At 36.4% G+C, this 72,089-nt stretch overlaps 5 protein-coding genes across 5 annotated transcripts; 3 read left to right on the forward strand and 2 right to left on the reverse strand.

The window, feature by feature from the left end:
* The first annotated feature begins 4,748 nt into the window (after window positions 1-4,748).
* On the forward strand, window positions 4,749-6,776 carry CUTA (Nitrogen regulatory PII-like, alpha/beta). The gene is made up of 6 exons (XM_079021111.1): window positions 4,749-4,920; window positions 5,038-5,156; window positions 5,464-5,526; window positions 6,138-6,169; window positions 6,330-6,424; window positions 6,563-6,776. The coding sequence occupies exons 1-6, from the start codon at window positions 4,778-4,780 to the stop codon at window positions 6,642-6,644; spliced, it is 534 nt and encodes a 177-aa protein (XP_078877237.1). The 5' UTR covers window positions 4,749-4,777; the 3' UTR covers window positions 6,645-6,776.
* A 2,797-nt stretch (window positions 6,777-9,573) lies between these two features.
* LOC145072232 (14-3-3-like protein G-BOX factor 14 kappa) lies at window positions 9,574-11,278 on the reverse strand. The gene is made up of 4 exons (XM_079018628.1): window positions 10,741-11,278; window positions 10,442-10,564; window positions 9,892-10,008; window positions 9,574-9,764 (listed from the first exon to the last, which is right to left on the reverse strand). The coding sequence occupies exons 1-4, from the start codon at window positions 11,224-11,226 to the stop codon at window positions 9,747-9,749; spliced, it is 744 nt and encodes a 247-aa protein (XP_078874754.1). The 5' UTR covers window positions 11,227-11,278; the 3' UTR covers window positions 9,574-9,746.
* Window positions 11,279-11,416: 138 nt separating this feature from the next.
* On the forward strand, window positions 11,417-15,477 carry LOC145072231 (proline-rich family protein). The gene is made up of 3 exons (XM_079018627.1): window positions 11,417-11,712; window positions 14,081-14,215; window positions 14,872-15,477. Exons 1-3 carry the CDS (start codon window positions 11,530-11,532, stop codon window positions 15,352-15,354), a joined length of 801 nt encoding a protein of 266 aa, XP_078874753.1. The 5' UTR covers window positions 11,417-11,529; the 3' UTR covers window positions 15,355-15,477.
* A 4,588-nt stretch (window positions 15,478-20,065) lies between these two features.
* LOC145074539 (Pentatricopeptide repeat (PPR) superfamily protein) lies at window positions 20,066-22,401 on the forward strand. Its single transcript, XM_079020893.1, has 2 exons — window positions 20,066-20,234; window positions 20,639-22,401. Exon 2 carries the CDS (start codon window positions 20,714-20,716, stop codon window positions 22,238-22,240), a length of 1,527 nt encoding a protein of 508 aa, XP_078877019.1. The 5' UTR covers window positions 20,066-20,234; window positions 20,639-20,713; the 3' UTR covers window positions 22,241-22,401.
* A 1,428-nt stretch (window positions 22,402-23,829) lies between these two features.
* Window positions 23,830-25,400, reverse strand: LOC145076705 (dnaJ-related protein SCJ1-like). The gene is made up of 5 exons (XM_079022513.1): window positions 25,129-25,400; window positions 24,933-25,010; window positions 24,545-24,620; window positions 24,213-24,286; window positions 23,830-24,107 (listed from the first exon to the last, which is right to left on the reverse strand). The coding sequence occupies exons 1-5, from the start codon at window positions 25,252-25,254 to the stop codon at window positions 24,036-24,038; spliced, it is 426 nt and encodes a 141-aa protein (XP_078878639.1). The 5' UTR covers window positions 25,255-25,400; the 3' UTR covers window positions 23,830-24,035.
* Window positions 25,401-72,089: the final 46,689 nt, after the last annotated feature.

The raw sequence follows: 72,089 nt of genomic DNA on the forward strand, positions 1-72,089 counted from the left end.
GGATGATCAAACAAATCGAAAGAAATCTATGTCTTTAGAGAATGCATCTCAAGGTTCTTGTATGGGAGTTTCGCAAATAGATATGATGTCACAATTATCTTTTCGTGATCCTCTTGGTCCAACTACCACAAAAGGGCGTCCTAAAATTGCTAGTAGAATTAGATCTTCTTTAGAAGCCCCCAAAAAACGTACATGCTCTTATTGTCAAGGATTGGGTCATTACACTACTAGTTGTTCCAAAAGAAAGGTACTTTTAATATTAATATTAATTTAATTTTAATGATTTAGAACTCTAATAATTATATTAACATTTAACAATATTTTTTTACATGTGTCAGGCAGATGAATCGTTGGAAGAGACATAATGATGAGTTGTGTTGTTTTTGTGAGCAACGGAAATTCGATATGCTTCTTGGCATTTTTGACATATTTTGGGGTTAACAATATATGAATAGTCTGGAAATGTTTTATGTTTCTTAACATTTTTTTATAGCTTTTAAATGAAAATTTGTTGATTATTTATGATTTTTGTGATTAAAATTGCATGTTGGTTGTTCTTATGTGTTTCAAAATGAAAATATGATACTATTATGGGTTAAAAACGAAAATATGATACTATTGTGGGTTAAAAATGAAAATATGATGCTATTGTGGGTTAAAAACATAATCATGATGCTATTGTGGGTTAAAAACAAAATTATGATACAAGTATTGGTGAAAAACAAAATTATGATGCTATTGTGGGTGAAAACGAAAATATGATGCTAGTATGGGTTAAAAACGAAAATATGATATTATTGTGGGTTAAAAACGAAAGTATTTATAAGTACATTGCTATTTCGAATAAATAAGAAAAGTGGGTTGCAATTTCAGCTCAATCCAACAAAAACAATACTTTTCAATACAATTTCTGTCAACATATACAATTCGTCAAAAAACCTTTACAAATTATGTCCTAACTAATACATGATTACATCATCTAATACAATCTTCAGCTTCTTTGGTGTCTCCGTGCAACCCAAGATCTTTGCAATGCTAATAACTTGCACATGAGAATAACTTTGCATTTATAATTTGTCAAACGGAAATGGAAATATATACATTTTTTGTCCCCTTGATTATTGCTGGAAAAAAACTGAACTAAATTAACCTAAACATTATCCCTATTTATACTAATCTTAACCGAATCCTAAACAATCACATAAACTACATATAAAGGCAAGTTTCCTATTTTACCCCTGGAACTCAAATCTGTCCCATATTTTAGCCTTGTAGAAAAGATTTGTCTTCTATTTTCATGAGCCTTGATATTCTGTTGTAAGAGCAAGAATGAGATTAATTCTAATTTATAACCATTAAAGGGGAAGGAGAATAAAGAATATAAACAAGAAACAACCTCAGTCCTTGTTAATAAATCTTGAAACTTTTTTGTAGCTCCCATTAGCTTGTTCTTCAAATCATAACAAACAGTATTAGAATGGAAAATTGTATCTTTTCCATGTTTTGAAGAGTTTGCAAATCAGATACAGCTGCATTTAGAGCTGTTATATCGTTCTTTATCAAGGCTATTAGTTTTTGTATCTCCTTCAACGGATCATCAAAACCCAAGTAGAATAACATTGCTTCTATGTGGACATACTTATCTTTCATACCCTTCCAAACCATTATCGTGTAACAAATTGCTAAATTGACTTTCCTAATTGGTCATACAAGTAAAATAAACAATTAATCAGTGAAGAAACCTGTGGCTAGAATTATAAACTTAACTTTCCTAACAAAAACAATTAAAACCATAGTAATAGAACTTGTCTTCATTGCTTTAACAATATTTATGCTAAAATTGAAACCATATTTAGAACTGGGCAAGCCAAAACTAACTAGTGATCCACAAGCAATCTAGGAAGAGAAAAACAACCAGGAGCATCCACAAAATAAGGGGAAATGGAGGAAAACAAACCAGCAGCTGCAGAAGACCCAATCAAACTACTTTCTTTCAAATTTTGTAGTAACACAGTCACTTAATTCAATCAACACCCGAAATTGCATTTTTTTCCTAGCAAAAGAATCAGTCTTTTTACATATTGGGACAAGATTTCACTAAGACATTTAATCAAACTACTTTCTTTCAAATTTTGTAGTAACACAGTCACTTAATTCAATCAACACCCGAAATTGCATTTTTTTTCCTAGCAAAAGAATCAGTCTTTTTACATATTGGGACAAGATTTCACTAAGACATTTAATCAAACACCCGGTGTACATTACTATACATTACTAGAGACATTATATTTGAAAAGAAAATACATAGAAACTAATCACCATAGATGAACCTGCTATTGTTCAAACACCCCAATCTATAAAAATTACCTAATGCACACCAAGAAAAAAATTGAAGAAGATGAAATCAAAAAATGTCTCAACTTATCACCTGGTATCGTTCAAACACCCCATTCGATTCTAAATAAGATAGGTTTGCTTTATCAATCTTCGTGATTAATATTATTGGGAAGAATTGATGCATATACGCAATAAGAAAACTCCAACACTAAACTTTTTCGTGATTAATATTACCTTAAATCACAATCTTTTTCAAATCAAGAAGCATCAATAAGCCAAGGACCCTAGGACCCAGTTCCAATTTTGTGATGGTGATTTCTGGTGAAGAGTGACAAGTGAGGAGGAAAGAATGAGTCGGCAACAGAGAAAGAATGAGATTACGATAAAGAAAGAACGAATCAACGAAAGAGAAAGAATGAGATTTCTGTGAACTATATGATTTGAATTCTAATTTCTATGAAATCGATTTGGTGAAGATGCGGATTTCTGGTGAAGAGTGAGAAGGGAAGAGGAAAAGGGGTGGGTGGTGGTGGCGGATGGGAACGTCGGTCGGACAAGGGGTGAGAAATGTTACAGAAAAATAAGAAGAAATCGATGTAATTAGAGAAAAGGAAAGGGGTACACAAAACTACGTAGTTTTGAGGATCGGGTATACAAGGTTAGCTACCTTAAGGGTATATTCACTTTACCATATATATATATATATATATATATATATATATATATATATATATATATATATATATATATATATATATATATATATATATATATATATATATATATCTTTACTATCTTATAAAACAAATCCCACTATTTCTAAAAATAGATTGAATAAAATAATAATATTTTTTTAAGACGTCCAAATCATTAAGCTAATTGTACAATCCAAATAAATACTCAACACCCTATAATTTGGTCATTTCATGAATTTTCTTTATTTTTAATATGACATGTTTTCTAAAACAAATTAGTGATTGAATTGAAAATAATCATTCTCCATCGAAAAGAAATTAATTGTCGAAACAAACTATTTGTTGCCCGCCGCTTTGCGCGGGTAAACGGCTAGTATATATATATATATATTAGTGACTCACACGAACATTTATTTTACCATGAATAAATTTATTTAAGCACAAACTATTAATAGTGTTATTTTGTTTTAGAAGACGATTCACGAGGTAGATGATCATTTTGTTAAGAAAAATGGTAAAATGAACGATATAGACATATCTTTGTGGTTAAATAAATTTATTCACGGTAAATGTTTGTGTGAGTCATTGATTGTTCACGAAGGAGCCTCTTAAATCTCAAATTTATATTTGTTTTCTACTTTTAAGGTATCTTCAACCCCACACTAAACTTTATATTAAATTTATTTTTGCATTAAAATGCTCTAATGTGACACTAAACATAACATTATATATAATTAGTAAACAGTATAACATTAAATATATTATTAAATATACTGTTGAATTGTTGATAAATATAATGTTATATTACGTTAAGAAAATTGGATAATATATATATATATATATATATATATATATATATATATATATATATATATATATATATATATATATATATAATATTTTTTTTAGCATTAAGTATAGTATAAAGGGTTGGAAAGAATTTATTTGTTGCATTATCTTTTACATTATATTTATCACTTTAGTATAAATATATAATGTTAAGGTTGGAGATAGTCTTATATGACATCTTAACAACTAGATATCATTTTAATGCTAAAAAGTATTATTTTGATTTTCTTTCTAATATTACGATTGGAAATATGAAATGGATTATGTCAATTTAAATCCAACAAATAAGACAACTATTTTTGGATGGTTTCTCTAAAAGATTAGAACTCATAGAACTGTACAAAAAGACCGAACAAAAAAAAAACAATCATTTTGAGACCAACACAATACTAATTCGGTTTCAAAAAAGACAGGTAACTAAAGTTTATAAAAATATCATTTTCGTGTTAATTTATATAATTATTAATCACATATCATCTAACTTTTTTTTCTTTTATTAAACTTAAGTTTATCGTTTTTAATAAATCTTAATCTATCATTTTAGTGTTAATCACATAGTATTAGTTAACAGAAAATTTTGAAATAAAAAATACTAAGTTGAACCGAAAAAACTCAGAAACAGAAACAGAACCAAAAAATGTGCAAGGAAAGACCGTAAGACTGGATCGAAAGAGTCCGGCCCGAAACCGTTTGAGACTGGTCCAATAAAAGACCGAATCGTTACAAGAAAAACTGATCCGACAAAAGATTTTACCGTTTCGGACCGCCCATATGCAGCTAACGTGTATTAGGCCCATATCAAAGCCCATTGGGCTTTAAGAAGCCCAATAAAACCGAATTTTTTTGAGATGATCACAAATGCAAAATGGAATCAAAAATCAAAATAAAGCTTTAAAATGTCCATTTCTGCGCTTATTCCGATCGTCTCTTCGTCGGCGGTTCGTCGGCGATTGCCATTAGTGGGTGCCTTTTGTTTGCTCAGCTTAGGTCTCCACAATCTTCACCCATCACTTTCTCTCTCTTCCAATCCCCTATCACGGTACCCTTCTCTCTGCTCCTCCAATTCCTAGGGTTCTTCTTTGCCCTAATTCGCTTTTGTATCTATATGCGTGTTATAGTGACTTGAAAAAATTGCTAACATCTTCAATCGGTTTAGGTTGAGTTTCGGTAGCAAAACGCAGGGATTTCGTAGTAGCAGTATAAGAATGGAAGCATCAAATCAAACGACTGTGCCAAGTATCGTTGTGTACGTGACTGTACCAAACAAAGAGGCAGGTTCGTTGCAGATAATTCGATTCTCTTGTTATTGTTCACTGCGAATTTTGCATTTCGATGAAACTGATTGATTTATGCATTATAAATTTATAAAGGTACTTTCTTAACATACAAACTCTATACAAGGGGTTATTTATGCTGATTTATGAAGATAGTAACAATTTTTCTAGGGTTGTTTGTTTTGATTTGTGGAAAGGAATCAAGTCGCTTTAAAACGGATAAAAACTCTTTTACAGTCTCATTGTTTCTTAGGAATACTTGTTCCAAACTTCTGAATGCTGATTTTCTAATGCTTCGTTTTGTTTAGGTAAGAAATTAGCAGCAAGCATTGTCAAAGAAAAACTTGCAGCTTGTGTCAACAGAGTACCAGGTATATCTCACTCACTCTTTCTAAGTTTTCGTAAAAGATGTTTGTCCTTCTCATTGCATGATTGTATAACTAAAGTTGATGTGCGTTCTTTTGTAGTTACATGGTTTATGCTAAAAGATTTTTCTTTGCTTCATACACATGCTTATTGTTAAAATAAAAGGAACTCCATACTTTGCAAAAATGGACACAATGGTTCCCTTTGGATGATTTTTTGTATCATATATTAAGCTTTTTTAGGTCTTTCCAGTTTTCATTGTGCTTCGATCAGTTATTTTGTTGGATATAAATATTTAGGATCTTTTTTGATATCATATATTGTGAATTTCCATGCTTTTCTCAATTTCAACTTCAACAAGTTTAGATATTTGATTCATATGTTTATTGTTTTATGCAACTAAAAACCTAAATCGACCTAACAAGGGATTGAGGGAAATGACTTAAAGACCCTTAACCCAAGCATTGACCCTACTTATTAACCTTGACCAGTTGACTTTCCCTTTCTTTGCATATCTAATCCTTGTAATGAGGTACACCGCATTAAATATATATCTGGACTTAAATATCATATATCATAAAAGTTTGACCTTTTGACTTTTTTTTTTCAATCACAGGCATCGAGTCAGTATACCTGTGGGAAGGAGAGGTAAGATTTCTATTTTGGCTTATGCCCTATTTTTTTTTAATAATATATAAAATATTTGAGAAAATCAGTATATATGATAAAATGGAAGGAAAACATAAATGAGCCCAATTTTGTAAAAAGTTAGGACTTGATGATACTTAAAAGTGAGTTGAATTTTCAGATACAAACAGATTCAGAGGAACTGCTGATAATTAAAACTAGAGAATCCCTTTTGAGTGCTCTAACTGAGCATGTGAAGGCAAATCATGAATACGAGTAAGTGATTTTTTATTTTATTTTATTTTTCATTTGGTGTTGTATGTATGAATGATGTTTAAAGATTATTTGAGAAAAAATAAATAAGGTTAAATATATAAAAAGTTATTTGATGTTGAAAGTTGAAACTTGAAACAGAGTGCCTGAAGTGATTGCAATGCCTATAACTGGTGGCAGTGTCCCCTACTTGGAATGGCTCAAAAACAGCACAAGGGAGTGAGTTGTAAATTGTAATTGTGATTTTCTTTATTTTATATATTATTTATCATATGGTGTGAGAATTATGTCTGTAAAAATGGTCTTACTATGAATATGATTTTAAACCCTAATCAATCTAGTAGTTAAGAAATAAGATCATTGGGCTTGTTATTTAATAGGGTTTAGGTCATTTTTGGTCACTTAACTTTTGGTTTTTTTCTCATTTGGTCACTTAACTATTTTTAAGTTTTAAAAGGTCATCAAACTTTTGATTTTGTACTCATTTAGTCATTTAACTTTTGATTTGGTCACATTTAGTCACCCAACTTTTAGAATTGTGCTCATTTAGTAATCATAACTTTTAAAATATTGCTCATTTAGTCATTAAACTTTTAAAAAAATTTAAAAGTTTAGTGACTAAATGAACACAATTTTAAAAGTTTGGTGACTAATTGTGACCAAAACAAAAGTTAAGTGACTTAATGAGCACAAAGCCAAAAGTTTGATGACATTTTAAAACTTAAAAAGAGTTTGACCAAATGAGCACAAAATCAAAAGTTAAGTGACCAAAAATGACCTAAACCCTATTTAATATTTACATCGTCTTCCTTGCTATATATATGGACATTGTGATAACATGTTACCATATTTTATGTGGGTTGTTGGTCTGGGTGGGTCAACGGTCCGGATTTTGTGACCCGCATACAAAAAAAAGGGAAGGGAGAGTGTGATTAATGGCAAGCAAAGCACCTTGTGAATATGGTTTACTTTAAAAACGCCAGAGTTTATGAACATTGCTTGAAATTATTAAACAAAATAATAAAATCAATATTTGTAGTAAATTAAACGAATGGTCTTTGTGGTGTGAGGTAAGTTGCCTATTTAGTCTTCAAACCTTTTTTTTTTCAACTTTTTAATAAGTTATGTTTTTTTTTGCATGAAAAAGACTATTTTGCCTTTGATTTAATCTATTATATTATTAATCTGTTTAATAAAATACCTAAGTTATTGCATATTGGCAACACTAGTACCCCAATCTTACTACTGCACACCCAAAAGCTATGGCACATTGACACCGCCCAGTCAATGGCCTCATCTCTTCCAGAAATCAATATAGAACTTGATGAAATCTGAAAGTTGACCATGTTTGCTCAAATCCATTTTTAAAGCAAATCTACCCATCTTTTTCTTCAGCGAGACTATAAAAACATGTAGAAAAAATCTGTGCAATTCCAAAAATACCTATAAAACAAATAAAGTAAAACTTAGATGTCATACACCAAATGCATGATCCTTTCACAAACCAAAAAACATCTAAACCAGTTACAAAATAATAGTAATAATAATAATTAAATAAAAATAGGTGAAGCAAATAATCTACTAGAAATTAGATGGAAAAGAAAAACGTCTTTGATGTAGTACACCAACAAACCTAAGATGCAAGATCTATTCAATGAACCCTAAACCTTGAATAATTGGTGAATTAAACTAAAATTCCTAATATATATTTGACTTATATAATACCAATTAATTGTTTGATTTTTTGACGAGGAATTTTAGTTTAATTCGCCTATTGTAGAATAAATTGCACCAATTGTCTTGTCTTTTGTTGATTCGCTTTCCAATTTCATCTCTCTCTCTCTCTCTCTCTCTCTCTCTCTCTCTCTCTCTCTCTCTCTCTCTCTCTCTCTCTCTCTCTCTCTCTCTCTCTCTCTCTCTCTCTCTCTCTCTCTCTCTCTCTCTCTCTCTCTCTCTCTCTCTCTCTCTCTCTCTCTCTCTCTCTCTCTCTCTCTCTCTCTCTCTCTCTCTCTCTCTCTCTCTCAGCCCCTAAATCGCAAAGCAATAACAATTGTTTGTTAAATTCTACTCTTTTGAGAAAAAATTTGCGATTTGGGGCAATGGATCGATGAAGCTTCTGGTCTAGGGGATTTTTGTTATTTGGTGGGTTTTTCATATGTTCATAGAAAATCCAAATTTATAGGACCCAACGATCAATCCTTAAGCTTTAATTTTTTACTTTTTTCAAATGAGGCTTCAAGGTGCCTACTTTTGGGTTAGAGCATTAGTATATTGTTTAAAGATTAGTATTTTTTTAGGTTTTTTTTTTTTTTTTTTTTTTTTTTTGAATTTTGGATTCCCCACCAAAGATAGTTCATGGTTTCACTTGTATGTCTAATTCAAAAGAGATGGAGGTGAAAAGCTGCATTTTTGCAATTTGGATTCAAGATTTCCGAATGTGAAATAGTTGGTGATTTCACACCCAGATTCTTGAGACAAAACCTTTAATCCTAAACTTCGGGTCTGTTCATCTTCATCTAGTATTATGGGTTTTTTGAACTAGATTTGGTTTCGGGTTTGGCTATGTGTTGAGAAGTTGAATATGTTGGAAGGTGGTGTATTGTTGGAAAGTTGAGAATGAAAGGTTGCTAAGTGAAGCTTACTTAGTTACCACGTAGCAGTGGCTAGGTATCCACCTCACAACTTTTTATCTGAATTAGCATCGAAACCTCTTATAAGGGGTTGATTCACGATTTCAACTGATCACATTCTACTTCATTCCTTTAGAAAATAATAATAATAATAATAAATAAACTTGAGAGGTCTTTTAAAACAAACGTGACAAATTCGTTGACATTTCTCCAAATTAAAAATTTAGTATTTTTTCAAAAAGAAAAATATCATTAACCCTAACTGACCCAATCCCTGGTTAGTGATTGTGATTTGTGAAAGATGTCTATCTTTCCATCATCCATTCTTTCTAATTTGAACTCAGCTTAGAGCATGGCTAGAAAGAACTCCATTGTTAGATAAATTTTCTCTAATTTTACCTTCTAATTATTTATTATTCCTTTCATAATTTTTAACACCATCTAAATGTTAAAAAAAAGTGTTATATTTTGCGGGTTGGGTTGAATTTACACAAGAAAGAGATTGAAAGTACAATGCAATAATAAGAAGAAATGAAAGTATGATGCTATAGTACACAAATAAATACAAGTATGTTGTTATTTCTTGCATTTAGCAAACAATTTCAGCATATAAAACAGATAATGTTGACAGAATTAGTTAGCATCATAGAAAGAGTCAATGACATACATGTTCCAGTCTTCAACAGCATAAGTATTTAGGGCTCATCCAAGTCCTGTAGTACACCCAACATAAAAGTGTCTCAAGTCATTCCACTATAGTACTACATTATTTAATTATAATTAATCTATTTTTTTATTTATAAAAATAATATATTAAACATATCAAAATTTTATTGAAACCTGTGCATCTGAAGTCCAAAGAGTGAGATTGTCCCTCAATAGTTGCATAATCAGAGTGCTATCCTTGTACGAGTCTTCACCCAGAGTGTCCAGCTCAGCAATGGCTTCCTCAAATGCCTATAAAAAAAAAAAGGGAAATATAAGTAAATGTAAACTCGTTTAAACAATTGGATGTTGGTTATTGGATGATTTCAGTTTACAACCAATTTAATTTAATTACTATAAGAGTATTAAGAGGTTGGAGTGCCCCTCAAAAAAAGCTACTTAAAAAGCTTATTCAAACAGTAAAAAGCTTTTACAAAAAGCTAACATTGAAGATGCTATTAGGGTGCTATAACAAACAAATAAATACAATTATGTTGCTATATGTTCCATTTAGCCCATTAATTTATGAATCCTCTGTAATTAGTTTTGAATTACCCCTGCAGAATCATCATCTGCAGGAATCATTGAATGTGAAATTGATGCAACAGGCAATAACAGACATTAAATCCTCACAATAGAATAGAAGAAAATCAAGAAAAGCAATTCAAATTGGTATCCAGATTACCTGTTTTGCCATGCTACATGCCTTGTCAGATGAATTCAGAATCTCATAGTAGAACACCGAGTAATTAAGTGCCAGACCCAATCTTATTGGATGTGTTGGAGCCAAATCCACCAGTGCAATATCCTTCACCACACAACAATATGTTTACAAGATTATATAATCTACTGTTCTTCAAGTTCAATTAGAAGATTCGAACATATGTAAAGCAGAAAAGTGAATCTATATACAAAATTGAACAAAGTAGAAGATTGGTAAATCAAATTATAGAACAGATCTTGAGGATTGAAGAGAAAACCTACCTGAGCAGCTTTATAGGAGTTCATAGTAGCCTCTGCTGATGCCTTTCGCTCATCTCCAGCTTTAAATTCAGCCAAATAACGATGATAATCTCCTTTCATCTTCAAATAAAACACCTTCGATTCACCGGTGGATGCCGATGGCACCAGATGCGAATCCATGAGCTTCAATATTCCCGAGCACACATCCGATAGCTCATCCTCGACCTTAGATCTGTAGTCCTTGACAAGCATGACGTGGTCATCGTTTTTTCGGGACTCCTCCTTTTGTTCGATCGATGAGACGATTCGCCAAGCCGCTCGAAGAGAGCCGATAACGTTCTTGTAGGCAACTGATAAAAGGTTACGCTCCTCGACAGTCAGCTCAGCCGCCGGCGTCGTCGCAACGACGAGCTTTTCCATGGATTTCACCATCTCTTCGTACCTCTCGGCTTGCTCCGCAAGCTTCGCCATGTACACATACTGCTCTCTCGTTAAATTTTCCGGCATGGTGATGGTGGTTGTGAAAGAGAAAGAGAGGCGACTGAGAAAATACTGTGGGATTAGGTGTTTGGCGGTATGTATTGGATCGGGTCCCAGCAGTCGCTGTCAGACCGATTAAAAACAATCGACGCTGGAGAAGAAGACAGCGCGACTGCTAAATATTAGCCACACGCACACTCTCAAAAGAAATCCCAAACCACCATGGCTACACAAACACAAACACAAACACAAACATTTGATAAAAACTGTTCCTCTAATTCATACTTTATCATTGATTCCTAAGACAAGCGAAGCTTTGAATTTCATCAAATGGCTTCATCTGCTGCTGCGTTATCAGCAAACAGCTGTAGCACAAACATGAGGTTACGATTCTTTAACAACGATCCTTATAGGAAGCAACAGAAGCAGAATCTCAATTTTTTTAAAATTCGAGCTTCCTCCTCCGATGAGCAAGACGACTGCAATGTTGAAGAATGCGCCCCGGACAAAGAGGTATTGAATCTGTTTTGAGGTGGATTTTGTTTTAGAATTGTTTCATTTCATAGTGATTTTTGATACTAGTGATTTTAAATTTAAATTTAAATTTTAATATGTATTTTATCATGAATTTAACATCTACCCTAATATATCTCTGGCAAAATACCGATTTTATCATGAATTTTACATCAACGCTGATACCTCTATATTACAAAAATAATTAATTTTTCTATAGTAAAAACTTATAATTATTAGTCACTTTTTCAACAAATTATTAATTAAACATGATTACGTAGCATTTTCAATATAGAAATACAATAATTATCGACAATCATAAACAAAACTTATTCAAGACAAATTTAAATTTCTCTTAAAAATCAATGATCAAATAAATAATTGTCTAATTTATTATCAACATCAATGTTTTTTAAAACATAAAAAATAATGAGAAATGACAAGTGTTATTTTTTATAGAACATTTGAAAAGAAAACATAAATTATGAGAAAATGACAAATGATATTAATAACTATTCTTTTATTAGTAAAGGAATATATTATTCGGTATGAGCCATTATCAAAATTTACTTGCATAATTTTAAATTCCTATCAACTTTGAAAGTATAAAAACGGTTAAACAAAAGAAATAACAATCTACTTTCATTAGAAAGGTGTATTATAGTATCTACTTTCATCTTATAGCATTCTATTTTGAAAAAAACTACCAATCAATACTTCTATATCATTGTCAACCTAATACCAAGCACTTTTCATTAGGGAAAAGCAAAAATTGCAAAAACCGCAAAAACAAAATAAAAATAAAAAATAAAAATTGAAACCCAACATAAAACTGATGGTTTGGGTTCCAATTTTTCAAAAACCAAAATATTCGGTTCGGTTTCGGTTTTAGGAATTAGAAAGCTGTAAAAAACCGAACCGTACAGTATAAATTGCTTATAAATATATTTAATTTATAGATATTATATATACAAATATGTATAGTTCTATAACAATTAGTAGCATGGCGAGTTGGTTTAGATGGTGAACATATGAATTTGAGGTCTATATACAAGTACAGTATTGGCCTCCATTGTAAATAAGAGACATCATATGATATCTTCCTAGAAGGTATTTGTTTCCATCGGTTGACATGAAAAAATAAGCTTGGAACATTTGAAGTGATGGATTCTTGCTGTATTAAATGGCTTCTTGTTTTAGCTAAATTTCTACTCTAAACAGTTATAAAACTAATAATGTCATGGGCTTTGTGTTTTCGTTCATCCAATAAATTTCTTTTTCCTCGTACTTGGTGAGTCTCGCATCGCAGTTACCCATTTGATTATCCTCAAGCTTCCTACCACTACATTCATATTATAATTCAGACGAGTTTCAAATAATACCCAATGTCGTTCTATATATCTAAGAATTAATGTATTCATTTTGTTTCATTTGGGTTGTGTTTGTTACATTGGAATGGAGTAAACAAGTTTTCTAGTGTTAGTTTCTATAAGAAGGGCATTCACGTCTTTTTCACATATGGGAGATCGAGACTGTGTCTCTATCCCAACTTGTTTCACTACAAAAAATGCAATAGGTGTCCTATTCAGTCCCCAGTCCATTGTTTACCAAACCCAAAACACACATTTTTCATATCTACTCTAATAAATGAAGGTTTTTTTGCCACATGTCATCTTCTCCTTCATTTGGACACATGACATTTTCTAAAAATTTTAAATTTTCTATTTTCCACTTGTCATTTTATTGTATTTTTCATTTTATTAAATTAAAATTTCACATTTAATATATAAGGTAATATATATGTAAAGTATTTATTAGAAATGGTTTATATATATAATGTATCCACTCATTAATTTTAATAATTCAAAATATTTCTCATTTTTCTTATAAATTCAAACTTTTCAAATTGTTAAAATTTTATATTTAATTTTTTTAAATAACCCCATGTAATACATGGGTCTCATACCTAGTTTTTCAGTATATACGTAACATAATAGACGAGTATTGATGTTAATCTTTATTTGTGAAGTAAAGGTTTAACATGATAATAAACATAATAATAATAATAATAATAACAACATCTTGGAGTCTTAGGCCCCAAAACATGACAGATGGTCTTGTACTGTGTTTTACATGCATTGGACTGAATATGTCAATGGGACAACTATTGTCAAATGCCATCTGTGTAAGAAACAAGGTCTAACAAATTCATACATGTTTCGGTTTTTTTGTAAAAGAAATATATTGAAATCGGTTTTTTTGTAAAAGAAATATATTGAAATCGGTTGAAGTTTCATCGATTGCATGATAATTTATAGTATTTTTTTCTAGTAGTAAATTGTGATAAATATCGGTTGTGGAAAAATAGGTGGGGAAAGTGAGCATGGAGTGGTTAGCCGGGGAGAAAACCAAAGTGGCGGGAACATTCCCACCTCGTAGACGTGAATGGAGTGGTTATGTTGAGAAGGACACAGCTGGCCAAACAAATATATATTCAGTTGAGGTTAGTTATTCCAAGGTTTTTTTTTCACATGTTTAAAGTTACAAAAACAATTCATGTAATGAAATGAAAATTCACAATTTGATTTAATTTTATTTGTAAGTAATTTTTATTAACATAAATTTTAAAATTATAATTAAATTTCATGTACTGTACTTCATTTTTTTTCAATTCTAAAAAAATACTTCGTAAAACTTCGAATTCTATAAAAACCACTAAAGTTTGTAATTTGTTCGGATTAACTACTCAGAAGAAAAAAAAATATCGTATTTAACCATTAAGAATATTTTTGTTCTACAAAACCATCTTCAACCAGAAAAATCATCTTCCAATTGCTTTTTACAGTTAATTACCGGAGAAAATTTTGTGGTTTTTTTAAAAAAACAATGGGTGAATATTCTTTCAGTGGTTAAACTGAAAATAAAGTAGAGTGTGGTTTTTAATTTTTATGGAGTTTGACCAAATTATAATTCCAATTTCTACATGTTAGTTGAGTTTAATGGGGTTTTTATTATGCTTAATTTTTATTTTTGTCACGAAAAACTATCCATTGTAACTACATATAATATTAAAAAAAAAAATGGTTCGTATCCTACAATCTAAACCAAACATGAAAGCATGTAATAAAAATGAATAATAATTTGATAGTGATGGTGCAGCCTGCAGTTTACGTGGCAGAGAGTGCAATCAGCTCAGGGAGTTCGGGTACATCTGCAGATGGAGCCGAAAACACAGCAGCCCTAGTTGGCTTCTCAGGCATTATTGCTGTTGCTGCAGCATCTGTGATACTCCTTCAAGTTGGGAAGAACTCACCTCCTCCAATAAAAACATTCGATTATGCGGGCCCCTCCCTTAGTTACTACATTACCAAATTTAAACCTTCAGAAATTGTCCCAACACAAGCTTCGGATGAAATACCAGAGAGCTCAATCCCAACACAAGCTTCAGATGCTGTCATGTCATCAACTTCAGCTGAAACACCAGAGAGCTCAGTCTCAGTCCCAGTCCCAGTCCCACAAATTGATTCAGAAGCTTCTATTGATTCTACCACGGATGCAGTCACATCAACTTCAACTGAAAAATCGGAAGAGACTGCTATTGCGACTCCACAAGCATTAGAGGTTGAGGTAGGATCAGGATAAATTATAACAACCTATTATGGTTGTTCAATTTTTTTTTCTTATATGTAAGTTAAATGAAGTTTCCATGTATGTATTGTATACTTTCTGCTTTCTTCATCTTACCCATCCTAGCATTTTCTAGTATGATTTAGATTTACCTCACATTTCAGTAAGTAAGACTGAAACCGTTGCACTAAAATTGATATACATAACCAACAATAATGCCTCTACAAGATTTGGATTTTTTTTGGTTTTGGATTCGTACTTTTGTCTTTATTTTCATAGATATAGATTTCTAATATGCACAATTTGGTAATGATATCATTTTATGTGAGGTCCTAGTGTTATCACGGGTAGTGTTAATTATATCCTCTATTATTATTAAAGATTATTTATATAGATTTGACAAAATTACATAAATATTATTCTATTTTAATTTCTTTTATATATATTTTCTTAACTAAATAGAAATTGATGATCCATGAAATTTATGGAGGTTCACATGAAAAGATGACATTTGAGCATAAACATTTGAGTTTCTCGATTAACTTCTTAGTCAATCTCTCTTATTCTGAGGGTTAATCTTCTAACATCAACAATGTGGAAATGTTGGGCTTGAACCATTAAAGACAATCTAATTTGGTTGTTATCTTCCTTGGCTTGGTGATTTTGGCTTCTACATCAAAGGTTTTTCAAGCAAATTAGTTTTGCTAAAGGTTAGTAATTCTTGATCCCTTTTGTTGTTGTTCATATTATTTAGACTAAAGGTCATTGTAAGTTTTAGTTGTTTGTTTGCTTTAGATTAAATATATATGTTTCCGCTGCCAATTGATAATCTATGGAAATATATAGGAAACCTATCAAATAGAAGTGCAAATAATGATTAAAGTTTGAGTTGGAAACTAAATCTAGTAGGACTCACAAGTTGTCAATTAACATGTTTAATTGATTTATTAGTGCATGTGAATTTCTCTTGTAGTCTAAATCGTTGGATTTAAGATTTGACTCTGGACGGTGATTATTCGGTGGTGAAGGAGACTAAACTTGTTATTGAAGCAGTTTATTTACATATTGTTGCTATGTCGAATTATTAGAGTAATAAACTACATATTAAAGTTAACATTTTTTGTTGGAGGTTTATTCTGAATCATTTACCAACAAGAGAAAATCTTACGTTGAGAGGGTTAGAAATTCATTCGATTTTATGTCCGATTTGTTCTTCGTCTACGGAGTCCGTAAACTATGTTCTTCTTGGTTGACAACCGGCAGAAGATATTTTTGTTGGGGTATGTTGTGAAGTGGATTTTCCAAGCCTTGTGTTGGGTGCAGATTTCCATTTTGTTAAAGAGTCTTTGGTACTGTCTTCGGTTTATTAAAGTGACTATCAAAGCAATGTGGTGGTGCATTTGGAGATTTTGAAATAAGTACATGTTTAATCTTTCTAAACCAAGAAATGATAAATTGTTTGGCGATATAATGACATTTTCTTTTTTCCTTGGGTTTCTTATAGGAAACATAAATTTCGTGTCAAGTGGAATTTATGGATCCCAAACCCAATTTTGAACCTAAAATTGTAATCTTGTTTATGCTCTAGCTTCTTGTTAGAACTTTCTTTTAATTTATATACTAGTTGTAAGACTCATGTATTATATGAGTTAATTTTAAAAAAATGTTAAATATAAAGGTTATAATATTTGAAAACTTTGAATTTATAAGAAAATAAGAAAATAATGATTTATTATAATGAAAATATTTTTTATCTTTTAAATTAAGAAAAAAGAATTTAAATAAAGAGGAAAAATTAATGACCTTTAATTTTGAGAATTTTAAAATTAAAATGTAAGTTTATTAGTGAAATTAATATTCATTTATTACTACATTTATTGTAATTATTATATTAAAATATTCTGTGAAATTAATAAAATAGAAAAACTCATAAAATGACATCTGGAAAAAAAATTAATTCAAAATAACCACAAAATGACATTTGACAAATTGAATGAGAATCTACCCTAATAAATAAGAATGATTTTGTCACATGTCCTTCTCTCATTCGATTTGCCACATGTCATTTTGTCATAATTTAGAGATATGTTTATTTTCCACTTGTCATTTATTTCATTTTCCATTTCTAATATATTATTAATTAGTTTCCATAAATTAAACCTACCATAATAATATTAATTTCAAATTTTAAATTTTAAATTTCAATTTCAATTTCAAATAAATTTACAGTTTAAACCTTTGTGTTTAACATTTTGTTATAATTAACCTGTTTAGTATACGGGTCTGATAACTAAACAACAATTTTAATTTATTTATTTTTTGCATGTTTTTTTTCTCATAATTTTTATTTATTTCAAATTTCAAATTCAAATAAACTTCTCATTTAATCGTTTTTATTTAACATTTTGTTTTAATCAACCCGTATAGTATATGGGTTTCACAAATAGTCTTCTCTGATAAATGAAGGTTTTTTTTGCCACTTGTCACACTCTCATGCATTATGCCGCATGTCATTTTGTCATAATTTGAGATATTTATACCATTAATTTAGTTTCTATAAATTAAACATACAATAATAACTATAGTAATTTCAAATTTCAAACTTCAATTTTAATTTTAAATAAATTTAGAATTGAAATCTGCGTATTTAAAATTTTGTTATAATTAACACATTCAATACACAAGTCTCACAACTAAATACATAATTTTAATTTAATTTTTTCATTTTTTTTAATTTATACTTATTTCAAATTTCAAATTCAAATAAACTTGATGTTTAATCATTTGTATTTAACATTTTGTTTTAATCAACCCGTATATTATACGGGTATCACAACTAGTATGATAAGTAACAAAAAAACTTTTATTTATTAGAGAGGATTCGACCTTTAAAAACATAGGTTTCACTCACGTTGGTTATTGTTTATTTGGTTTTTCTTTTTCCATATTAAAAATCACTAAAACCAAATAACATTACAATTTTTTCAATATATAATATAAGATGTAAAATAAAAATCTATTTGAAATAGAGATTTGTCTATTGATCATAGCAAAATTTCACATTTATATTTTCCCATAACAATTTTCATCATTTATTAATTTAAAGATTAATCAAAAAATCTTATATTTTGTGTTTTTTCCGGATTAAACCTCAAATTTATTTTTTACTTGTTAACAACCTTAAGTTTTTTCATTTTTTCCAAATTGACCGTTTTAGTATTTTTTGCAAAAAAAAAAGTAAAATGTGAGTTTTTTTCTTTTGAGAAAAACTAAAAAAATCGAGTGTTTATCTAGAATAGTTTAGAATGTTGAAAGTTTTTTCCAGAAAAAAAAAAATACAAAGTTGAAGGTTTTTTCGAAAAAAAAAAGGTACAAGGTCTTTCTTAGGCAATAAAAATGAACTTTAAGCTAGAAAAACACAAAATTCACAAAATATAAGTTTTTTTTTTCTTTTTTATAGATGAGCCTTAATTTAAAGTAAAATTATTGGTATTTATCGGTTGCAATTTTGGTATGTTACTATATTTTAAAGATATGTTTTTTGTCCTTTACATAATTTGTTTTTTATAGTTTTCGTTTTTATGAATATTACTTTTTATTATTATAATTTCTCAATTAATTGTGATTTATTTATCGTATACAGTATTTTCTGATTTATTTAAACGTTATACACTTTTATACTATTTATTTCGTATCAACTCACAAAGTTTATACGATCTTACTATCAACATCATTTAATATATTTGGACAATTAATCATGATTGATTTATATTATCTTGTAGTCTTCGTTTATATAAAATTTATAAACTTTTTATTGTATCTATGGTCGCTTTAACTTACAAAATTTATACTTTGCATCAAGCAATATACATTTATAAATCTTATTTTCGTCTACTCAAAACTTTATTTTATATATGACTTGTCATCAACATTCTATATAAACATTTAAAAATTACCTTATATATCATAATATATTTATCAATGTTTTAAAAACCGGTTTTTTAGTTGAACCGGTATGGTGACCGGTTCCCGGTTTAACCGGTTCGACCGCCGGGTGAACCGGTTTCTATATTTTTTCTATTTTTTAACTTTTTTTTTTCTATTTTCCTACACATACATACACATATAAATCATAAATTTGATGTTTACAAGTGCAAACATTAAAAATACACAAAAATAAATAAATTGTAGATTAATTCAAATACACTAAAATAACACATAAACATAAGTTTTAGTGTTTTACATTAATCTATATACGTTAAAAAGAAAAAATAAAGTATAATACCGAAACAAAATATAGTTTTAGATGAATATGAACACATAAAAAAAACTTTATAATATTTGTCATATGTTTTTATTTAGAGAAAACTAAATATATTTGAAAAAAAAAATTATCAAAATTTATTATGTAAATCGTTCTTTTTCATTGTTTTTATTCGGTTCAACCGGTTTAACCGGCTTTTTCTAAAAACCGGCCGGTTCAATCCGGTTCAGAAATCAATATAAAACCGGTGATAATTAAACCGTTTCCTCCTCCGGTTCCCGGTCCAACCGGTTCGACCGGCCGGTTTAAACCGGTTTTTAAAACACTGATATTTATCAACTTAATAATTTAATAGAAATGAATTACAAAAAGTCTTTGTTTTGGAAGTGATTAAATGTTTTTTTTCCTTTTTTTTTAATTTGCGGTAGAAGACGTCGACTTACAAAACGGGGAATTTTGTAGAAAAACGAGGCCTAAGAGGCCTTAATGCAGTCCGCTGGTGGAATCAGGTCTCGTTTCATCATCTTGGTCTTCCCCTGCTCGAATTCTCTTGTCTATAACCCTTCTTTTCTCAAGTTTTGTCATCTGATAATACAAGCTACTGTTGCAATCCTCTCATCCGATAATCAAGGTAACATCACATCTGCTTCTACTAACTCTGTATATACGCAATAGAAACGAAATTATCCACACTATATTCGGTTATGATTCCTTATTCTTCTTATGTGCTTCTTCAGTTTGTAGTTTATGCTTTCTTTCATTTTGTTCATAAAATAAAAACCCTAGCCATAGTATTGTATTCGCCACTGTTGATAACAGACAATGTAATCGAGCAATCTAGAACGGCAATCGAGCGATCTCTGTTGATACTTGATGCCATTTTAGCCTCTCAACTTTCAATTTTACACTTTCAACTTTCAATTTCGTCTATTGTTGTAAAATAAACTTTTGCTCCATTGCTATGAATTTTGTGTTCTTTTTTAAGTATCCAAGTTTCAATTGCAATTTTACCTTGTATCTTGTGTAACCTTGCAGGACTCTAGATTATTAGGACTTCAAGTTGGTGTGTCTAAGAACTGTCATCAAAACCCTAAACCCTAAACCCTTAACATGGGTAAGATACGTTGGTTCTCTACTTCTTTTTCTAAAGAACCTTCAATGGTTCCATGGATTTCCCCCCTTGTTTATGCAAAATCTAGATCCCAAAAACCAGACCCTTCAACCACCATCACACAAACCCCAAAAAACCCTAAATACATTTCTCATGAATCAGCCATTAGATTAATAAAACGTGAGAAAGATCCACATCGAATCCTTACAATCTTTAAAACCGTTGCTAATCAAAGAGGTTTCAATCATAACCACTCCACTTACGCCATTACCCTTCACAAACTCGCACGCTCAAAACACTTCAAAGAAGTCGATTCCATTCTTCATCAAATGAGCTATGAAACCTGCAAATTCCATGAAAGTATATTCCTTGATCTCATGACACATTTCTCAAAATCTTCACTTCATAAAAGGGTTATTGAAATGTTTGATAAAATTCAACCAATTGTTCGCGAAAAGCCCTCTTTAAAAGCCGTGAGCACATGTCTAAATCTTTTGGTTGATTCAAATCAAGTCGATTTAGCAAGAAATTTCCTCTTAGATTCCAAAAAGACCCTCGATTTACATCCTAACACATGCATCTTCAACATTTTGGTCAAACATCATTGCAAGAATGGAAATCTTGAATCTGCTATTGAGGTCATAAAAGAGATGAAACTTTCAGAAGTTTCTTACCCTAATTTGATCACATATTCAACTCTAATGGAGGGTTTTTGCCAAAGTGGAAAACTCGAAGAAGCAATCGATCTTTTCGAACAAATGGTTTCAAAAGAGCGAATCACACCCGATCCTTTGACTTACAACATTTTAATTAACGGGTTTTGTAAGTCTGGAAAGGTTGACCGAGCCATGAAGATAGTTGACTTCATGACAAAAAACGGGTGCAATCCAAATGTATTCAACTACTCAACTTTAATGAACGGATTTTGCAAAATAGGCGATTTAAAAGAAGCGAAAAATGTTTTTAACGAAATGAAACGGGTCGGGTTACGACCCGATAAAATTTTGTACACCACTTTGATTAATTGTATGTGTAGAGCGGGTGAAATTGATGAAGGGATTAGGGTTTTGAAAGAAATGGAGGAAAATGATTGTAAAGGGGACACGATTACTTTTAATGTGATTCTTGTGGGGTTATGTAGATTTGATAGAACTTATGAAGCTTTTGAGATGCTTGAGAGGTTGAGTTATGAAGGAGGTGTTTATTTGGATAAATCGAGTTATAGGATTGTGTTGAATTCATTGATTAAATTAAGGGATTTGGAGAAGGCAACAGGGTTGGTTGGTGTGATGTTGAGTAGAGGATTTGTGCCTCATTTTGCCACGTCAAATGAGTTGGTGGTTGGGCTTTGTGAAGGTGGAAGGGGGGAGGAGGCGGCGGCGGTGGTGGCGGCATTGGCGGTGATGGGGTTTAACCCTGAGTTGAGAGTGTGGGGTCGGGTTGTTGAGGTGGTGTGTAGGGGGAGAAGATTGTTGGGTACATTTGAAGTTCTTGATGGGTTGATTAATAGAGGGAATCAAGAATAATGGTGAAAATTCAGATGAATGTACAAGTTTTGATGCATGATGTATAAGTAAAAGCAGCATTTGAACTTGTTGATGTATTGACAGGTTTTGATGCGTGATGTACAAGAGGAGTAGTAGTAACATTTGAAGTTTTGAACACAATAAATATGGCATATTTTTGACATGTTTAGTTAGTGTTGGAATAGTTTATTGAATTTTATTTTTGTAATTCAAATAGTTTACTTATTCTAGATATTACAAATGTGACTTCATTTCTTTTCAACCAAAATAAATACCAACAACCTTTTTAACTTTTTTCCATTCAAACGTTCATCTCATTCAAACATTCAACACTTATAAACCTCTGAATGGCTCATTCTTGAACCAGCTTTGAAGTTTGACCTGTATATGGGTCGATGTACAAGAGGACCTGATGGTCAACGACTATGTAAATGGGTCATCTTTTTGGTTCCACAACTCAATGAGTTAAGGTTGCTAGTGAAGCAAAGAACAAATCTACACCAAGTTGAAGCACACTAACAAAGTTGTAGAGTTTGATGTTTTATTTAATAGAGCAAATTGTGAAAATGTTGGAATATGATTTAACAATGTTCTTGAAATTTTCCGCCATGAGAATAACAAATCTTTCCAGGAGTGCTTACAAGTTGTCAAAGAGTGCGCAAAATGGTATCAATATGCACTGTGGACTGAAGTGATGTTTATTTTTATGTTTTATAATTCCTATGTTTTAATTTAAAATGTCTTGTCTTTTATGTAATTTGAAGTGTCTTGTTTTCTATTATGCATTTGTTGTTTTTAGTTTAATGAAAATTATAATTTCATATAAATTATATTGTTTTAAATAATAATCAAAACAAAAAACAAATATGACATCTACATGACAACAAAAAGCTATCTCTAGCCTTGAAGTTTTAATATATATATATATATATATATATATATATATATATATATATATATATATATATATATATATATATATATATATATATATATATATATAGATGTATTTTTTTTGGACTATTGTTTTGCTCCCGTAATTGTATATTGGATTACTATGCTTTTTCCATTTAGTTTCTATTTTCTTAGGGTGGAGGAAGTCTATCTTTACCAAGGCCAAATGTTTTGGTGGAAATTCAACATTAAAATACAAAATTTCGAAGATGATCCTTAAGTTTTTTCCATTTGTCCATAAAATAGTCCATATGAAACATTTTTTACATGAATGCTCCACCTTGCATACAAATGATGTCCATTAGATGGATCCAAGTTGAATTTTTTTTGGATAAGGACCATTTCTATCATTTTGTGAAGCTTGTCTGAGGATCATTTGTGAAATTTTAAATACATCTATTAAATCTTGTATTTATTACCATAATAAATACAAGATTTGATGTAAATTACTTTGTGATATAAACCAAAACTTGCTTTTATACACATTATAGTTAGGCATACACCATCACACTATAGATGAAAGACCAATCCACATTGGAATTGAAACTCCTACGCACACTATAGATGAAAGACCAATCCACATTGGAATTGAAACTCCTACGCTACTGAGCACTATATCTCATAGGGCTACTTAATTTTAGTAAAAATAAACAATCAAAAAGGGTGTTAAAAAGATTTTTTAACCATAAAACTAGAGTCGATTGGCATGATACAAAGCTTTACATAATAGTTGCAGTAGTAAGTAATAAATCTAAAACTTGCAAATTCATTACTTCTTGCACCACCATAAGATCAACAGCCTCAAGAACCAACCATATGTACCAAAGTGTGCGTGTGTCTCTCACAAGATTGATGTCTTCATCCCGAGGCCATTGCATGTTAAGATAAGACCCTTGTAACGGTTAAGGTAATCCTGCATTCCATTCCATTCCATTACATTACATTCAGTCAATTGAAGAGGAACTATGGAATCAAAGTAAAAGTAAAAGCAATGAATGATGATATGCTTATTGCTTACCACAATGTTGTAATCATAGAGGTATAGCATTCCTGTCTTGTCATATTCTTGTTTACGGATTGGATCACTCAAAACTGCAAAAATGGAAATGCATTGATGTTAAAGCATTGAATAGATATCTCATTGTTACGTAATAAAATTCACATTTGTATCAAAACTGCAAATTCTAGTTTCTGATGATACGCATTGATTGGCTAAGAAACCCTCATATATAGATCCCAAAAAAGTTGGCTTATCAGCTAAATAAAGTGAAGACTGCAAAACATATGTGAAACTGACATTGAACATGAAAAACAAGAACGGAATTTCAAGATAATTATACAGATGCCAACCTTTGTATGCCTCATTTATCTCTTGAAACCTGGATGTGGCACTATCCTCACCTTTTTGCTTGTCTGGATGCCATTTCTGTCCAAGAGAAAAGCTCTTAAAATCAAGATCACATATCCAAAACCAAAAACATGGAAAACAACCGAATCGGGTGTTTAATCAATAGGTAAATACCAATTGAAAGATTAGGGTTTCTCAATTCATAAATGAATCAGACACAAAATCAGAAGCTAAGATTTCGGTACCGATCAATCGGGTTTCGATTTTTGAAGCAAGTACAAAAAATATTCCGAAATCCAGATGATTTTAAAGTCGGAAATCAGTATGTTTCATCTCAAGGATCAAAGTACAGAAAGGGGAGTAGAAGATAACGAGGGAGAGAAGACGAACCAGAGCTAAACGAATATAGTTGGACCGAATTTCTTCTTCTGTGGCTTCATAATCCACCTCAAGTATTCGATAATAATCCTAAAATCGGTCAAATAGCATATGAAATTAACAAAAAAAATCAAAAGAACTGATAGAATCAAGTAAAATTCCATAAACAGAAACATCAAAAACGATGAAATGATAGAGAAAATTTTACCTTGGGCTTAGAAATGAGAGAGAGGGTATCGAAATTGAGATACGAAGAGTCTTGTTGGTCTTGTTGTTGGGGTTCTTGTTCGTCGTTGTGATGCATAAAATCGCCTTCCAGTTCGTCCCATCTCATTGTCGCCGTCGCCGTTGCTGTTGTGGCGTTGAAGATTTAGTGCGTTCGTGCGCCGAGAAAGAGGGATGGATAAAGAGAGATGCGGCGGCAGAAAGATGAGATTTTTGGGTTCCCGACGAGATTTGTTTGATGATATGTGAAGGGGGTAATTCTCTTTGGGTGTTTAACTGCTTGTTTTTGTTGTGAAATATACGTTGCCACGGCGACCAACTTATCACCATTATTGCAAAGTTGCAATAATAACTTTATTTCTTAGAGATTACGAGTTAAGAGGTCACTTTGTTACCTTATATCATATTTAATATGATTGATATTTATTTGTGATTGATATAAATTAAATTCATAAACTTTTGACTTATCAAAAAATATGAAAAAAGATATAAAAAGATGTTTATCGTTTTAAATCCAATCGATTTTAACGAAACCGATCCAATCAAATTATTCATTGAATGTTGAATATTGTTAACCGATCTAATTCAATTATTTATACCAACCGAACCGAACCGATCTAATTAGATATTGGATTAGATAACTTTATCCATTGGATATATTTTATTGATTATCCATAATTTAACCAATTCAAATCCATTTTGTATGTGGATGATTATAACTAAACTGCATACAATCACGCTAAATAAGATTAGCAAATGAACTTCAATCTTCAACTTCAGCTACCATTGTTCAAATATGCAAAATCATTAAGAGAATTGACTATATTTGTAATTTTGTCCGATATTAATTTGATAATAATATTGGATGATAATTGGATATTTATTGGATTAATATTGTATGAACATTGGATCCTTTCGGTTTGGTTATCCATTGGAATTTCAAGGTGATTTATGACGTATTGAAGACACTCGTCCTTTCATTGTGGAAGGAATTGTAATTATTTGTTATTATCCATCCCAAAATCTCTTAACCAACTAAACACAAAAATTGCCCTTGAAGCCATCTCATCAACTAAAGAAAAAGAAGCTATGAAAAAACCATCTGCTCAAAAATTTGCTAGATTATGGGACAGTCTCATTTCATACAGCGAAGTCCATTCTTTAATGGGCTTTTACCCAGTAGCCAGGCAACCAGACCCAAAAGCAGTATTCCTAGCAGATCTCACTGACCACATGACTTTATGGGACTATTTCCAGTCATGGATTCATAGACACTATCTATCTTGATGGAACAAATTTACATTGCATTAGCGAATTCCCATCACCTGTTCAAACAGTAATCAAAAGCTACAAAACACGATTTGCAATACAAGAAAGAGGATTATTTATCAAAATGCATTCAAGTTATCTAATCTTTGATGAAGATTCTCAATTACTTGTTCCAAGCATTACTTTCGCAAATATGGGGATAAGCAACGACTCAAAACCAACAAAAGATGACCTACCCCATGAAATACCTACACAAGACCATTTATTTTTGCACTTGCTAGTGTCTATTTAGTATCATCTCGTGTAGGCAATGGTAAAGATCAAAAGTCAAGAATCAGAGTAAATAATGTCAGTAAAACCTTCGTTATCTATTCTTTAACAGACAGTGAAATAATCCTAGAAGCATAAAAGCAATTGAAACTTTCGAACAACCGTTCGAAAAATTTTCACATCACTTAGCTGAATTACCCGCTGATCTAAAAAAACAGCTTTGTAAACATATGATGCATGCACCACGACATAATTGCAGCCATTGTAAATACAATACGGAAGAAACACCGTTCATGGAAGACTAATGTCAACAATAACCAAAGCACACATCATTCAGAAATATCTATCCTTTCGGTGGCGGGAGGAATGAAGAAAACAATGACGTATTGAAGACATTATTGAAGACACACGTCCTTTCATTGTGGAAGGAATTGTAATTATTTGTCATTATAATTATTTGTAATTTGTCTTTATATGATTATTATTGTCGGTAGGAAATGTGATATAAAGTAGTGTTTAGGATATGAAATAAAGTGTGTAACCCTCAATAGTCTAGGGGGCTATATTATAAATATGTATGTCGTATTGCAATCAAACGATTGCAACTCAATTATGTAAGCGACTCTCTTAAGCCTATAAATAGGGACTTTGCCCGTATGAATAAACAAGTTAAGTTTGAGTGTCTAAGACTTGAGTTGATCTCAAAGTTCTTCCTCTGTTGAAATAGTTTGTCTATTTCTGAATAGCAGAGCCCTATCCAAACATACCCAAGATTATTCATATAATCATTCTTATAATTTAAACAATCCATCCCGACGCATCATTCAGGTATAATTCCATCCTAATTTTTTTTATTAATTCCATGTCTTTAATTTTGATGGAATGACGAAAGCAATCACGTATTAGACATTATTGAAGACACGCGTCCTTTCATTGTGGAAGGAATTGTAATTATTTGTTATTATAATTATTTGTAATTTGTCTTTATATGATTATTATTTTCAGTAGAAAATGTGATATAAAGTAGTGTCTAAGATATGAAATACAGTGTGTAACCCTCAATAGTCTAGGGGGTTATATTGTAAATATGTATGTCGTATTGCAATCAAACGGTTGCAACTCAATTATGTAACCAACTCTCTTGAGCCTATAAATAGGGTCTTTGCCCGTATGAATAAACAAGTTAAATTTGAGTGTCTAAGACTTGAATTGATCTCAAAGTTCTTCCCCTGTTGAAATAATTTGTCTATTTCTGAATAGCAGAGCCCTATCCAAACATACCCAAGATTATTCATATAATCATTCTTATAATTTAAACAATCCATCGTCAATCCATTCCGACGCATCATTCAGGTATAATTCCATCCTAATTTTTTTTATTAATTTCATGTCTTTAATTTTGGTATCAGAGCTAAGTTTCGTTCTTATCATCTTTATTATAAATATGAGTATTCATCCGTTTCATTCAAAAGAAAAACATTCATCATGCGTCATTATAAATGTTATTATATTCATGCATATCATTTGCCATACTCATCATAAAATTTAATAGACATATTAAACGCCACTATCACCATCATTTCTCAAACAAAAATAAATTTATGTTCATATAGAATTATAATCATGAGTTTTTCAAATCTAAATACTAATAAACAAGAGCTAAATTTTTTTAGTAAAACATTGAAACAATCTAAAAAAATTCTTTTAAAATTAAAAATAGATTCTAACATATCAATAGTTAATTGTATATCCAATATTGAAGCAATACATATAATAAATAATAGTATAAATTGGAAACAAGAAAAAATAAAAAATCTAGAAGATAAAATTACAAAACTAATCTGTTAAATATGTCTCAAGAAATAGAAAATTCACCAATCATTATTAATAACGAAGAAAATGAATCTGTATACACTTTTGATGCTTTAATTAACAAAAATAATATTAATAAAGATGCTATAAAAAATCAAATTTTACACTATCAAAAAAACATAATTTTAGAAATAACCCATTAAAAATTTTCTTTTCTAGAAAAAATATTATATATTATGGAAAAATTATAGGAGAAGAACCAATACCTATAGAATCAACTCAAGGAAATATTATTATACCCATAATAAATAAACAACAAATTAGAAATAGATTATCTAATATTAAATAAGTAGATAGAATAAAAATTGCTTATATTCATATATCAACTATTCAAGTAATTTTAAAAAGTACTTTTAGCGATTTAGATACACCTATAGAATTAGAAATCAGAGATGATCCTATAATTAATAATCAAGAAAGTATGATTGCAAAAGGAAAATGTAATTTAATTGAAGGAAAAATAAAATTTAATATTAATATTCAACTAGGATTAAGTCTTAAAGATAAAAATCTAAGTAATAGTATTATTGTACGATATAAATTATTAAGACAAAATTTTATGTTAAAAGGTAATCATCCGTTTACTATTACATATCAAATAAATTATGCATTAACAAATTTTCATCATAGTATTACATTTAAAACAAAAGATAGAATTTATATAGATAAATTATTTACTCATCTATTATAACTTGAATCACCAAATATAACTAATAATATAATATTTAATGAAACTAATTTTCAACCAATAATAACTACTCCGTTAATAAAAAAAAAATCCAATTACAGAACCTCCAATTTCAACTATAACAAGTAGATTCTCCATCTCGAAATGTCAACCTACAATATCTACTGAAAATCAAAATGAAAAATTAGAAGATATTAAATAAATGATTAGATCATTAAGTTTAAGAATATGACAGAATCATCTAGTAATTCTTTAAAATATTTTAAAACACTTGAAGGTTCATATCAAAATACAAAATTGTGACATCCCCAATTTTCTCGGCCAGAAAAGACCGAATTAATTTATGATTTTTAAAATAAATCAGAGTAATCCTTTTCAAAGATGTTGCGGAATTTGTTCCCAACACAAAATATGATAAAATTTTATCAAAACCTTTCTTTAAGAAATATATATTTTCATTTTATATCAAAACCTCGAGATGTCATGTTTCGATACAGATCAAAAGCATAACAAGACAGTATAAGCCTTACAACAGTTATTTACAACTACTGGCCTATAATCCAAAAATCACTCATCATCATCCGACTATGCCCGGGGTCCACTACCTGTAATATAAAAAGTTGAGTGGGTCAAGCTTAGGAGTCTGGTGAGCATATAGGGTTTTCAACCCACAATAAATAAACTTATTATGCTTAAATATCAAACAATCAACCAAATTACCCCAACCCCATTATCTTATTTATTTCTTAAGGATTTACCCTAAGAATCAACTATCACTCATTCCTAAGGATCCATCCTAAGGAATAGGCATGAAGTCACATCGTCGTTGGGGATTATACAACAGGCATTAAGTCCATAGCTGTCAGGGTTTATACAACATGTGCTAAGTCCATAGCTCTTATTTATCGACAATATTATTTACAGGAATCTCCCTGCAATACATGTCAATGGGTTTTTAGAGTACAACCGATGAACATATAGTTCCCACACTTACAAGTTGCGAGCCTGCTAGTGTTCCACAGATCATCTAAAATATCCCATGGTTGTCATCCATACTCTGTTGAATGACGGGGGCCAACGTTTGGGTAAGTGATTATCTCATATTTCACCACTCACCCTCATCTCATGATCTATATCACCGATCATCTCTTTTATCCAACTCATCTTTCATCACAGACCAACTATTTCATCTACCCATGTTTTACCCAACATTTTGTAGATAAAAAAAATACATATACAGTTTTAAGTTATTTAAAAATCTTTATAAATCATTCTTTCAACATCCACCTCAAATAAACAAGCAATATATATTCACATAGCACGTATTTTATATAAAATACTTCATATCTATGTGTAAGATGAAAGTAACTATACACTCACATGATTTAATGATAATCGGGCAGCACTTCATTTCCTAAAACAATCGTTTCTAATAAAACTGAGAGTTTTATTAAAAAACCGGGCTCTGCGAGGGTTGGGCTTCAAAACCGAAAATATAAAATTTTTCGGGTCTTCGGGCACTTCGGGGCATGTTTTGAGTGTTTGGTATAATACCGGGGCTTTGGGGGAAGTTGGAATGAAAGAAATATGGGTTTAGGGGTGTAAAATGTCACTTTTCCAAAATATACTCGGGAGGTCTCGCACCCTTCTATTTATAGGGGCGAGGCTTCTGATCGGATGGCTGAGAGGACTCCATGCGGCGGCAGATCCGAAGAGAAGGCACATGGCTCGCACGTGTGAGGGTCCAGGTGTGGGCTTCTGATTGGACCGAGGTCTAGGGTCCGAGGGATGGGATGTGGCGCCTGCGAAGCTCAGACAGCTGATGCGACACGCGTCGGTGCGAGGTGAGGCGGCTTTGGACGCGAGGAGTCACCTGGGCATGCATCGGACTCTAGGCTGCACAGCGCATCGGTGACTAAGCTCCTTCGGACACGAGGTGACACGCGGCTTGCTTCGGTTGGGCCTCCCTTAGGTCGAATCAACAATGAGTACGTGGCATGCATGTGAGATTCCGGGTGACGTGGCCAAACACTAGCCATGCGAAATTCCTCGGTTTTAGCTTTTTTTTTCTCGATTTTTGTGCTAAAACTTCTAAAATCCATAACTTTCGCATACGGGCTCCGTTTTTTACGTTCCTTATATGCACACGTAGGTAAAATTACGCTCTACAACTTTCCTTTAGACTTCGTCGGCTAATTTTGAATTTAATTTTAATATTATTATTTTTAACAGACCGGGACAGGAAATCCGTTAAAATTTCATAACTTCTTCATCCGACGTCCGTTTTCGTCTGTCTTTTTACTGTTGTACTCCTATTAACGAGACCTTCAATTCTCGTGTAGGTTGTGTAGGCTAAAAAACACTCAATCCAAAATTCGAGTTTTTAGCTGTCTACTGCTAAGCTGAAACTTAGAAAAATCATAACTTCCTCATACGAAGTTAGATTTGGACGTTCTTTTTATACATACTCTCGGTTTAATGAACACTGCGATTTTCATTTAGATTACTAAGGCTAAAAAGTAGTTTATCAAAAACTCACTTTTTACGTTGTTCGGCACCGTGTCGGTTTTGTCGCAGAACTTCGACATGTCATAACTTCTTCGTTATAACTCGGATGTCGGTATTCTTTATATATCTGGAATCCTTGTCACAACCACTATAACTTTCTTAACGGATATCGGATTTATCTAATATTTGTTTTCGACGCTCATTTTTATTCTTAATTAATTAAATCCTAATAATTAAGCATACAACACATAATTCACATAATATTCACATAATTCCTTTTCATTTCTTCAAAATGAGTTACAAAAGTTAACCTAGACTATTATGTCAATATTAATGTCTAGCCTAGAAACACAGACGTTACAATTCTCTCCCCCTTAGGATGATTCTGTCCCTAGAATCACACATCAACAAACAACTGCGGGTAGCGACTCATCATGTCACTCTCCGTTTCCCAGGTGAGATTTGGCCCATTCGTATGTTTCCAATGCACAAGCACTATATCGACCATCTTGCGTTGCAACTTCTTAATCTTACTGTCAACGATTGCCTCGGGCTCTTCAATTAACCTCTTGTTTTCATCCAACCTTAATTCAGAAATTGGAATTATGTCGAGCACATCTCCTTTGAACTTTCTCAAATAACACACATGGTGTTATGAATACCCTCTATTTCTTCCGGTAATTCTATCTTGTAAGCTTGATTCCCGATTCTCCGAAGAACTTTAAATTAAGGGTGTTCGCGGTGCGGTTTGGTGCGGTTTAGAGTTGAAACCGCAAACCGCACCGCACATGCGGTTTGAGTTTTTTGGAAACCACAAACGACACCGCGAAAGCTCTAAACCGCATTATGCGGTGCAGTTTCATGCGGGCGGTTTGTGCGGTTTATGCGGTTTGATAAGTTGTTCCAATTTATAACTTTTGTTGTTAATCATTCCATTTAAACACTTTCAAATTTTATTAATTATATTGCATACCCTTTAAAATGCATAGATATTGCAAACAAAAAAACCACATAATATTTGTCTAAGTTGTTGTGACTTATGAAATTGATATCATAGTCTTTTAAGTCTTTAATTATCAAATTTAACCATCAGATATAGAAAAAAGTTATTCGACAGTATGAAGTATTTGGTGATTGGAAACTTTTGATATATATATATATATATATATATATATATATATATATAATTTTTATTAATACAATGCGGTGCGGTTTGAACCGCAGTTTGGTAACTATAAACCGCAAACCGCGCCGTGTAGTACGGTTTGACAAAATTACGAACCGCAGACCGCACCGTGAAATTGTAAACCGCATTATGCGGTGCGGTGTGGGCGGTTTGTGCGGTTTATGTGGTTTTTTTGCACACCCCTACTTTAAATGGTCCAATAAACCTTGGACTCAACTTTCCCCTTTTACCAAATCTTATAATTCCCTTCCACGGCGAGACTTTAAGTAAAACCGAATCTCCAACTTCGAATGATATCGGTTGTCTTTTCTTGTCAGCATAGATCTTTTGTCGATCTTAAGCTGCTAACATCCTTTCCCTAATTACTTTCAACTTTTCAACAGTCTGATGGACTATTTCAAGTCCCATAAACTGCTTTTCCCCAGCTTCCGGTCACCATGACGGCGTTCGTGTAACATCCCGAAATATCAAGAGTAGAGTTGAAGGGCTAAAAGAGTAAATTAGGAAAAAGTGACTCGGCGAGTCCATGTGCGGACTCGGCGAGTAGAGTCGCGACTTGGTCGCGTGTTAAGTGGCCGACTCGGCGAGTCAGTGTAATGGACTCGGCGAGTAGGCGCTGAGTGGAGAAAACCCTAATTCTCGGGGTTGAGCCCTATATAAAGAACATAACATCCATTCCCCCAGCCTCCTTACTTATCCTCAAGTCCAGAAACCCTAACCCTCGTGTGTGAGTGGATCAAGTGCATTTGGAAGCTTGGAGAAGCAATTGTTGAGGAAATCTTGAAGGGTAAGAGGCTTGGAGCAAGGGGCTTTGCTTGGATTCGAGTTTCATTGCAGTTGGGGCGTTCCTTTGAGGTAATATCTCGTTTTTGAGCTGCTATTTCTTAGATGCATCATTTTGGGGGTGTTAGAGATCATATCTTGGGATGTATTGGAGTTTAGGGGTTAGATCTGAGGTTGCTACCTCAGATCTAGAAGGGAGAAGGTCTAGAGTGCATGAAAGTCCCTGTTTGTGAGTGGTTGATGGAGCCATCTTGTCCCAAACCCAAACCCTAGAGTGAAAACGCATAGATCTCTTTGGATTCACGTAAAGTTTGCCACTTTACGTGATGGATGGGTTGTAGGAGGCTAGATCTATGTTTTGGATCAATTGCATGGCCTGGAGTGCTTCTGAATGGATTCAGACTGGTGGTACTCGACGAGTCACATGGGTGGACTCGACGAGTTGCTTGAAGATGAGCTGCGACTCGACGAGTTGGAAGAACAACTCGGCGAGTTGGATGAAGATGGCCTGGAACTCGGCGAGTTGTATGAACAACTCGGCGAGTAGGTTGAAGATAGCCTTAGACTCGGCGAGTCTGTTCTTGGACTCGGCGAGTCTTGTCGAAGGGTCCCAATATTTTCTGGTTGAGTCGAGAATCGGCGAGTCAAGGGATGACTCGGTGAGTTGTGTGCGAGTGGACTCAGAGTTGTGGGACTCGGCGAGTTGAGTCGCAGATTGGGGAAGTTCTGAGCATGGGGACTCGACGATTCGACGGGTTGACTCGGCGAGCAGGGTCAACCAGGAGGGTTGACTTTGACTGAGGACTTTGACCTTGACCAAGAGTTGACCGTTGACTTTTAGGGTTTGGTCAGCGATGTGGCCTTTGGGCCAAGTGAGGGGTAAAATAGTCTTTTACCCTTAAGAGGGTGCCATGAGATGGTTGATTCTAGTCTCGAGAGTTATATTCATGAGAGTATTTGCCTTACGTGTTAGGCGGTGGCGAGTTCGAGATTCAAGTGTGGAGATATCTGCTTTCTGCTTGCCAGGTGAGTCTTCTCACTATACTTTACCTTGAGTAGGTAACCAGAGTTATGTGACAGAGTATTTGTATGCTATGTATGTTATGTGTTGTACTGCATTATTTCTATGTGATTTATGCTGTGCATGTTTACAGAGTTGGAACCGGAGGGTTCCCAGAGTTAGAACCGGAAGGTTCACAGAGTTAGAACCAGAGGGTTCATAGAGCAGGGTCCACGGACCCACAGAGTTATAGCCTCGAGTGGCTAATATGTGTTATGTGTGGTATTTTGGGGAACTCACTAAGCTTCGTGCTTACAGTGTTTTGTGTTATGTTTGTTTTTCAGGTTTCTTTCAGTATCACGGGACGGCACCGGCTTGATTGTACACACCTGAGAAAGAGTCATGTTTTTGGAGGATCCTGGTTTACTATGCAAGTGAAAATGGAGTTATGTTTTGTAATTCGATTATGAATGAGATTTTAAACAAGTGTTTCTAAGAATTAAACGATTATTTTAAATGAAAAATTGTTTTGAAATTTACGGTGTTTCAAGTTGGTATCAGAGCCTTGGTTTGAGGGATTCGGATGCGCCTTCGGGTAAATCTGGACTCAAGCTGAGGAGGTAAGAAAAGTTTTCAAAAGAAATGAATTTCTAAAAGTGAATAAGAGTTCAAAGAGAAAGCAAAAAAGAGCAGTGTGTACAATCAGCCAGAGCCCGAACGGTGATTTCCCAAAATACCCTTACTTTTGTGTTATGAGATATTTATGATGCACTTTATGAGGTATTATTGCATGCTAGAGAGAGGCTAGGTATTTCATATCTTAGGACTAGAGTGGCCTAATTTTGTGATGCCTTAGCCTAGGACTTGTTGTTATATGTGTTATGCTTTTGAGTATGTGATGAGTGAGAGTATCCGGTTAGAACCCATGAGGGGTAGAGTTGCAGAGTCCGGTGGTACTTTCGAGGATGAGCCGAGAAAGTGGAGTTATCACCGCGAGTGAGTTCTATGTATTCTTCGATGCTCGAATGCTGCTTGCTTTGTGCTTTGTGGAACTCTCGATGATGGGAGTCAGCTACCAAGTGAATATGACGATATTCAGGAGGTAGATGGCTGGCATCATTAGGAGCTCTTCAGCAGCTGATAGCAAAGAAGTGGGAGGACAACGGAAGGGAGTAACCCTAGCCAGATGAGTGCGCTGGTAGAGTAGAGAATTTCGTTGGGGAGCGAGCACGCGCGATGGGATTGGTGAAATAGCAGGTCGAGCAACTACTTAGGAGCTCTGAGATGGTCCGTGTGGAAAGTATGGGTAGATGTGGCAGGTAGTATGGGCTCGTACTACTGAAAGCAGAGGACCCATACTTGATACAGGGAGTATTCTGAAGGTTCTAAGGAGCGGATTGAGGAGTGATGTTATGGTTCGAGTACCATACATCGGAGCGGATTGAGGAGTGATGTTATGGTTCGAGTACCATACATCGGAGCGGATTGAGGAGTGATGTTATGGTTCGAGTACCATACATCAGAGCGGATTGAGGAGTGATGTTATGGTTTGAGTACCATACATCGGAGCAGATTGAGGAGTGATGTTATGGTTCGAGTACCATACATCGGAGCGGATTGAGGAGTGATGTTATGGTTCGAGTACCATACATCGGAGCGGATTGAGGAGTGATGTTATGGTTCGAGTACCATACATCGGAGCGGATTGAGGAGTGATGTTATGGTTCGAGTACCATACATCGGAGCGGATTGAGGAGTGATGTTATGGTTCGAGTACCATACATCGGAGCGGATTGAGGAGTGATGTTATGGTTCGAGTACCATACGTCGGAGCATATTGAGAAGAGATGTCATGGAATGAGTACCATGGTTCGTAGGGAATGATGCTTGTGGTTCTCCGGCTATCCGTTCATGATTGAGTTCGAAGAGGCGTCCCTTGAGAGGGAGATCGAGAGCCCCTTAGAGTATTTTAGTAAGGAGTCAGTGAGAAGGGAGAATTTCGATCTGAGTTAAGCGATCAGTCGATAAAGGAGATGTCACCTTCTATGATCTGGGTGGTACTGATTATGTTCGTGTGCAAAATATGAGAAGCATGATGTTTAAGTTTTGGGTTTGGGGGTAAACCCTACAGGTCGTCATTGATGATGATTTCCCACCAGAGTATCAGGTAGCATGTGTGCCGCGAGGCAGTGATTTATCATGAGCAGATAGTCAGTTGGGACTGAGATAGTCGAGGACCACACTACACCTATTTGAGTATAGTAGGATGTATTGTAGTGGTATCAGTGGGGAGTTCAGTCGAGTTTAGCAGTGCAGAGAGTTTTCTATCTATGTTGGGTGTTGAATATGGGAGTGGGTCCCTGTTCTTGGGAGGATCCCGGTGTTGGAGCATTGGTTGATGAGTTGAGGTGAGGGATACGATGATTTTGTGGTTCAGTCTATGAGCCAGGGATGTTATTGAGTAGTTGAGTTGTTTGGTACTAGATTGGTACGAGATTTGGAACGACTAGAGGCAGTCGTAACGAGAAGTTCTTGAGGAGTTCATCAGAGGTTCAAAGTATATGAGGTCGATTGATATCCTTAAGGGGGATTATCGGGCGTTGTGTAGCACTTTCCGGGGGCAGGTGCGATTTCGCTGGTGAAAATAGTTGTGGGTTGGTTGTGTGCTATTTGGTGATGGTTCGAACCCTAAGTGGGGGAGAACTGGGTACCGTATGTAAGAAAGCAGAGATTTGTCAAGAGCAGTTATAAGTGGAGTATAGAGATCTGCGGTAAGAAATCATGAGACCAGAGATGTCAGTGATCGAGGAAAGGGGTCAGAGTGAGTTAATGCGGGAAGTACTTGTTTGAGAAGGATGAATGTCTCCACGACAGGTGTTTAGTGGTTAGTGTTGTTGCAAGTAGATAGAGAATGATTGGGCAGCCAACTCCCGGGTCGGTATGTGTATCCTTGCTTGGATTTTGAGCGGTGGAAAAAGGGTTTCGGAGAATTATCAGCGTATTTCGTAGTGTTAGCGTTTTCTCGTATTCCAATTGAGAAATTGGATGCACCGAAGTTGCAATTTGGGAAAAATGTAGATCTAATTATGGGGTTCAGAGGAAATGTATTATTGTATCTATATGATGCTTGGGGCAGGAGATCAGTGGTTGTGGCAGGATCTTGTGATGTTCTGTTGCGGTATTCCGAGGTATCCGGGTATGATATCTTTATTTCGAGGTTACTCCTGAATTTTGAGTTGAGACGACTTGTGGCATATCAGGTAACTATGGATCTAGTGGGAGCCCTTCGAGTATGGGCATCCAGGGAGATTATTTAAGGGAGTGGATCTTCGCAAGGGGGGGGGGCATTTGTTATGACGATTGCCTCCAGAGTCTGTGATGCATATTCGAGTCGAGTATGGGTAGATGCCTATGATAGTCTGCGGAGCATGAGCTAGTGGGGTCAGAGAGTGTTGTGATACTGCGGGGAGCCGTAGTACTCACTAGTCAGAGAGTGTTGTGATACTGCGGGGAGCCGTAGTACTCACTAGTCAGAGGGTGTTGTGATACTGCGGGGAGCCGTAGTACTCACTAGTCAGAGGGTGTTGTGATACTGCGAGGAGCCGTAGTACTCACTAGTCAGAGGGTGTTGTGATACTGCGGGGAGCCGTAGTACTCACTAGATGGAAAGAGAATGTGATGATGGAATGTTCTCCGATCAGTGTATGATGTGGAAGAGTTTTTGGCTTGAGTAGCCCTAGTATTGAGTTTTTGGAGCCTGGGTGTTGAACCGGGAGCGAGACTGGGGTCTCCGTCTCTGTCGGGAGATGCGCAAGGGATATGCATGACAGAAACCAGAGATCAGAGTTGAGACAATCCTCGGTTGGATTGTATTTTTCTCGCATGAGGAAAAGAGAATTTCGTGACTTGCGTGTCACTGGGCCGGGATAGTGGTCACGGGGGAAGAAGTTAGTGAGATATTTGGATCATGATATGGGTGACCTTTGGAGGCTCAGCTGTGGAGTCAAAAGCTGACCTGGTTCTCAGTCTCGAAGAGGGATATGAGAAATGAGCTAGAGCTTATCATGATGTGTCTGAGGACACTTCAGAGCGAGCGAACGATTCAGACGCTCGAAGACATGCTTCGGGCATGTGTATTAGATTTCGGAGGGAGTGGCGGCACGTATTTATCCTTGGTTGAGTTATCCTATATCAACAGCCATCATTAGTGCATTGGTATGCCACCCTTTGAGCTGTTGTATGGGAGGAGGTGTCGGACCCTCATTTGCTGGGGAGAAGTAGCGCATGGACCCGAGAGTCCTTGCGAGTAGATCCAGAGCATGTGCGATACATGGAGTAGTGGCAAGGTTGTCAAGTGGATTTCCCTGGGTAAGGGAAGAGAAAGGTATGTAACCCCCCCCCCCCCCCCCCGGGGGGGGGGAAGTGTTGGTTCACGGAAGTGAAGGTAGTAGTGAGAATGAATGATTTGGAGTATGGGGGTTGAACAATGTGTCTGTGCCAGTGGTATAGAATGACATCATGATGGGATGTTTGCTGAGGACGCGGAAGGGATTCCGCGGGTGTAGAGCCAAGAGTCTCAGGATGGATGCAGGGATGGAGTCTGGGACTCCCAGCTTGATTCTGATCAAGGGTTGTGTGCGTAGTGGTGGTTCCTCCTAGGGATGTTGGAGATGTCGTCAGTGTGACGGGTTTTCCTAACCCGAGGGTGCGAAGGCTGGTGCCGCATGTGTGTGTGATTGCAAGAAGAGGACTCGTGGGAGTTGCTCTGAGATTGAAGAGTGGGTCTTTCTGTCAGCATAGAATGGATAGAGTGGGATTCGGATCGGGGATCCGGTGGTTTGTGATTATTTCTAGCTCGTAGGGGGTCGAGCGATTGTTGAGATTTGGAGCAGTGATGCATCTCGGGTAATTCTCGATTGTTGAGTGTGATTATCAGAGTGTACAGCCGGTGCCCGGTTTGAGACGGTGGTCAGGACACCACAAGGATAGAGGAAGTGAGTTCAAGTTCGATAGTTATGCTTTGAGGAACCTGGTCCAGTTAGGGCCAGGTGGCGCGTCGTGGGAGTATGTTGGAGTTGAGTTGCCGTAGGCTTCGAGGACGAAGCCAAATTTAAGTGGGGGAGAATTGTAACATCTCGAAATATCAAGAGTAGAGTTGAAGGGCTAAAAGAGTAAATTGGGAAAAAGTGACTCGGCGAGTCCATGTGCGGACTCGGCGAGTAGAGTCGCGGCTTGGTCGCGTGTTAAGTGGCCGACTCGGCCAGTCAGTGTAATGGACTCAGCAAGTAGGCGTTGAGTGGAGAAAACCCTAATTCTCGGGGTTGAGCCCTATATAAAGAACATAACATTCATTCCCCCAGCCTCTTTACTCATCCTCAAGTCCAGAAACCCTAACCATCGTGTGTGAGTGGATCAAGTGCATTTGGAAGCTTGGAGAAGCAATTGTTGAGGAAATCTAGAAGGGTAAGAGGCTTGGAGCAAGGGGCTTTGCTTTGATTCGAGTTTCATTGCAGTTGGGGCGTTCCTTTGAGGTAATATCTCGTTTTTGAGCTGCTATTTCTTAGATGCATCATTTTGGGGGTGTTAGAGATCATATCTTGGGATGTATTGGAGTTTAGGGGTTAGATCTGAGGTTGCTACCTCAGATCTGGAAGGGAGAAGGTCTAGAGTGCATGAAAGTCCCTGTTTGTGAGTGGTTGATGGAACCATCTTGTCCCAAACCCAAACCCTAGAGTGAAAACGCATAGATCTCTTTGGATTCACGTAAAGTTTGCCACTTTACGTGATGGATGGGTTGTAGGAGGCTAGATCTATGTTTTGGATCAATTGCATGGCCTGGAGTGCTTCTGAATGGATTCAGATCGGTGGTACTCGGCGAGTCACATGGATGGACTCGACGAGTTGCTTGAAGATGAGCCAAGTTCTAATATATTAGTATGTAATCATATTATTTAATTAGTATTGATCAAGAATTAATTTATAATTAATTAAGTGATCAAAAGGAACTAATTAAATGTGGACTCTTAGATATATATGTGTGATGGGCCAAGTTCATTTAGCTTGGGCTAAGCTTTCATGGATAGTCCATGGAGTGTTTAACCCATGGATCATATGAAATGAAGGGTCATGGGTTTAACCCTAATCTCCACACTAAATAAAGATGTCCTTGGTTGGTGAAATTTGCACTAGTGTGTGTACACAAAAGGGTAAGGCTGATTTCACTAGAGATAACCAAAGTATCCTTATTCTCAAGGTTATTCCAAGTGTTCATGGTGTTGTGTGAACCATTTGAGGTGTCACACTTGGGGCACTAGATACTCAAGCTTCATGAAGACAAGTTACATCAATAAGGTATGTATTCTATCCATTTTATTACCCAAGTATGAAAAGATTGAATGCTAGATAGGGTAATACCTTAGAATATTCATATTTGCATGTATAATAGAGAAAAACATAAATGTAAGGTATTTAGGGTTGCATGTACACTTAGGTGTGTTATAGTGCTCATAACCCAACAGTGGTATCAAAGCCTAGGCTCTTTTTCTTGTTATACTTGCTTAAATTGCTGAAAAATCGAAGATTTGTGCTGTCTGGACAGGGACTCGACGAGTCCATAAAGGGAATCTACGAATCCAAGTACAAACTCATCCAACTCGCCGAAATTGGTCTAGAATCATTACCTTAAGCTGTTTTGGTCTCATAAAACCTATTTTTAAAGTAGTAATGATTATAGTAAACCAATTTCAAGGTTAAAATCAAAATTTCAAGATTTATGTATGTTGAAATAATTTTTGAAATTGTTGATATGGATTGTTCATGCTTATGAGTTTTGGTAGATCATAGGAATTATTTACAAAAGTGTTTGTTAGTTAATTCTTGATCTAAATGTATTTTAATGAAGCCCATAATTTGTCCTCAAGTTATGGATTACCAAAAGTTTTATGTTTCCTTGATTTATGAGTTAGTTTAGATTAATGGAAAAAAATGTGTTTTAGTTGTTTTCAATCTAAATTAATCTAAAAAATTGTTTATAAAATGTGTTTTTGTAACTTGTCTTCAAGTTATTTGAAAAGTCACATTTATGAATCTTAAAAATCATAAAAATGCCTTAGGTTACAAAAAAATGAAGTGTTAGGTCCAGAAGGTGTTGCGTCTTGGGCTCGATATTTAGTCCATTTAGTCTCCGGTTTGGGCCTGTCCATCCGTGAGTTATTTTATAGGGTTTTGTATTTATAGGTGCTTGCATGCATCCTAGAAGTTACTTCTTTTAGAGATAATTCTATCAATCTTTTGATCTTGATCTTTTGTAACCCTAATATCCTCTACAGCGGAAGTTCTTCATCGAGCTCTGCTGAGGATTGAATCATTTGAATCATTAAGCATACTGTTGATTCCATCTCTTGTTTATTACTTTGTTTGAATTGTTTTGCCAAACCTGTGTAAGATCTAAACGATCTAAGAGATTTATATCTCATCAATTGGTATCAGAGCAGGAGGCTGTGTAATTCATACACATATCTTCTGTGAAAGGAGTGATTAGGGTTTATTCCGCATTAACTGGTATTTATTGAGCCGTCACTCCATAATTGACGTATCTCATTATTTTTTCGTTTTACCATAATATTACATATTACAAGTTTGATCTTGCAACAGGTTAAACGATCAAGCATGGACGATTCTCAATCCAATCCTATCAACATCTCAAACAGTACTGGATCAACAACAAAGATTCCAATTCTTTACACTCAAGATTACAAGGTTTGGGTGCGTCATTTCGAAGACTACGTCATTAGATCTGAAGATAATGGGTATCTAATATGGGAAGCCATTGTGTCTGGACCATTTGCTCATTCAGGAACATCCAGAATTATTAAAACTCAAAAGGAGTATAATGATTTGTTAAAAGATGTGAAAGACGTCGCTCAGGACGAAAAGGAGAAGTTTCAGTGCAACATCAAAGCATTGAGACTGATTCGATTTGCTCTTCAATCTGACACATTTAGATTGGTGAGTTCCTGCAGTACTGCGAAAGAAATCTGGGACCGGCTGCGAGAGCTGTATTCCACAGATGAAGATTTGGAACACTCAATTCAGACCTTGCTTTTGTCTGAGTTTGGAGAGTTCAAGCAAAATCCTGATGAGTCTGTTACACAGACGTTTGATCGCTTCAATCATCTTCTCAGCAAGATGATCAAACATGATATCGAAAGGAAGCTTATTGAACAGAAGGTCACTTTTTTGAATGGCTTAAGATCCGAATGGAGAGCTGTTGTGTCTACAGTTAAAGCACACGAGCAGTTCAAATCATATTCGCTGACAAAACTGGTGGGAATTCTGAAATCTCAAGAAAAGATAGTGATGCAAGAGAAGAGTGTGGTCTCAAACTTGGGGTCCTTGGCCCTCCTGTCTAAAACTAAGAATGCAGTAGAAGATGAAGATCTGAACCTGGAGGACTACGATCTAACTTCAGAAGATTATGCTATGATGGTGTCCAATCCCAAAAGGTTCATCAAGAAGAACTTTCCTACCAATAAGGACCGAAATTGGCAGGGAAGCTACAGTTCTGAAAAAGTAAGGGAGGAGCCGAAGACTGAAGAACCAAAGAAAGAGGCGAAGGTTGAAGCGAATTTTGGTGTCAGCTGTTATTACTGTGGAGGAAAGAATCATTACGCCAAAGATTGTGTTTTGAAGAAAATGACAGAGAAAGATGAGGAGAAAGATGAAGAGGCAATCCTTATGAAAAAGCTGGAGGAGATTAAAAGGAAGAAAGTTGCTACTAATCCTTCTATGAATGCTCTTATTGTACAGGGTTCAACAGAGGATGACGAGTTCGGTGGCGTACAGGTGTGGTCGACCGACTCAGAAGATGATGAGGTGAGAAAGCCTTCTCACGGAAAGGCTTATGTCGCAAGAGGTGGTGAAAGCAGTGGAAAGTGTTTGATGGTGACTGACATATCTCACATGAGGGGATATAATACTGATGGTGGAAATGAAGACGCCAAGGAGCAAGAGGACTTATGCTTCACAGCAAAACCTCTCAGTGTGCAGATCAGTGAACTTGATGAACTGACCAAGAAGGTACAATCTCTTTTTATTTCGTACAAAATTCCACAGAAATCATATGAAAAGGAATTAAATAACTTGAATTCAAGAATCTCAAATCTAGATAGTTGTTTGACTCAAACACGGGTCACAAATTCTAACCTGACTGACCAAATAAGCAGGGTGTTATCCAAGAGTGAGGAGCGAAGGATGTGGATTGAGCAGAAGGAGTTGGAGATCATTAAGACTAGAGATGAAAATATTTATTTGCAAAGAGACAATTTGAAATTGTTAAAACAAAGGAATGTTTTTTGTTTAATCGCTAAAAGGCTTTATGCTAACATTACTCAACTGCATCTGAATTGTGAAATAGGGCAGAAGATACATCGCATGATTTTACCCTTCCTTGAGTTTAAGGAGGATGAAATCGATGCTGAAGCATACAACTGTGAAAGTGTTGTATCTTCCGATGATGTGAATCCTACTTAAATGTATGGTCTGGACAAAATTGAATCTTTTATAAAGTCCAAAGACCATAAGGACATGCTCAAAAATCTTCTGGATGAAAATGATAAGCTGAAAGTTAAGACCGAAACCATACAAAAATTCGACTCATTGAGTGCCAATATAAGTTCAGAAAACAAAATTGATGTTGAAAACGCATCTGAACTTAATGAGGACGATGATATGAGTGAAATTTCTGTAGAGGATGAAGTCGACTGTTCGGAATTTGTCAAGAGCAAACCTGAAAACCACAAAAACCTAATTTCTGAAAAATTCTGTAGAATTCGCTCGCTTGTCCAAATCTAAGTCCCCAGTCCTTAGAGAAAAAGCCGTTGTGTTTCAAAAGGTTAGAACTACTCCAAATCAGGTGTATAAAGTCACAGGAGTAACCGAACATCAAACAGCTGAACTCACTGCCATGGTGAATGAAGACAATGCAGATGGCTATGATGAGTTTTTCTGGTCAGCTCCTATAGACAATGCAGACGAGACGGTTGGTTTGTCAGAGCGAACATCCTGGAAAACCAAAGGAAGATATGTGCCAGAGCCGCTGAATAAGCCTGACAACTTTGACGTACCAAGTTCAAGTGGCACAAAAGAAATTCCTATAGAAGAAGTCACCTCCACAAGCGAAACCTCATCTACGAAGAGTGAACCGGCTGCCAAGAAGCTGAAACAAAAAGCCAATATCCATAGACAACCGAAACAGGTGAAAAATCAAAAGCAACAGAGAAACCTGAGATACAAAAAGACTCTCTCAGAGCGAAAGCAGTTCTGGCGATCTCAAAATTCTCACTACTCTTATCCTGATAAAGACTCAAAGTCAGGGAAAAAGACTTTCGGGCCACATGAGAGCAACAAGAACCGAAAGGACAGGTTCGGTCCTGAAACCAACAAGAACCGAAATGACAAGTTCGGTCCTAAAAGCAACAGAAACCGAAAGGACAGGTTCGGTCCTGAGAGCAATAGCAACCGAAAGGACAGGTTCTGTCCTAAAAGCAGTAACTACCGAATGTCCAGGTTCGGTCCCTCTAATGACCATAAACAAAAGGGTCATTTCGAACCTCAAGTCAGGAAAAATTCCCATTCTAAATTCTCTTTTTCTGATTCTTCTCAATCTCAATTCTCTTCTAAATCCAATTCTGTTCCAACACAAAATTCAAAATCATCAACGAACTTAAAAGGAAAAACGAAGATTCCCTCAGTCAAGGAAGACCGAAAGCAGACTAATGCTCAAAAACCAGAATCTGAGACTAAAACTCCTGTAGCTAACCCTAACAAAATCAAAGTGTTTACTATTAAAAGAAAAGATGAAACAACCTTAATAAAACGAACATATCTTGTTGATGTTTCTCTTACTATTCCTGTTCCTGTGAAAGGCTCACGTGAACCCAAGAAACTTTGGGTTCTTAAATCTACTTAATTTTTGCAGGTTATTAGCGACGAGCAGTTTGACGAAGAATGGTACATTGACAGTGGTTGCTCACGTCACATGACAGGAAGGAAGGAAGAGCTAAGGGAGTTTCGATCTCTTCAAAATGGTGGCAATGTCAAGTTCGGTAACAACTCCTATGGAACGATAAAGGGTTATGGGATGATAACTAATGGAGACTTCACAATAAGAAAGGTGGCGTACGTTGAAGGGTTGCAGCATAATCTCATCAGTGTATCTCAACTGGTGGGAGGTACCGGTCTTAAAGTTTCTTTCGACGATGAAGGTTCATAGATTATAGAGAAGAAATCCAACAAGGTCATCCTCAAATCTGACCGAAAAGGCGAAATCTTTCCTCTAAATCTCAAACCAATCAAAGGAAATCCAGCTATATGTCTTTTGTCCAAAGCTCATTCTGACGAAAGCTGGTTGTGGCACCGAAGGCTCTCACATCTCAACTTCAAAGACATCAACAAGCTTGTCACTGGAGGTCATGTTCGGGGTCTTCCATTACTCAAGTTTGATCGAGAACACTTGTGCGCTGCATGCGAAATGGGGAAACAAAGTCGTCAAAATCACCATTCAATTATAAACACAAAAGTTGTTGAACCACTTGAGTTGCTTCACATCGACTTATGTGGTCCATCATCAATCGAAAGCATTGGCGGTAGCAAGTATATTCTTGTTATTGTTGATGATTTCTCACGTTTTACATGGGTGTTCTTTCTGAAGCACAAATCTGAGGCCACTCCTAAGCTAAATATGTTTATCAAGCAGGTTGAAGTGCAACTGAGAAAATTCGTTCGCAACATTAGGAGCGACAATGGACTGGAGTTCAAGAAAAAAGAATTTGAAGACTTTTTGGCAGAAAAAGGAACCAGTCACAACTTCTCAGCCCCCTACACGCCTCAACAAAACGGAATTGTCGAAAGGCGAAACCGATCCTTGTGTGAGGCGGCCCAAACTATGCTAAGTTTCGCTTCTCTTCCCTTATATTTCTGGGCTGATGCTATTGCTGCAGCATGTTTTACGCAGAATAGGTCTTAGCTCAACAAGCGCTTCTCTCTTACTCCTTATGAGATCATCAATAACAGGAAGCCGAACGTAAAATTCTTCCATGTGTTCGGTTCACGATGTTTCATCTTCAATTCCAAAGAACATCGTAACAAGTTTGACGTTAAAGCTGATGAAGGAATTTTTTTGGGATATTCTCTTACTTCAAAAGCATACCGGGTTTTAAATAAGCGTTCTCGAAAGATTGAAGAAACATATTATGTGACTTTTGATGATAGCTACGTCAAGAAGCTAAAGGCCACTGAAGGAGCAATTGGAGAGATTTTATCTCAAACAGGTCAAGTCACGGCCACGATAGCTAATATGTTCGATCAGTTTGTTGACTTATTCGATGAACCTGAGAAAGCTACTCTCTCGGAAGCCAAGGCAGCAGACAACAAAATCGATCATCTGAAGCAAATTGTTGAAGATGCAGCCAAACAAATGGGTGAAGGAGAACAAGTTCCAAACGAATCTCCTCAGTACGGCACTTCAGTTGAGGGGGAGAATCTATTTTCTTCAAATCAACCGAACTCACACTTTCAGGAGGAGAATTCTATTTCTGTAGCACCCGAAAGCACGGCTACACCCGAAAGTCCTGTAGCACCCGAAAGCACGGCCACACCCGAAAGTCCTGTTGCACCCGAAAGCTCAGCTACACCCGAAAGTCCTGTAGCACCAGAAAATCCAAAAGATTCATCAGTCGAGGGGGAGAATTCCGATATGTTCTACGATGATGATAATCAATCTGAATTGGAAGAAATGGTCAACACCAAATTGGATCCATCTTATGATCCCAATTATGCTCCTTTTATTAAATGGACCAGAGATCATCCTGTATCTCAGATAGTGGGTAATGTCTCTGAAAAAGTCCTGACCCGATCCCAACTGAAGGCAAAGCAAACATCTCTATTCTCCAAAGTAGAGTTCTGCATGTATAATTCTTTCGTATCCAAAGTTGAGCCAAAGATAGTTAACACGGCTCTTGACCATTCCGATTGGGTTCAAGCTATGCAAGATGAACTCAATGAGTTTGAAAGAAACAAGGTATGGCGCCTTATTCCAACACCAAAAGATGTCTCAGTTGTTGGTCTCAAATGGGTGTTCAGAAACAAAATGGACAAGGAGGGTAATGTAATCAGGAACAAGGCACGATTAGTAGTGAAGGGCTATTTCCAGGAAGAAGGAATAGATTACGAAGAGACATTCACTCTAGTTGCAAGGCTAGAATCTGTTCGAATATTTCTTGCCTACGCTGCACACAAGAACTTTGAAGTCTACCAGATGGATGTGAAGTGTGCTTCTGAATGGGGATCTAGAAGAAACCGTGTACGTGGAGCAACCTCCTGGTTTTGTGAACAAAAAGTATCCTAATCACTGCTACATCTTGGATAAAGCAGTTTATGGTCTGAAACAAGCTCCTAGGGCATGGTATGAAACTTTAACTAAATTTTTAAAGATGTCTAAATTCAAACAAGGTTCGGTTGACCAAACCTTCTTTCGTAAAAAGGAAGGTAACCACCTTATGATCATTCAAATCTATGTCGATGATATCATCTTTGGCTCAACGAATCCTAGCTTAACAACTGAATTCAGAAAGCTTATGGAGACTAACTTTGAAATGAGATCAATGGGTCTGATTAACTTTTTCCTTGGTTTAAACATTAGACAGGGACCAGAAGGCATCTTTATCAACCAGGAAGCATACACAAAGACTCTTCTTGCTAAATTCGGCATGATAGGAGACTCAAAGTTCCAAGTTCCAATGGCGTTCGACACCAAGCTCACACCATCCTTGGAAAAACCGGCAGTCGATATAACGTTATACCGCCAGATGATTGGTTCCTTGATGTACCTCACAGCTAGCAGACCCGATAGAATGTTCTCTGTGTGTTATTGTGCTAGGTTTCAGGCGAATCCTCGTGAACCACATATGCTAGCAGTGAAAAACATACTCCGGTATCTGAAACGAACCACCTCCCTCGGTCTATGGTATCCATCAAACTCAGGTTTCTTTGTTCAAGCCTACTCAGATGCAGACCTTGGATGATGTGGTTTAGACAGGAAAAGCACCACTGGAGGTTGTCAATTCCTCGACGGAAAGTTAGTGAGCTGGCAATCTAAGAAACAAACATGTGTTTCACTATCCACAGCCGAAGCAGAATATATCGCAGCCGCTTCTTGCACATCTCAAGTGATCTGGATCCAAAGTCAACTCCGGGATTATGGAATCAATATGAAAAAGATCCCACTATATTGTGACTGAAAAAGTGCAATTAGGATCTGTCATAACCCAGTGCAGCATTCCAAAACCAAACACATTGCACTGAGGTATCACTTCATTAAAGATCACGTTGAAGACGGAAACGTAGAGATTCATTTTGTACGCACTACTGATCAACTGGCTGACATGTTCACCAAAGCTCTTCCTGAAGTAAGTTTCAATAAAATTCTACAAGGGCAAGGTATGATGGAATCGGAGTCAGTACCAAAAACTACTTCTCAAGACTAAAAGTTGGAAGCGAAATGAACCGAACGTTCGGGTTCGGTTCACGTCAGTGCCGAAATGAACCGAGCGCTCGGGTTCGGTCCTATTCTCTTATCTTCGCTTATCACTCAAAGGTAGTTTCTTTGGTTGTAAACCTTTTATATACTTTTCTAAATTACATCTCTCTTATTTTCCAAGTCCTTTTCTTTTTCAATTTTTTTTTGCAACCGAAATAGACCGAACGCTCGGGTTCGGTTCCAAATTTTTTTTGTGTGTTTGTTTATTTTTTATTTTTATTTATTTTTTCCTCTTTAAATTAAAAACTCCAAAAACAATTTTTTTATCATTATTTTTGTGGATATTTGTGGGGAAATTCTTTTATTAGTTAAGTGTCCCTAGAAGCATGTTGTTGTATGTGTCCAAAGCCTCACCTGATTCTGAATAATAGCCTTACTGACTTGGTATATACAATCCTTGTCTTCCCAATTAGGATTTTATATTTATTCTAATCATGAGCTACCTTACTCTCTTCTCACATGAGATAAGAGTTATCTGCTTGGTCCTTATTTTAACAGCAGAGGTACTTTGATTTCTTTACACCATCTCCAATACTTTTCTCCATCCAATTCACTTCATAAACGTAACCCTTGAGACTCTCAGAAATTACCACTGAGGTTTATGGTTATACAATTTCTGTGTTCATGATCTTAGCTTTGTGCCACTATGTGCTAAGTGAAACCCACAATTGAATACCTACTATGCATTGACGGTGAACAATTAAATTTGCTCTAGTTTCTCACTAATGTATTGACGAATTTACCCATGGGGTAGTACCGTGAAATCTCTGAATTTTGTTTGTGTGGCTCCTATGAAATTGTTAAATACCATAACATTTCTTCCCTTGGAATCCAATTTTTAATTTTTTTTTGAGTTTTCACACAAAAGTATTTTCAAACTGCCACTTAAATTCTCTTCACACCTACTTGTTTCACAGACTACATTGGTCTCACAAGTACTTCAGTCGATTTCTGTCTTATGTTAAGATCAGGAATTCTGCACTGAAGCGAAAGCCACCCAAATAAGCCTAATTAAAAGATGCCTTTTAATACTTCTCAATAAGTGTCTGATCGTAATTCAATGGGAAACCAAGCAAACACTTTAAGGTCTCTCTTGACTTTGAAGGAAGAGATTCGTGCCCGGGATCCATTGTTTCGTGTCTTTACTGACATCACCAATTCCCACATATGTGTTGCTTTATTTCTTTTTCTTTTACAAACTATGCACGAAAATCTTTTTGATTTTCCCTAATTCTGGTTTCATTACTTACAAGCTATGTTTCACTATGGAATTTGAAGTTGTAAAAGAGTTATGGCTCATAATGTTACACGTGGTCATTATGCTTTAAGATGACGCTCACTCTAAAGGGATAAGTTGTTGACTCAGCCGGGAGTCAAATCGCTTTGATTTTCAAACGACGCCTGATGGGAAGGAGTGCGAAATGGAACCGTTTTTTTTAAACGGCGTCTGATGGGAAGGCGTGTGGAACAGGATAGTTTTTCTCTCTCCTGCGTAATCATCGGGGCTCCAAACTGTCACGCGTCAATCACCTAAGGAAACTCTTCATATTTTTGAAGATTTGGGAACCGATTTTTCTCTCTCTTCTAACCACGGTATAAAAGGTAACTTCGATCATTGTTTACCTCTTTACTGCACCCAATATTCAGAGAGCAAGAAAAGCTTTGATTATTCTACTGTTCCTCATCTCTCCCAACTTCTTCACTTCAATGGCGGACTCATCTTCTGTTCATGCTACTTCCCACATTCTGCCGATACGTCCTCAACAAAGCCTGATCATCGATCTCACTCCACACGCTTACGATGCATTTATGTTTCCGATCATCGTATGTCTCAAATATTCGCCGCTGGTTCCCGCTCTCACCAAAGTCGAAACAGTTCCCATGGAGTGTCTCCTGCAAATCTTCTCCACAGCTCACTATGACAAGTCTGTCGATCGAATCTTCTTCGACATTCTTGTTCACAAGGCATCCATATCCAAGCAGCGATTCTGTTCGCTTTTAGGGTTTGAACCCGATTCATCTAGGGTTAACCCTGAATCCATTCCAGTGGGTCAGTTGTTTTCCATGTTTTAAAACATGGGATACACTGAGATTCTGACGACGGTCACCAAATTCAAGAAGTCCTGTTTGCCTCCTCAGTGGAACGGGTTCTTCACAGTGTTGTTCAAGGGATTATCGGAACGCAGTGCCGGTTCAGACGGAGCGAGTCGTTTGTTTATGACGATTCTTTATGGGGTATACAACGGCATCAACCTTGACTATGGGTCGGTTTTATGGCAACAACTAATTCAGAGTCTTGCATCTACATCTCGCCATTCAGAGATTTCCTACGCTCGCTTTTGGACGTTGATCACAAAGTAGGTGATGGATAATTATCACGTTCCAATTGTTGCTGGTTCTCCACTCTCTTCGATAGGTACTTTCCATACTATGAAGATTATTGTCTCTGATGCATCTAAGTTTCAGTTCAATGGCTCAATCCCTGAGTCGATGTTTGGAGACGTTCCAAGCGACAGCCGCATCATCAGAACCTACAAGGAGTTTCGTCGCTCTGGTCCTAGAGAGCTCACTCCTGATATGATTAAATCATTCCACGATGCTAATAGGCCCGCTCCAAGGGGAAAGAAAACTTAAAAGGGGAAAGACAAGAAGGTTGTCAAGGGAGCGAAAGGCCCTTCTCCGAAGAAACGCAAACCTACCAAGGCGGCTCCATCTCCTCCACTGAAGAAGAGGAAAACCCAACCTAGGCGAAAGCTGATACTTGCTTCCTCCTCAAGCGAATCTGAGGAAGAAAGTTCTGACTCCGAAGAGTCCCTCCGTGGTAACACTCCGCCACGATCGCCTACCCCAGAGGTACACATTTCCAATTCGCTTGTCTCTTCTCCACCAATCTCCATTCCCCCCATAACCTCCACTACTCAAATACCACCCATTTCTATCCCAGTACCACCTCCCATTTTCATTGAAGCTACCACAACACCCACTGAAGTAAGAACCAACGTATCTGATACGGGGGCTCCTACTAAAGCACCCGAACCACTCCCACTACCGAACATATATCCGCACCCGAACCTACTTCCACAACCGAGCCTCCTCCCTTATCTCCTGCTCACTTAGCAGACAACGAAGAACCTTTTCCCGGTGGGGAGAACATGACATTTGACTCGGTCTATTATAGTCCGTATCAGATGCAAAGTGATGATGACGATGATGCTCCTGTCACCAAGAAGCATCTCAAGGAGCTTCACGAGAAGATTGATTCTCTCATTGCTTCCTCCTCTTCTTCCTCATAGTCTACCATCTCCGAGGCTGCTATTCAGGGAATTGTTGATGCTTTCACTAAGGCTCATGATGCCTCCATCAGCTCTGCCACTGCCGCTATTGATGCCTCTACCAAGGCATGTGCTGCTTCGACCGAAAAAGTCGAAAAACTATTTGTTGACACTTCTTCTCTTTTTCAGTCTTTACAGGGCACTACTAACTCTAATGCATAGAGGCTTCACTCTCTTGTCAACCAGCTTGCTACATCAGTTGCCTCTGAACTGCATTCATTCGCCAGTCTTCGTCAAGCTCTCAGTGATGACAACTCCTCGTTTAAAGCGACTATTGAGGAGTGACTGTCTAAGCTGCATGAAGACCTTGCTGCCAAGAACTCACTCATGGACGCTCTCGCTCGAAAGACCACTGCTCTCAAGGTCAAGAATCTTTAACTCTCCAATTCTCAAAAGGAAATTGAATCTCTTCGATCTGAACGAGAGGTTATTTCTTCATGTGTTTCGGATGTCCACGCCGCCCTTTCCAACATCCTTGAAGCACATGATCCAATACTGAATTACTCAGTGAGGCGTGATCTGGCAGAAAAGCTAGCTCATGCCCTTTTTCTTCTGAGCAAAATTGAAGGGCTCCTTGAGTTCGTGTCCATTCCGAAACAAGGGGGAGAGGATGTATCTCAACCGCCTCCCACTTCTACAGCAACAAAAACAACCGAACCTCCTTCAACATGTCAAGCCTCATGTTCGGGTGTCAAAGACAAAGGGAAGAAATTGTTGAAGAGAGTGATGACGATAAAGAGATGATTGCAGATCTCTTAAAGAAGCAAGGTCGTGATAAAGATGCTGATATGAGTGCTCGTGTTGCCAGAGATGCTGAGGCAACTGAACGAAAAATGAAAGAGGCTCATGACCTTCTTGAGAGTAGGAAAACCCTTTTCCTCCGTGGACTCTTGAGAAGCTTTTGAAGGAAGCGATTGAAACTCCCAGCATTTTGTGGCTCGAAATAATGATCTCATTGGATTGTATCAATTATGTTGATTCACAGTTTGACATGCCACTGACCCGAAAGGCCTTCATCTTTCATGCCTTTGACAACGTTGCTGATATCCCTCATCCTCATCCAAAGGTTGATAGGGATCTTGTCGCATTCTATCTGAAGGCTGCTCAACCACAATATCAAATATGGAGCGCTCAGAAGATAGTCAACATTTGGGTCCTCAAGCCGTTTCGAGAGGGGAACTTCACGAACGTTCGGTTCAAGGTGCTGAGGGGTTCTGCTAAGACCGAACATGCCTTATCGCTTGCTAATCTTCCCAATCTGAATCCACATGATTGGATAATTTTGCACCACATCCTCCTCACAAACGAAGCTGAGTATGGTCCGATTATTGATCATTTCAAGAGGATGCTTGTTCGCTACATCATGGAAGTTGCCAAGATGGATCAGGAGATCGCTAGCATTTTCAAGAAAAAGCCCACTATTTCTCCTGTTGGCTCTGCCAATGACTTGAACATGATGCAGATGGGTAAGATTGACCCGAAAAGAAATTATGTCATGTTTACAAGGAACAAAGACCAAAAATGCTTGTTCGCTTTGGCAGACAAACATCTTTACACCACTGCATGCCTGGAACATGTTCTGGGAATCATTCATCGTTGCAAGCAGAATTCAGCAGACGACAAGAAGTACTTCGATGACATGATCCAGTGGTATATTCGCTTCAGACAGACTATCCTCGCTCTTATCCCACGTCTGTTTGAAACCACTAAGAAAGTTCCTGCAGCTGGACCCAGCAAGAAGAAGTGATAGTCTCGCTCCAATTGACGCAAAGGGGGAGATTGTTAGGTCCAGAAGGTGTTGCGTCTTGGGCTCGATATTTAGTCCATTTAGTCTCCGGTTTGGGCCTGTCTATCCGTGAGTTATTTTATAGGGTGTTGTATTTATAGGTGCTTGCATGCATCCTAGAAGTTACGTCTTTTAGATAATTCTGTCAATCTTTTGATCTTAATCTTTTGTAACCCTAATATCCTCTACAGCGGAAGTTCTTCATCGAGCTCTGCTGAGGATTGAATCATTTGAATCATTAAGCATACTGTTGATTCCATCTCTTGTTTATTACTTTGTTTGAATTGTTTTGCCAAACCTGTGTAAGATCTAAACGATCTAAGAGATTTATATCTCATCATGAAGAGTCTTTTTCTTTTAAATAGTTTTTTATGGCTCCATAACTTGTCCTCAAGTTATGGATGTCTAAGAGTCTCTTCATTAAAAGTTTTAAAGCTTTAATTTGTAGCACCTGGTTCTTGGTATGTATTCTGTTATTAAATCTTCTTTTATTTTTGCATTTTAGCCTTGGACTCAACGAGTCGAAGGACTGACTCGCCGAGTAGAAGCGGGATGAGGCGCGGGGTTTAAGCTGCGGACTCGGCGAGTCGGGTCCCGGACTCGGCGAGTAGCCATTGTTTGGACAAAAACCCTAATCCAGGGGTTTGCACCCTATTTAAACGACCTTATGCAGCCTCCTTTCCCCCTTTATGCTCCCAAACACTCCTCATATAAAACCCTAGCCGTTTTTGAGAAGATCTAAGGCTTTTTGAGTGATTCTTGTGAGTTTTGACCTCAAGGAAGAAGGAAGAGCATAGAAGGATCAAGAGGGGACTGAAGGATTCAAGTTTGGTTCATCATTTGCAGTCTTTGGAAGGCATACAGTCTAAACCTTGCTCATTCATTTGTTAGATCCCTCTTTGAGGTGATTTAGCGCTTTTATAAGCCATTTTTGGTGGCCAACCATGTTTGCAAACATGGTTGGGGGTTTGGGCTTCTGTATCATGTCATTTTATGAGTCACAAGTCAGATCTAGGTTGCTTTTGCACCAAGGAAGGCCCCATGCAACAAAGAACCATTTTAGAGCCTTTTAAGCTCTAATGTCCCATGCATGCACGTAAAGTTTGTAACTTTACGTGCTAGATCGAGTTTAGGGGCCTGGATCTATCATTTGGTTAAGTGTTGTACATCAGAAATCGAAGTTCTTAGTAAGGGATGTGATCGACTCGGCGAGTCCATTCCTGGACTTGGCGAGTCCAAGGATTTTGGTCCCATATTAGCGAGGGTCATAAGGACCAGTTGAGTGTGGAAGGGTTTTAGGAGTCCTGGGGAGTGACCTAACGTTCTGGACTAAACAAAGTGTTCTGGGAATTCATGGTACTCGGTGAGTGCATGAACGGACTCGGCGAGTCCAAGACAATCTTCATGGTACTCGACGAGTTGTTCATCAACTCGGCGAGTCGAGGACAGAACGTGTTCATAGGATGAAGAGTAACTCGCCGAGTTGTATGAACAACTCGGCGAGTCAGGGCAGGACATGAGTATCAGTTGATGATGAACTCGACGAGTTGTTCATACAACTCGGCGAGTCGGAGGTGGCTTCAGTCGGTGTTCATTTAGAAGGAAAACTCATCGAGTCATCGCCTAACTCGACGAGTAGAGACGGGTATGAGGTCTGATGGAAGGATAGGGACTCGGCGAGTTGGCGAGCCAACTCGGCGAGTCAGGTCAACTGGAAGTTGACTTTAACTTTGACTTGGTCAAGGGGTAAAATGGTCATTTTACCCTAAGGGTAGATGTTAGTTTCTGACTTAGTGTTTTGTGGGAATTATAGCCGGAGGATTTTTGGAGCAGCAACGGCAGTAGCCAGAGGATTCCCGCACAGTTCAGCAGCTACGAGGTGAGTTACCTTCCAGTAGGGGTGGGTCTAAGGCCACAATGTCGGCCCACCATTGAGGAGTATTTAGAAGATAATTGTCTTTGTGATAATTTATCTTGGTATGGTATACATTTGGTTATGAGTTTATATGTATGATATGTTACATGATAGGGATAGTTTCCCTGATAGTGGTCCTTAGAACCGAGGGGTAGGTCAGTACCCGAATATGCCTGACTGTATGATTATATCTTGTTATTGTATGTCAGTGGTAGGGGTGGAATAGTCCCCAGTTATCGGTTGAAAGATGCCGATGATGATTACTGGTTGAAAGATACCGATGATGATTACCGGTTGAAAGATACCGATGGCACTATGTGGTATGTGGTATGATGGGGGAACTCACTAAGCTTTGTGCTTACGCTTTCAGTTTTTGGTTTCAGGTACCTCTTCATCTAAGGGGAAGGAGCCGACGGCGTAGCATGGCATCACACACATATGATTTTCCGCATGGTGTTTTCTGGGATTGTACTATGATATGACATTTATTCATGGTTGTGGGTTTCAAATATGATACTTGGTTTTGAGATGACGTGTTTATACAATATTTTCTAATGAATGTTTTATGAATTAATTAATCAAAAATGAAATTTTTGGGCTTGAATTTTGGGATGTTACATAATTAAACTCATAAGTTATGAAAATCCAAGAGTTTTGAAGAGTTTCAAAATTTGCCCTCAAGTTTTGAAATTTGTAAAGTTTTCCCATGAATACTTTAATTCCAAGTTAAGCCCTTAGAATTTTAAAAGTTAAAATTCAACCCTTATAGTTTATAATATTATAAGTTGAATAATATTTATATATGTATAAGAACAAAAGTTGTCTTACCATTAGTAGGGCTCATTCACGAAGCCGGTCTATAAGGGGGTATAAGGTTACTGCCTATAAAATAGTAGTTTAATGGGTGCCCACTGTCACCCACCGCTTCCTTGACTGGTGGAGGGTCGTTAGCCGAACGGGTAGGACAAGGACTATAATTCTCCCTTCATTAAAAGTATTAATGATAAATATAAAGTAACAAAATGTTTTATAATTCCCAATCTTAGTTACTTTAGGAAAATGTGAATAAGGTGCTAATCCATGAAATTACACTTTGCACTTTGCTTAAGTCGGTTAGTGGAGCGTGTGTGGTTAACCGGAACACTAGCTTGATTTAACAAGGTAGGCAAAGGGTAACTTAATATTTATCATAGTATCGGTGGAGCGCGTGCGGTTAACTGGCACATCGGTTAAGCGGTAAATATTAAGGGTACCAAGTGATTTGCATGGTTACTTCACACCTTGTTTTGTGATCCTCGGCATCCCAGTCACAAAACCTGAAGGGCACACTCGAGATTGAAACATGCCCTTGAACAGTTCAATGAATCTCAAAAGATTTAGGAGTTTCAAATCCAAGTAAAACCTAATTAAATTATTTCGTTTTCATGGTGGAAATTGGTGAATAGTCATTCTCCTACGTTTAAATAATTTATAGCTTGGATTACGGCATCCCTCTTCCAAGTTATAAAAGTATTGTGTTGGGTCCTAGCCTTAATATTTCATATTGGGTGTTATATTAAGGACTTTAAATCAACTATCTTGAATATCTCCCAAAAGATGTCTAGTTCAGGCATCTATGATCTTCCCAAATCTCTTGGAACTTCACTTCCACCACATCCTCCGATTGTTCTCCCTTACCCACAAGTTCAAGGTCACTCAAGCCCTAATGGCAGGCAAGGTCTATGTGTGCTCACATCTTGGAGATGAAGTCACATATTGACAAGCCGGTCGAGTTGGGTGTCAAAGTCTTAAGAAAGTTGGATGTTCAATCATTTTCTAAGTCACATAGTAAGTTCCTTTGGGACTACTATGAAATAGACTATGACATGATCCTTAATGATCTTATCTATTTTCTTGGTGCTGCCGAATCAGCAATGATTTGGAGCTTTGCTAAAGCAAATTTGATTAGTAGATCAACTTCCCAATCTACCATGGACATTGACAATGGTAACATTGGATATCTAGAAAAACCTTCTCTTCCCAAGGAAAGGGATTGACCATAGTCAACTCGGTTGACCAAATGGTAAAGAGAAAGGCAAGTCTGAGATAGTCCAGTGCACCATTCCCAAAGAGTCCATATGTTTTGCCAAAGGAAGGGGCATTCATTGCGAAGCTATCTATTTACCTGAAAGATCATAAGGTTGATCAAGTCAAGAAGTTTGACTGTACTTCAGGTAAAGACCACTATCTAACTCTGTTAAGTTTCTATTATGAGATTCTTTTTACATGATGTGACTGAGTCACATGTTGATGTTTTAAGAATCAAAGGAAAAGTGAATGAAACTTAAAGAAATAGTATGTTGAATCTGACCGCGAAGATGGATTTCTATCGCTTGATTGAAGATCGGATTCTTGATCAACTCTTAGGAGTTATGATAGATTGCTAGGAAACATGTAATAACATAGTTTTCATTTAAAGTTCCATTGTAAGGAAAAGTTTTTTCCGCATTTTATAAATAAATAAAAGTTTGTTTTACTTTATTTTATAACTCCTTGCAATGGCATTTATGAAAACTTGATGTTTGTATGTTTCTAGCAATATTGAAAATATGAATTTGATTCTTTCATTTGTGGTAGTGTCTAAATTTACCAAATAAGGAAAGCTTCTCATCATTCAAGTTTTCAGTTGGATAGAAACTTTGAATCATACAAGTTGTATAGTATGATGAATGAGAACTTTCAGCTTTGGAAAATTAAGACTAATTCCTTGTTCACATGTATATGTGAGTCAAGTGAAGGACTAAGGGATCGAGTACACATTCTTGTGAACTGATCAAGTCCACCACAAAAGATCTATAATAGTATTTGTCATGATTTACTAAAGTTTAGTAAATATGGTTACAATTACAAGTTTAAGTGCAATTCTGATACATTGGAAAGAATTTCGATGTATGGTAGAACAAATGAGAAGAATCAAATTAGGCAGAAAGATAAAAGTTTCTCAAATCTGAAAAGATGGGAGAGTACTTAAGTATCATGTTATATGATCATCTTAATGATTAAGAGACCTTATCACAATTCATCATCTAAATGCATTCTGATAGCTAAGAAGAGGAGCTATGAATTGTTGAAATGGTCAAATCAAGAAGATGATTTATTCCTTGTTCCAAAAACAATTCTTAGAGTCATACTATAAGATTGTAACTTGAGTGACATATATTAAAGGAAGGTTTCTTAGCACTAGGCAAATGTAAGAGTTAAAGTGTCTTACTCTTGTACATTTGAAATTGGTAAGTTGTGATGTTTTGGATTAAACAAAGACCAACCTAGGCCAAGTGTGTGAAGTGTTTGTCTTGATAAAGAATATGCACTATCTCTTGTATATTTGGCAAGATAGTCTTATATGTCAAGAGGACAGTGGGAGTCTTAAAGATCCAGAAAAGAATTTCAAGATCTAATCAAGAATAAAAACCTGTAGTTTGACATTAGCACACGAAGTGAGGTTTATAACCTATCGTGTTGACATAATCCTGTGCCCATTCCAATTAAAGTTGGCTTTGCATATGAGTTCTGAGAGTTCTTAATTGTTTTCATAACAACTTGGAAGCAATGGTAGGCCATTGAGCTGCCAGGTGGCAAGAAATTAAGATTGAGTTCAGTCCATAAGAGTTTGGATTTGTCACTAACCGTGTCTTGTGATTCTGGTTTTGACAAATTCACATGGATAAGAACACATACACCATAAAATCTAAGGGTCATAAGGTTTCTCTCCGATTCATGAAAATGATGGTGAGGAAACACTTCCACCAAGTAGATTTGAAGCAGATGGCAAAAGGTCTAAACAATGAGACTATGGTTACGACATCCCTTTTCATAGTTCTGAAATTGTTTAAACACACATGCATGCTATCTAAGGAAAGATGTATGATTTTGATAAAGTTTTTATCAAATCATTTCGTATCAGAAGTCTGAACTTTGGTAAGAAAGTCAATAAAGTATTGATTTCTAGAAGTCCAACTGATTTCTGAGTACATGTCAAAGCTAGTGGGAGCATATGTGTTATGCTAATAATCATCATGTTAGTGGGAGCATGATAATTATAATAAATGTTGCAAGTTAGCAATGTTAATTATAGAAAAACAAAAGTTCAATTGGGAAAAGTTGTTTTGCTATAATTAAGGGAGAGGAAATTATACTTCATTTCAATTCTAAAAGCTTAGATTGAGGTTTTAATCTTCTTTAGTCAAGGATATATATGATTTTGTGTTGTAATGGCTCAACATAAGGAAATTCTATATATGGGTCTATTATTTGCGTTCTAAAATTCGATTATGATTACGACATCCCTTTTCATAATCTGAATTATGAGAACTTGGCAAATAAGAATCTTGTAGCAAAAGACCGGTCTAGAATCATGTCTTTATGTGAGACATCATGAATCGTGTCCCATATGCTTCAGATATAGGATTGATTGCATGTGCTATAATATTCATCCTTTCTAAAAAATTTCAAATGTCTGGGGCATTAAGAAGGGAAAAGTCTAGAATTGGATATGACTAAAATGATTAAGGAATTGTCGAGGACAATCTAAGGGTTACCAAAGATTGGTTGCTCAGGGACAGTTGGAAGTATAGTGTTAATTTTGGAAGGACCATATTGACATATTTAGAAAAGAGGCAACTCTTGTTCAATAGTGATAGTCAAAATAGGAATATGGGAAGGTGGAAGTTGTTCAATAAATCTTTGTAAGATTAGGAAACTTAATTCAAAAAGGATGTTTCCAAGGAGTTGATCTCCTTTGGAATGCTCTGTAATGTTTGTTGTCATGTCTTTGTGACTTTGTGCATAATCATTACAAGTGGATCAATGCATATAAGTTTATAATCTAACAGATTTCGGTAAATGGCTTGAATTTGGAATTCCTGCATTTGCGGTAAGGATTCGGAACTATGAAATGAGAATCATTGAAATTATGTTCAATCGATCTAGTTCACAAAGTAAGGATCATAGAAAAACATAGAATGCATACTTGGTGTATGGCAAAGCTATTGTTTAGAAGAACATAGTGTACATGCCTGGAGCATGGGACAGCTATTGTTTTAATTCAAGTATAAAGTTGATAGTTTGAAATAGTATGCAATGAATGATAGGTAATCAATATGGTGATAAATAAAAGGTGTTTTATTTATATTCATAAGTTCTGAGACCATATTGGATTCAATTATTCTTGTGTTTCAGTTTACATGTTTTGACTTCCAGAATAACTAGGTCGTTCTTCCTGAATGACTAAGTTATTCAAACCATCCATAGTCGGTCATATGTTGGAAGTAGATATGAATCAAGATTGTCATGGGTTGGCTTGTAGAGGTCTAAGATGTTGACAAAGTGGTGCTACAACACCCATGAGTTCTCATAAGTTATGAGTATTGGATTCTGATGGGTTTTATACAAACAATCCTATGTGTGCATGCAACCCTAGAGTTGGATCTATGTTATCACTATTAGTTTACAACATTATAAACACTTGAAGAACCCTAAAAAGCTTCTAGGAATTTTGAAATACACAAGGAAAGATGAAATACATACCTCTTGTTGTTATATTGTAATAACAACTTAAATCTTGAATCTTCTTGTCTTTGAAAGCAAGTACCACAAGTGTAGTACCTCTAATGGCTCACAAACACCAAGAGCAAATGGAGAGGCAAGAGAGAGAGAGAAGAGGTATGAAATTCATCCCTAGGAACCCTAGACAAGGCATGGAAAAATTCTTATGGCCTTAGGGGTCTTTATATAGGTGTAGAGATTAGGGTTTTAGTCCTTATTCTTATCTAGTTGCTTGCCCACCAAGTAACCATAAGATAAGCCTTGAAAACCCTTCCTTATCCTTTGGACGATTTCAAGGATCCTTATCTCCTTGAATTCGTTCAACCCATATTTAGGATAACCATTACCATATTTTGTAACTATCACATAATTACAATTCAGCCCCTCAAGTTTAATTAATTACACTTGATCACTAAATTAATTCTTAATTAATTATTGACCAATATTAATTAAACAAATATGATTTCTCCTTTAATATATTATTCTTATAAAATATTAATAAATCATTATAACCTCTTTCTCTATTATTTCTCCAGTCAAGTTGCTATGGTGAAGGCAACCCAAAAGGACCATGCACAATCGGGTCAAGTACTTACCAAATATGGTTACGGGCTTAGATACTAATCCAACAGATTCAACCTGCGCTCATTGGAATCATTTCATGGATTTTATCATGAGTGATCATGAGATGATAATATCTTACATTCTTCAAACCTAGAGATATGAGTTGTTACTATGAATTGGTTATACATTGATTGCACGAAACCGCATTGGTAACTCAATGTTATAAAACGTGCCTTTGTGTATGATTCAACAAGTAGTAGGACAGGCCATATGAGTTGAAGTTTATCCATTCCTTTTACCTTCGGGATAAAAGCGATATATGTAGGCCCCTCGATGATTTAATGATGACACATGTGAGTGCTTGGCCAAGCCTGGACTGATTTGATATGTTCAATCAGTCAGTCGTCATAAATCGGAAATCAGGAAACAACAAATGGAAAGAGAGAATGATTTATAATCCATGTCTCAATCCATATGATATCTAGAATGGAGCAATGTATGATCCCTTATCTAATGGACAAGTCATTGACAAGATCAGAGTTTAGTTAACACGTCAGAGTTCGATAGAAGCTTTTGAGAGCTACGATTTCTTGTCGGGGTTTGAAGTTATACTCAATAATAGTTTTAGACTTATCCAAATGGGAGACTGTTGGATTAATGTCTAAGTCCATAACTATAATTGGTAAGACTTGACCCGACCCGACATGGTCCATTTGGGTTGCATGGCATCGGGACATTTGGATTGACAACATGAGGAAAAAGGATAGTAGTGATTTATATTAATATATTATAAGTTCTAATATATTAATATATAATCATATTATTTAATTAGTATTGATCAAGAATTAATTTATAATTAATTAAGTGATCAAAAGAAACTAATTAAATATGGACTCTTAGATATATATGTGTGATGGGCCAAGTTCATTTAGCTTGGGCTAAGCTTTCATGGATAGTCCATGGAGTGTTTAACCCATGGATCATATGAAATGAAGGGTCATGGGTTTAACCCTAATCTCCACACTAAATAAAGATGTCCTTGGTTGGTGAAATTTACACTAGTGTGTGTATACAAAAGGGCAAGGCCGATTTCACTAGAGAGAACCAAAGTATCCTTATTCTCAAGGTTATTCCAAGTGTTCATGGTGTTGTGTGAACCATTTGAGGTGTCACACTTGGGGCACTAGGCACTCAAGCTTCATGAAGAAAAGTTACATCAATAAGGTATGTATTCTATCCATTTTATTACCCAAGTATGAAAAGATTGTGTGCTAGTTAGGGTAATACCTTGGAATATTCATATTTGCATGTATAATAGAGAAAAACATAGATCCAAGGTATTTAGGGTTGCATGTACACTTAGGAGTGTTAGATTGCTCATAACCCAACAGAGATTCCACAACTCTTGCTCCATCTTCTGAATCTCACCTCTAGGGCAATATTCTGCTAACATCATATCCTTCAGCTCTTCCCAGGGCATCACATTCGCCACCAGGAGTGTCATGGCCTCAACGTGGCCATTCCACCAGGAGAGAGCTTGGTCCATGAATGTGCAAGCTACAAACTTGGCCTTACACTCATCCGGACATCCGTAGATTTTGAATACCGACTCTACTTTCTCAATCCATCTTTTCAGGGCTATGCCGCCTCCTATCCCATTAAAGGTTCGAGGTTTGGCATTGGTGAAGTCCTTGTAGGTTCATGGTCGTGCAACTCCGTGGTTTGTCCCTTGATTTGTGCTTCCATCTCCCTACCCGTTGCCTTCTCCGTTGTTTCCATTGCGAATCTGTGCAAGTGCTGCAGTGACCACAGCAGAAACTGATGTCTGGAATGCAACCGAGTTTATTTCCGATGGGGTTGGTGTTGCTTTGTTTCCACGGTTAGGTCTTTGAGGCATCTTTCTGTCATGGAACGAAAAGATGTCGAGTGCCTATGGTTTTTGCGAATTTTGATCCTATAGTTTAGGGGTATGACATGTACTTAAGTAATTTCACATTTTGACATAAAACAAGGAAGTAAAACACATAGCATATAACAATATCATGATAAAAGATAAAGCGTTTTCATTAATACTAAGGGTTTCTATACATGATAACTTTCCAGAAGGCATACCGTACATGGAAATATAAAATTCGGCAGCATGACGACCCTATGAGTAGTGTAATCTCTTAAACATAGAGTCGATAGTACATAGCATAGATCAAATAAGCATAATACTAACGATAGATACGGCTAGTCCTTGTCATGGTGGGATGTGCCAGGGGTGGTGCTGAGGAAGTGGTTGCTCTCTGAAGGCAAGCCACCTGTCGCTCCGTGTCTCAGAGTCGAGTCTCCCACCTCACCTGCCTCATATGGAACTCTCAGATAACCTCTCACGTTTCCTGCTCTGCCCGCTCAACCCTAGTCCGTATTTGGTGTATCTGATCGACGGTGCTTTGATCCAGATCGCCAGTATCCCACAATCATCTCACCACGACTAGAAGTGCTCGATCAGCCGGTCCTCCCTCCCTTAAGTCATAGAACTCGCGTGCCATGCCAAACGGGGGTCGTTGTCCCTGTTGCCTACTCCACCTCCAAATGTCGGTACCCCAGGGAGGTGTAGGGCCACTTGGACCCATTCGGTGAGCCGGCACCCTCACTGGGTATGGTGGGTTGATGACTTCGGACTATGCATCTGAATCATCATCGATTTCTTCACCAGAGTCTTCGTCACCATCATCTGCCACGGGTTCCGCAGGTTCCTCTTCAATTTCTTCTTCCTCTTCCTTAGGGTCCTCTTCAGGCTCCTATTCAAGGTCCTCGTCGAGCACTCCTTGTGCTACTAGCTCTTGGTAGAAGTGTACCCCTTGCTGATCGTCCTCCATGGTGACTGCATGGGGCGCGAGAAAAAGTCATGTTTTGATTACTCCTATAGTATATATTTTTAATTATTTGTGTTTGGATCCCTATAGTTATTGGAGAGTGGGGTAGGCTTTTGGATTCATTTCCCACTGTGATTACTCCCGAACACATGTTGGTCATATTCTGAATAAATATAGTTGATCAGGCTATATTTATCCCTAATATAACTACATAAGTGCCCAGGTTTAATCATAGTGTTCAATTTCCTCCATAAGATTTTATTAGATATTGTTAGGTTATTATCCTAATATACTCATATAAGTGTGAAATTTTGTTTTGTTCAGAGTTATTGTCACACCCCAAAACCAAGAACAACGAAAACGTTCTGGGGTGGAGGATGTCATGTAAAGTATCACAACAGTGTAAAGTAGTAAACAAGCAACAACATCATCCATTGCATTAATAGTAAAATTTTAATACAAGTGTGTTCTTTCATAGAATAAGACATTAAAATAAGTAATCAAAATAAATGACAAGTCTTGACTGCTCCGTCTTCTCAAAACTTGGTCATCTTACCTGTCTACTGGTGACCTGAGAATACAAGTTATTTTGAAAAAGTTTATCAACATAAGGCTGGTGAGTTCATAAGTATTTTAGTGTCATTGCTTTGTAAAAACTTGTAATGAAAGACTTGTAATTGTTTGAGGAAAAGTTTGTAAAAGTATGAAAACCCTAGAAAATCCCATATTTCCTACTAGTATAAAAAGTAGTCTTCTACTAAGACCCGATTGTTTTGAATGTATGCTTCTTTGTAAGAATGACGGTTTTTCCCATGTATAACTATTATTATAAAAATATAGTCTACCTCATTGTTTAAGTTAATGAATCACAAAATAAAGGTAATAAGGAAAATAATATATTCATTTGAAATCGTATCAAAATATATTCTACCTCATCATTTATGTGAACGTGTCACAAAGTAAAGGTAATAAGGAAAATTGTATAATCCTTAAGAATGTATCCATTTGTCTAGGATAAACGCAGCGTGGTAACTCGTCGGGCAGTACAACTGAGAACATTCGTAGATGAACACAACTTCTGTTGCGAGCAACCAAGTTTAGGATGGTCGGTCCAGGAGTGTGTAGTAGTATTTCATCGTATAGTATGTATTAGTGTCTCTTCCTACAGTATGTATTAGTGTCTCTTCCTACAGTATGTATTAGCGTCTCCTCATTTAGTGTGTATTAGTATCTCTTCATTTAGTGTGTAAAAGAGTAGTGTATGTATTAGTGTAATGTATGTATTAATGTAAGGTATGTATTAGTGTAGTGTATGTATTAGTGTAATGTATGTATTTACTCATGTATGAACTGACTCTTAGTGTGATTCATTGTACTAGGAATAGAAATTAGTATCTCTTAACTATACTTATTATAGTTACTAGTAATGTACGTGTATAACTGAAAGTATGCCTTTGCTACCCAAAGGTACTGAATTGACTGATAGAACCTTTATGTCAATATATGTATACATAACATATAACTAATATTTAGACAACATTCAGCCAATTAACCGACACCCTAAGGCCACATCCAAACAAGGAAAAGGAATTAAAGCGAGCTAGCAGTCCTAAGTCCTTTAAACATTACTTATATAGCTATACATATATAGACATGCATTTGACAGTATAACAGTTTAAAAGAAGTTTTGTAAAACATTTGAACAGTTTAATAATAATAATTGATGACTTGATGTCAAATCATAAAACGGTTTAAAAGTAGTTTAATTGATATAAACAGTTTAAAGTATAAGAAATCTTTTGTCTGTAACACAGTTTGAAATACATGAAAACCTTTGTTTGAAACACAGTTGTAACAGAGTTTGAAAGGAGAGCTACAATATGTAAGACAATTTGATAAATAGTTTAATATGTAAAATGTTTTGAGAAATCCTTTTGAAGTAGTATACTGAGTCAAACAACTAAAAGTGTAGTAAATCCATTTGTATGCTAGTTATTAATCACATGTGATTGATATAGTAACTAGTATGATTCAACTTTTATCCCCCCCATAAAAGCATTTAAAAACATTTAAAAGGTTAATCCAGGGGTATGAACTCACCTGTACTGAGTAACTCGAATGAAAGATCGATATAGGATTGTTAGGTGTCAATTGGAGTCTTGAGCACAAACGAATCCTATTTAACATATAATTACACATATATGAATACATTTAATGTATATAACCTCTAATGGTGGTAGGGACATGCCATAGGGACATAAAAACACTTAGAAATAAGTGTTATCAACACATATGGTTGCACATAAGGGGTGTATGGTCCTATATTGAAGTGTAAGGCCACAAAACCAAAGGTTTAGTGTGTGTGCGGCCAGAGTGTGCAGCCAGGGTATGTGCGGCCGCACACTCCCTATGAAGTGTGCCAAAACATATTTCCAAGCCTTAGGAATGTTATAGGGAAGGTGTTTTGACCATTGCTTAGTCGGAATGGAAGTTTGTTGCTATTTTGGGCCCTTAAAAGTGTGTGTGCGGTTACACTTGGTGCGTACAGACGTACACATGGTGTGTGCGGCCGTATACACTTGAAGATCATGTTAAAATGGCGTTTTCATGCATAACTTCAAGGATCCTTAGCTTATATCAAGCTATTTCAAGTGTATACCCGATTTAGGGGCTTAAAAGTGCAGTTATAGTCGAAAAAGGTAGTGTGTGTTCTTGGTGTTCTTGAAGATTTAACACCAAGTAGGTGTTTTCATGGATCAAAGTAGAGGGGAAGGCTAGTTATGGTCGTGTATTAGCTAATGCAAGGATGAATCACTTACTTGTTTGAAGATTGGAGAGAAAAAGTTGGATGATACTTGAGAGGATTTCGAGTTCTAGCTTTGAAGGAGTGGTAAAAGTGTTCAAAAATGACTAAGGGTTGTATTTATAGGTGGGAGTGTGTGGTTGGAGTGGGTGTGCGGCCACACACACTTGTGTATGGCCGTACACTTAAGTGTGCGGCCGCACACTCCATGTATTGGAGTGTTTGGCTTGATTTCGCTTGATATGCATCGTGTTATCCCATTTATAGGCTACTACCTTAATTGTACTAGGTTTAGAACACTCAAATAGACCCCAAACAGTGCTAAAAGTTAGAAAAACAAGGCTATCTTTGATAGATTTGAACAAGGAAGTAGTAACGAATAAATTAAGCAAAGGGATTAGGATATTTCAGTTTCGATTGATCCTCGCGCTCCCAAGTGAGTTCAGGTTCTCGCTTGGCATTCCAGCGAACCTTCACTAATGGGAACTGGCTTTGCTTTGTCTGCTTGAGTTCTCGGTGCATGGTCACTACGGTTCTTCCACGAAGTTGAGGCTCTTGTTGATCTCGATCTCGTCGAGTGGGATTACAAAAGTCTCGTCGGACAGACACTTTTTCAAGTTAGATACGTGAAAGGTAAAATGTATGTTACTGAGTTCGTGGGGTAGGTTGAGTTTGTAAGTTACAGGGCCGATCCTAGCAAGAATCTCGAAAGGCTCTCTGTACCTTGGATTTAGCTGTACACGCTTTCTGAAGCGTATCAAGCCCTTCCAGGGTGAGACTTCCAAAAGAATATGGTCTCACACTTGGAATTCTAAAGGTGTCTTTCCCTTGATTCTCTTCCAAGTCAAGGGCCACTCCCTTCTGGGTCAAAGTCGTAAGAGGTTTCATAATTTGAGAGAAGTTCTGAATGAACCTACGACAGTAGTCAGCGAGACCTAGAAATTGGCGAATTCCCTTAGGCATCTTTGGTGCTGACTAGTTCTCAATGGTTTTGATTTTGGAAGGGTCCACGTGAATTCCTACTTTACTAACAGTGTGCCTTAGGAATCCGTCTATTCGAATCCAAAACTCGCATTTAGAGAACTTCACGTAGAGCTTTTATGATTGTAACGTTTCCACCGCTTAACGTAGATGCTTTCTATGCCCTTTCTTACTACGAGAGTAGATAAGTATTTCATTTATATGGATAATGACTAACTGATCCAAGCAAGAGCGACATATTCTATTCATTAAGTCCATGAATATTGTGGGCACATTGGTCTTATCCGAGAGGTATCACTACGGGCTCATAGAGTCCGTATCGAGTTTGGAAGGCTGTCCTCGGGACATCTTCCTCTGACACTCGTAACTGGCGATACTCGGATCTCAGATCCATCTTCGTAAGGTAATTCGTTCCTTGCAGTTGGTCACACAATCCATCCATGCGAGGAAGAGGGTAACGATCCCTAATGGAAATCTTGTCGAGGTCTCCATTGGTCGATGCACATACGAAACAATCCGTCTTTCTTCTTGAAGGACAAGAACGAAGCTCCCCAGGGTGAGGAGCTTGGTCCTACAGAGCTCTTGCTGAGCAGTTCGCTAAGTTGACTGGATAGTTCTTTCATCTCTGTAAGTGCTAGACTATAGGGCGATTTGGTTACAGGGGTAGCATTAGAGTGGATTCTAAGTTTATTCGCATGGCAGCATGATCACTCGTAGTCTTGAGCAGTCTCCGTCCAGAAGTTCATATTAGAAGTCATATTTGGTTCATCAATAAAAGCTTTGTGTATACGAGTCCTATATAATTAAGATTGAAAAGGAATTTGAATAAATGATTCTTCTTTAAGCTCACATCCAAACAAGGAAAAGAAGTTAAAGTGGAATCATCAATTGTAAACCCGTAGAACCTTGATTATATATCACCCTTGTGTATACATTCCACAACGATAGATCAACTGTAAGGGTCTTTGGATTGAACTTGATGTACTGTACGAGTGGTATTCCGGGGAGGTTTGTTGAGGTATCTTCGCGAAGGACACGTAACATAAGGTACTCTATGCATGAGTACCTCGGAGTTCTGGAATGACGGATTCGCTAGAAAGGCGATTACGAAGAAAGAGATGTACGCACGAAACTGGTATTGTGAGGATCGAATTGACTCAAGTCGTATGATAACATTGGACTACTCGGAATAAGAGGCATTAGACTTAGATCATAAAGGCATTACAGAAAAAACACAACAGTGCAACCTTTAATAGAGTTTCAGTACTTTAGATTAACTAGTAGACTACTGTTGCGAACAAGATATACTACAAAAAGTAAGTATATGCAGCATAAGAGCCCCTTGGCTAGCAGAATCTCACAAAAGATAAGACTCTAGTTGCACTAGTGTTTAACAATTTATAAGTCTACTAAAACGAAACGCCCTAGTATTTTAATCGTGGGTTCGGAGTAGTCTCTCCTGTGGCAGTGATCCTTAGTATCTTCCCGTCTGCCCCAACATCGGTGGTTCTTTGTTATTGGAGAATCCTTCTCGAGGTGTCCTATCTCACCGCATTGGTGACATATTTGGCTTGCACCAACATCGGTGGTGGAAGTGATGTGTCGAATTGGAGTTATGTGGACACGGTTGCTTTATTTGTTTCTACTTTTCGAACAATTCCTTTTAAAGTGTCCGATTTCACCGCAACCATAGCGAGCCTGGTTGACTCCGATGTTAGGGACTTGAGTGATGGGTCGTGCCGGTTCTCTACAGCTATGAGCATGGTGGCCTATTTTGTGGCAATTGCAGCATTGCATTTCATGTCAAGCCCCCTTATGATGATAGCTACACTTGTTACATTTCGGGAGTTTTCCTTAGTATGGCCTGATCGATGCTGAAATGGCAGGGGTTGCCACTTGTTGCTGTTGCATGGCAAGTCTTTGGGATCGCTTGCACTCCTTTTGGGCTTGACACTTTCGTTTCCTTTTCTCGGTATTACGGCTTTGCAAGTCTGTGACTGTTATCATTTGTTGGCTTCCCGAATTGATACAAGGATCGGAGTTGTCAACCCCTTTGCCAGTTTTGTTTTTGTTTCTAGAGTTGAGGTTTTCAAGGACAGCTGTCAGGGCATCTGTTACCACAGCTAGGAATATACCGGCGTCGATATGAAGGATAGGGGTTTCATTGCTCGGTTGACTATTTCTAGATGCCGACATGATTCTGTTATACGAAAGAAAGGAGTTTGTGAGTGATTATGATTGAACCTAGATGCATTCCAATCATTTATGTAAGGAGTGGAAGTAAGTTGCCGAGGGTTTAACCTACATCCCTATGATGTAGTCCTAGTAAAGAGCAGGAGTGAGTTCATAGAATGGTCACAAGACATTTGTTGTTCAAACTAGGGTATCATTGGTTGGTGGATAACATGATCCATCTTTTGAAAGAGAATTGGAAATGATCAATGAGCTAAATTTGCCATAGCTCAATAACTTGACTAGAGTAAGTTTCAGATAGAATTCCAACGATAGTAGGATGAAAGTATTTGAACAAAGATTGACACAGGAGTTAGCCAACTATCAATATCATTGATATTTAAGATGTAATAGGTTTGGGAAAATTGACCTTGTAGAGGGTCTTACATCATATCCGGAGTAGAAAAGTTTTGACAGCGTATAGGCCTAACTAAAAGTACTTACGGTACTGGGGTAGTTACATAGAAAAGTGCTACATAGGGCATAGACAGGAAAATGATTCCTTATAACAAGGAAGGAAAGACAAAGCATCTCCTACTGGTGACGGTCATCCCTCAGGTGAACCCTTAGTTCAGCCAGTTGGCGCTCCATATCAAGCATGTGTCTTTCATATACCCTCTGGTGTACTTGGAGCTCTATGACTTCGGCTTGAGTTTCTGCTAGTGCTTGTAGCAGGGTCTCGTGGTCTCTCTCATACCTCTCATGAGCATTTTCA

Source organism: Lactuca serriola, chromosome 9, assembly GCF_051521515.1.
Source record: "Lactuca serriola cultivar US96UC23 chromosome 9, Lser_US96UC23_V15, whole genome shotgun sequence".
In the NCBI taxonomy this organism is placed as follows: Eukaryota; Viridiplantae; Streptophyta; class Magnoliopsida; order Asterales; family Asteraceae; genus Lactuca; species Lactuca serriola.

What these genes read in the sequence shown, in the direction of transcription:
- CUTA (XM_079021111.1), top strand. Translation starts at nt 4,778, where the DNA reads ATGTCCATTTCTGCGCTTATTCCGATCGTCTCTTCGTCGGCGGTTCGT. An exon ending in TCTTCCAATCCCCTATCACG is followed by an intron (nt 4,921 to 5,037) that starts GTACCCTTCTCT and finishes CAATCGGTTTAG; the next exon opens with GTTGAGTTTCGGTAGCAAAA. An exon ending in AAGGCAAATCATGAATACGA is followed by an intron (nt 6,425 to 6,562) that starts GTAAGTGATTTT and finishes AACTTGAAACAG; the next exon opens with AGTGCCTGAAGTGATTGCAA.
- LOC145072232 (XM_079018628.1), bottom strand. Translation starts at nt 11,226, where the DNA reads ATGCCGGAAAATTTAACGAGAGAGCAGTATGTGTACATGGCGAAGCTT. An exon ending in ACTCCTATAAAGCTGCTCAG is followed by an intron (nt 10,565 to 10,740) that starts GTAGGTTTTCTC and finishes TGTGTGGTGAAG; the next exon opens with GATATTGCACTGGTGGATTT. An exon ending in CATGTAGCATGGCAAAACAG is followed by an intron (nt 10,009 to 10,441) that starts GTAATCTGGATA and finishes TTTTTTTTATAG; the next exon opens with GCATTTGAGGAAGCCATTGC.
- LOC145072231 (XM_079018627.1), top strand. Translation starts at nt 11,530, where the DNA reads ATGGCTTCATCTGCTGCTGCGTTATCAGCAAACAGCTGTAGCACAAAC. An exon ending in AATGCGCCCCGGACAAAGAG is followed by an intron (nt 11,713 to 14,080) that starts GTATTGAATCTG and finishes GTGGAAAAATAG; the next exon opens with GTGGGGAAAGTGAGCATGGA. An exon ending in CAAATATATATTCAGTTGAG is followed by an intron (nt 14,216 to 14,871) that starts GTTAGTTATTCC and finishes GTGATGGTGCAG; the next exon opens with CCTGCAGTTTACGTGGCAGA.
- LOC145074539 (XM_079020893.1), top strand. Translation starts at nt 20,714, where the DNA reads ATGGGTAAGATACGTTGGTTCTCTACTTCTTTTTCTAAAGAACCTTCA.
- LOC145076705 (XM_079022513.1), bottom strand. Translation starts at nt 25,254, where the DNA reads ATGAGATGGGACGAACTGGAAGGCGATTTTATGCATCACAACGACGAA. An exon ending in CTCTCATTTCTAAGCCCAAG is followed by an intron (nt 25,011 to 25,128) that starts GTAAAATTTTCT and finishes GACCGATTTTAG; the next exon opens with GATTATTATCGAATACTTGA. An exon ending in ACTATATTCGTTTAGCTCTG is followed by an intron (nt 24,621 to 24,932) that starts GTTCGTCTTCTC and finishes TCTCTTGGACAG; the next exon opens with AAATGGCATCCAGACAAGCA.